Source organism: Pseudophryne corroboree, chromosome 6, assembly GCF_028390025.1.
Source record: "Pseudophryne corroboree isolate aPseCor3 chromosome 6, aPseCor3.hap2, whole genome shotgun sequence".
Lineage (NCBI taxonomy): Eukaryota > Metazoa > Chordata > Amphibia > Anura > Myobatrachidae > Pseudophryne > Pseudophryne corroboree.
Genome location: NC_086449.1, coordinates 56,570,679 through 56,642,767, shown reverse-complemented (window position 1 = coordinate 56,642,767; position 72,089 = coordinate 56,570,679). Strand labels below are relative to the sequence as shown.

At 45.4% G+C, this 72,089-nt stretch overlaps 1 protein-coding gene across 1 annotated transcript; it reads right to left on the bottom strand.

Moving 5' to 3' along the window:
- Nucleotides 1-35,055: 35,055 nt before the first annotated feature.
- LOC134936118 (phospholipid phosphatase 3-like) lies at nt 35,056-48,777 on the bottom strand. The gene is made up of 6 exons (XM_063931027.1): nt 48,486-48,777; nt 45,028-45,185; nt 43,795-44,066; nt 40,467-40,524; nt 37,781-37,957; nt 35,056-35,639 (listed from the first exon to the last, which is right to left on the bottom strand). The coding sequence occupies exons 1-6, from the start codon at nt 48,643-48,645 to the stop codon at nt 35,544-35,546; spliced, it is 921 nt and encodes a 306-aa protein (XP_063787097.1). The 5' UTR covers nt 48,646-48,777; the 3' UTR covers nt 35,056-35,543.
- Between the last annotated feature and the right edge of the window lie 23,312 nt (nt 48,778-72,089).

Below are 72,089 nucleotides of genomic sequence, written 5' to 3'. Positions count from 1 at the left end.
CAGAGTACATTCAGGAGAACTTGGCTAAGGGATTTATCAGACCTTCACAGTCTCCAGTTGGGTCGGGGTTCTTCTTCGTGGGTAAAAAGGACGGTTCGTTGCGACCCTGCATCGACTTCAGGGAATTGAACCGTATCACGATTAAAAACTCATACCCACTGCCTCTCATTTCGGTCTTGTTTGACCAGCTTCGTACTGCCACCATTTTTTCTAAGATTGACCTACGCGGTGCGTACAATCTAATCCGAATAAGAGAGGGGGATGAATGGAAGACTGCCTTTAATACCCACTCAGGGCATTATGAATATTTGGTGATGCCTTTTGGGCTCTGTAATGCCCCGGCAGTCTTCCAGGATTTCATGAATGATGTGCTCAGGGAATATTTGGATAGATTCTTAGTTGTATACTTAGATGACATCCTAATCTTCTCCCATTCCCTGGAGGAACATCGGAAGCATGTACGCTTAGTCCTCCAGAAACTCAGAGACCACCGGCTTGGGGCGAAGCTGGAGAAGTGCGAATTTGAAGTTCAGCAAATCGCATTTCTAGGATATATTATCTCCCCAGAAGGTTTCCAAATGGAGGGTTCCAAGGTACAGGTAGTCCTGGATTGGGTGCAGCCCACTAGTTTGAAGGCGCTTCAGCGTTTCCTGGGCTTTGCGAATTTTTATAGACGATTTATCGCTGGATTTTCGTCTAAAGTGGCGCCCTTGGTGGCACTCACTAAGAAAGGGGCGGATGTTGCTCACTGGTCTTGTGAGGCTAAAGCGGCTTTTGCCCGTCTCAAAAGGGCATTTGTTTCGGCCAAGGTGCTGCGACACCCAGATCCAGAGCGTCCTTTTGTGGTGGAGGTGGATGCCTCTGAGATGGGTATTGGGGCAGTGCTTTCTCAGATGGGAGTGTCTGATAATCGCCTTCATCCCTGTGCTTACTTTTCCCGTAAATTTTCGCCTGCCGAGATGAATTATGATGTGGGTAACCGGGAATTGTTGGCTATTAAGGATGCACTCGAGGAGTGTAGACACTGGCTTGAGGGGGCTAAGTTTGTGGTCTCAATTCTCACTGACCATAAGAATCTGGCATATTTAGAGTCAGCGAAGCGTCTCAATGCCAGGCAGGCACGATGGGCTTTGTTTTTTGCTCGCTTTAATTTTTTGATAACATATCGCCCTGGGTCAAAAAACATCAAGGCTGATGCGCTCTCGCGGAGTTTTGCTCCAATCCAGGAGACCACCGAGGAGCCGTTGCCCATTGTTTCCCCATCATGTATTAAAGTGGGCATTACCCAGGACCTCTTATCATTAGTCCTTAGAGCACAGGAGCAGGCTCCTCCAGACCTTCCGGTAGGTCTTTTGTTTGTGCCTCCTAGGTTAAGACAGCGAGTGTTCCTGGAATTCCATGCCAAGAAGTCGGCAGGTCACCCGGGTATTGCCAGAACTCGGGAGTTGCTATCTAGGGCGGTGTGGTGGCCCTCGGTGGCTAAGGATGTGGATCAGTGGGTTCGTGCATGTGACATCTGTGCCCGAAATAAGACTCCTAGAGGGGTTCCTGTTGGCCCATTACATCCACTCTCTATCCCATCTAAGCCATGGACCCACATTTCAATGGATTTTGTGGTGGACTTGCCCAAATCCTCGGGGATGACAGCCATCTGGGTTGTCGTTGACAGGTTTTCGAAGATGGCGCACTTCGTTCCACTGGTTGGGCTGCCATCAGCCAGACGCCTGTCTGAATTATTTATGCTGCATGTTGTGCGTCTCCACGGGTTGCCACTTGATGTGGTCTCTGACCGCGGATCCCAGTTTGTGGCCAAATTCTGGAGGGCATTTTGTTCCGATCTCCAGATTTCTGTCAGCTTGTCGTCAGGCTACCATCCGCAGTCTAATGGGCAGACTGAAAGGGTGAACCAGTCCTTGGAGCAGTTCCTCAGGTGTTATGTCTCCAAGTGTCAGACTGACTGGGTTGCTCATCTGTCCATGGCGGAGTTTGCCTATAACAACGCGGCTCACTCTGCTACAGGGATCTCTCCCTTCCTTTGTGTGTATGGGCATCATCCTAAGGCCAATTCTTTTGACCCCCTGGACTCCACGCCTGGTGGTTCCTCTGTGGTTTCGGTCCTTAGAGGTATTTGGCGGAAAGTGAAGAAAGCCCTTGTGTCTGTGTCATTAGTGACCAAAAGGGTTTTTGATAAGCGGAAAAGACCCTGCAGCTTCAAATTAGGAGACTTCGTCTGGTTGTCTACCAAGAATTTGAAGTTGAGACAGCCATCTCATAAGTTAGGGCCCCGGTTCATCGGCCCTTATAAGATCACCAGGGTTATCAATCCGGTGGCATTTCAGTTAGATCTGCCCCGTTCTTTGGGTATCAATAAAACATTTCATTGTTCCCTTTTAAAACGGGCGATTAGTAATCCTTCTTCCAGTGGAAGACCTTCCCCTCTTCTGATACGTGGCCAGAGGGAGTTTGTTGTTGAAAGGATTCTTGACTCCAAGGTGGTTCGGGGTCGGCTGTCATTTTTGGTGCACTGGAAGGGGTATGGCCCGGAGGAGCGGTCGTGGGTGCGCAGTTGTGATCTTCATGCCCCCAGACTGATATGCTCTTTCTTCTCGCAGTTCCCCGATAAACCCGGTGGTAGGGGTTCTTTGACCCCTCGTCAGAGGGGGGGTACTGTTAGGGTCTCCTGCCCTGTGCTGCCACGTCGTCATGGCAACCGGGAGACAAGTGCTAGTGGAGTAACCTGAGCGCAGCTGATACTCCGGTTCGGGTCTTTTGCTGTGCAGTGGTTATAGGCTCTGTGCACGGCAGGGGATCCGGTGCTGGTTTTTGTGCTCACAGTCTGTGAGGTCTGAGTGGGGCGTGGACAGCACCTGCTTTATAAGGCCTCTTTTCAGGGTAAGCAGATGCTGCTGAATCTTTGTTGGTTAGTCAGTTCATGAAAGTTAGCCAGTACTGTGTAGCTTTGTATTTGTTTGTTGCTTACTGCAAATAGGCCTGGGGATTTGGTATTACACTCTGCCAATCCAGACCTAGCAGTAAGACTGGAGTCAGTCGTTTAGCTTGCTGGGGTTCTGTTACTACTCTGTGAATAGCAAGTTTGCGGCTGTATTCTAAGACTTGCCTGTCTAATCCTGTCTCACTGTGCTAGGTGTCAGGGGTCAGTTTAGCGGCAGTAAGCTAAAACCTGTGCACTGCAAGTGAGAAATAGGATTGTGGAGACTCTCCTTGTGTCTATCATTCCATCTCTGACCAAGGAGTTTACTGCCACACCCGTTGGTAACCCTTTAGGGTTTTGCTGTTGCCCTTAGCAACAGCATTTCGGGTTCTCTACGTATTAAAACACAACATCTTGCTTTTTCCATCTGTGCAGTTCTAATACAAGGGAGATACCCAGTTCCTTAGCCTCTGGGCTTCTCTGTTCACTTTGTGTGTATTTTGTTACCCTATTACCTTCTGTGTACGTTATGTCATATTCCCCAGTTTGTCTGTGAGTCCATTTGTTTTGCATAACAGTTCAAACACCAGTACATTCCTGCAGACACTGGAGTGCATAACAGTTCTGAAACCAGTACTTTCCTGCAGGCACTGGTGTGCATAACACATCTCTTTATCAACCAGTCTATATTAGCAGCAGACACAGTACAGTACGGTAGTTCACGGCTGTGGCTACCTCTGTGTCTGCACTCGGCAGGCAGTCCATAATTGTATACTAGTATCCATCTCCATTGTTTACCTGAGGTGCCTTTTAGTTGTGCCTATTAAAATATGGAGAACAAAAATGTTGAGGTTCCAAAATTAGGGAAAGATCAAGATCCACTTCCACCTCGTGCTGAAGCTGCTGCCACTAGTCATGGCCGAGACGATGAAATGCCAGCAACGTCGTCTGCCAAGGCCGATGCCCAATGTCATAGTACAGAGCATGTCAAATCCAAAACACCAAATATCAGAAAAAAAAGGACTCCAAAACCTAAAATAAAATTGTCGGAGGAGAAGCGTAAACTTGCCAATATGCCATTTACGACACGGAGTGGCAAGGAACGGCTGAGGCCCTGGCCTATGTTCATGGCTAGTGGTTCAGCTTCACATGAGGATGGAAGCACTCAGCCTCTCGCTAGAAAAATGAAAAGACTCAAGCTGGCAAAAGCAGCACAGCAAAGAACTGTGCATTCTTCGAAATCCCAAATCCACAAGGAGAGTCCAATTGTGTCGGTTGCGATGCCTGACCTTCCCAACACTGGACGTGAAGAGCATGCGCCTTCCACCATTTGCACGCCCCCTGCAAGTGCTGGAAGGAGCACCCGCAGTCCAGTTCCTGATAGTCAGATTGAAGATGTCAGTGTTGAAGTACACCAGGATGAGGAGGATATGGGTGTTGCTGGCGCTGGGGAGGAAATTGACCAGGAGGATTCTGATGGTGAGGTGGTTTGTTTAAGTCAGGCACCCGGGGAGACACCTGTTGTCCGTGGGAGGAATATGGCCGTTGACATGCCAGGTGAAAATACCAAAAAAATCAGCTCTTCGGTGTGGAGGTATTTCACCAGAAATGCGGACAACAGGTGTCAAGCCGTGTGTTCCCTTTGTCAAGCTGTAATAAGTAGGGGTAAGGACGTTAACCACCTCGGAACATCCTCCCTTATACGTCACCTGCAGCGCATTCATAATAAGTCAGTGACAAGTTCAAAAACTTTGGGTGACAGCGGAAGCAGTCCACTGACCAGTAAATCCCTTCCTCTTGTAACCAAGCTCACGCAAACCACCCCACCAACTCCCTCAGTGTCAATTTCCTCCTTCCCCAGGAATGCCAATAGTCCTGCAGGCCATGTCACTTGCAATTCTGACGATTCCTCTCCTGCCTGGGATTCCTCCGATGCATCCTTGCGTGTAACGCCTACTGCTGCTGGCGCTGCTGTTGTTGCTGCTGGGAGTCGATGGTCATCCCAGAGGGGAAGTCGTAAGACCACTTTTACTACTTCCACCAAGCAATTGACTGTCCAACAGTCCTTTGCGAGGAAGATGAAATATCACAGCAGTCATCCTACTGCAAAGCGGATAACTGAGGCCTTGGCATCCTGGGTGGTGAGAAACGTGGTTCCGGTATCCATCATTACTGCAGAGCCAACTAGAGACTTGTTGGAGGTACTGTGTCCCCGGTACCAAATACCATCTAGGTTCCATTTCTCTAGGCAGGCGATACCGAAAATGTACACAGACCTCAGAAAAAGAGTCACCAGTGTCCTAAAAAATGCAGCTGTACCCAATGTCCACTTAACCACGGACATGTGGACAAGTGGAGCAGGGCAGGGTCAGGACTATATGACTGTGACAGCCCACTGGGTAGATGTATGGACTCCCGCCGTAAGAACAGCAGCGGCGGCACCAGTAGCAGCATCTCGCAAACGCCAACTCTTTCCTAGGCAGGCTACGCTTTGTATCACCGCTTTCCAGAATACGCACACAGCTGAAAACCTCTTACGGCAACTGAGGAAGATCATCGCGGAATGGCTTACCCCAATTGGACTCTCCTGTGGATTTGTGGCATCGGACAACGCCAGCAATATTGTGTGTGCATTAAATATGGGCAAATTCCAGCACGTCCCATGTTTTGCACATACCTTGAATTTGGTGGTGCAGAATTTTTTTAAAAACGACAGGGGCGTGCAAGAGATGCTGTCGGTGGCCAGAAGAATTGCGGGACACTTTCGGCGTACAGGCACCACGTACAGAAGACTGGAGCACCACCAAAAACTACTGAACCTGCCCTGCCATCATCTGAAGCAAGAAGTGGTAACGAGGTGGAATTCAACCCTCTATATGCTTCAGAGGTTGGAGGAGCAGCAAAAGGCCATTCAAGCCTATACAATTGAGCACGATATAGTAGGTGGAATGCACCTGTCTCAAGCGCAGTGGAGAATGAGTTCAACGTTGTGCAAGGTTCTGATGCCCTTTGAACTTGCCACACGTGAAGTCAGTTCAGACACTGCCAGCCTGAGTCAGGTCATTCCCCTCATCAGGCTTTTGCAGAAGAAGCTGGAGACATTGAAGGAGGAGCTAACACGGAGCGATTCCGCTAGGCATGTGGGACTTGTGGATGGAGCCCTTAATTCGCTTAACAAGGATTCACGGGTGGTCAATCTGTTGAAATCAGAGCACTACATTTTGGCCACCGTGCTCGATCCTAGATTTAAAGCCTACCTTGGATCTCTCTTTCCGGCAGACACAAGTCTGCTGGGGTTGAAAGACCTGCTGGTGACAAAATTGTCAAGTCAAGCGGAACGCGACCTGTCAACATCTCCTCCTTCACATTCTCCCGCAACTGGGGGTGCGAGGAAAAGGCTCAGAATTCCGAGCCCACCCGCTGGCGGTGATGCAGGGCAGTCTGGAGCGACTGCTGATGCTGACATCTGGTCCGGACTGAAGGACCTGACAACGATTACGGACATATCGTCTACTGTCACTGCATATGATTCTCTCAACATTGATAGAATGGTGGAGGATTATATGAGTGACCGCATCCAAGTAGGCACGTCACACAGTCCGTACTTATACTGGCAGGAAAAAGAGGCAATTTGGAGGCCCTTGCACAAACTGGCTTTATTCTACCTAAGTTGCCCTCCCACAAGTGTGTACTCCGAAAGAGTGTTTAGTGCCGCCGCTCACCTTGTCAGCAATCGGCGTACGAGGTTACATCCAGAAAATGTGGAGAAGATGATGTTCATTAAAATGAATTATAATCAATTCCTCCGCGGAGACATTGACCAGCAGCAATTGCCTCCACAAAGTACACAGGGAGCTGAGATGGTGGATTCCAGTGGGGACGAATTGATAATCTGTGAGGAGGGGGATGTACACGGTGATATATCGGAGGGTGATGATGAGGTGGACATCTTGCCTCTGTAGAGCCAGTTTGTGCAAGGAGAGATTAATTGCTTCTTTTTTGGGGGGGGTCCAAACCAACCCGTCATATCAGTCACAGTCGTGTGGCAGACCCTGTCACTGAAATGATGGGTTGGTTAAAGTGTGCATGTCCTGTTTTGTTTATACAACATAAGGGTGGGTGGGAGGGCCCAAGGACAATTCCATCTTGCACCTCTTTTTTCTTTTCTTTTTCTTTGCATCATGTGCTGATTGGGGAGGGTTTTTTGGAAGGGACATCCTGCGTGACACTGCAGTGCCACTCCTAAATGGGCCCGGTGTTTGTGTCGGCCACTAGGGTCGCTAATCTTACTCACACAGTCAGCTACCTCATTGCGCCTCTTTTTTTCTTTGCGTCATGTGCTGTTTGGGGAGGGTTTTTTGGAAGGGACATCCTGCGTGACACTGCAGTGCCACTCCTAGATGGGCCCGGTGTTTGTGTCGGCCACTAGGGTCGCTAATCTTACTCACACAGCTACCTCATTGCGCCTCTTTTTTTCTTTGCGTCATGTGCTGTTTGGGGAGGGTTTTTTGGAAGGGACATCCTGCGTGACACTGCAGTGCCACTCCTAGATGGGCCCGGTGTTTGTGTCGGCCACTAGGGTCGCTAATCTTACTCACACAGCTACCTCATTGCGCCTCTTTTTTTCTTTGCGTCATGTGCTGTTTGGGGAGGGTTTTTTGGAAGGGACATCCTGCGTGACACTGCAGTGCCACTCCTAGATGGGCCCGGTGTTTGTGTCGGCCACTAGGGTCGCTTATCTTACTCACACAGCGACCTCGGTGCAAATTTTAGGACTAAAAATAATATTGTGAGGTGTGAGGTATTCAGAATAGACTGAAAATGAGTGTAAATTATGGTTTTTGAGGTTAATAATACTTTGGGATCAAAATGACCCCCAAATTCTATGATTTAAGCTGTTTTTTAGTGTTTTTTGAAAAAAACACCCGAATCCAAAACACACCCGAATCCGACAAAAAAAATTCGGTGAGGTTTTGCCAAAACGCGTTCGAACCCAAAACACGGCCGCGGAACCGAACCCAAAACCAAAACACAAAACCCGAAAAATTTCAGGCGCTCATCTCTAACACACACACCCCCATGCAATGTGTCATCATGCCCATACCAAACTCACATCTGCCTAATTACCACCCTGTTAATGGCCAGGTACGCCCAGTAAAATACACATACCCTCTGCATCTCTGTCCAGCAGCCATCGGGACACATTTGCAGTGCGACTTAGATGCATGTGCAGTACTTACAACATCAGCCATTAGCGTCTGACTGAAATTAAGGCCAACTATCTTATAGAGATAACAATACTATATTCCTTTATATATAACAAGAGCAGCTCTTCATTGGATCCAAGTAGAGATGAGCGGGTTCAGTTCGTTGAGATCCGAACCCCCCCAAATTTCACGTGGTTTACACGGGTCCGAGGCAGCCTCGGTTCTTCCCGCCTAACACGCAAAACCCGAACGGGGGAAAACGTCATCATCCCGCTGTCGGATTCTCGCGAGATTTGGATTCCATATAAAGAGCCACGCGTCGCCGCCATTTTCACTTGTGCATTGTCAAGATAGCAAGAGGACGTGGCTACATTCTCTGCCTGAATAGCCCAATATCAGCTAAATCTCAGCTCAAAATCTATGCTCAGTATCAGAGCTGCATTGTGGTGACCAGTATATATATATATATATATATATATATATAGTAGTACAGTACAGTAGTCCATTGCTGTATTTTGCTGCTCCGTGTCAGTTCTATTATCCAGAACAGTGCTCAGTATCTGTGCTCATTATTATCATTGCTGCATTGTGGTGACCACTGACCAGTATATAGTAGTACAGTACAGTAGTACAGCGCTGTATTTTGCTGCCCCGTTTCAGTTCTCTTATCCAGAACAGTGCTCAGTATCTGTGCTCATTATTATCATTGCTGCATTGTGGTGACCACTGACCAGTATATAGTAGTACAGTGGTCCATTGCTGTATTTTGCTGCCCCATGTCAGTTCTATTATCCAGAACAGTGCTCAGTATCTGTGCGCATTATTATCATTGCTGCATTGTGATGACCACTGATCAGTGTATAGTAGTACAGTACAGTAGTCCATTGCTGTATTTTGCTGCTCTGTGTCAGTTCTATTATCCAGAACAGTGCTCAGTATCTGTGATCATTATGATCATTGCTGCATTGTGGTGACCACTGATCAGTGTATAGTAGTACAGTACAGTAGTCCATTGCTGTATTTTGCTGCTCCATGCCAGTTCTATTATCCAGAACAGTGCTCAGTATCTGTGCTCATTATTATCATTGCTGCATTGTGGTGACCACTGACCAGTATATAGTAGTACAGTATAGTAGTCCATTGCTGTATTTTGCTGCTCCGTATCAGTTCTTTTATCAAGAACAGTACTCAGTAGACTTCTGGTTCCGGCATGGCGGAGTAAGCAGCAGCTCCTGTGCGCTCCTCCGTTGCCGCCAGATACCCAGCTCAAGCAAGGACAGATTTTACAACCCAGACCCCCTAGTACTTGGATGATGGTCAGCGGCATGTAGAACGCCCGTCCCGCAACGAAGTGGATATTGCTGTGACGAACTCCGGAGAAGGCCTGAGGCGCTACCCGTGACCCTGCTCTGACGGACGCCCACGCTGCCCGCGTTGATGAGACACTGCGCGGAAGTGTCTTGGAGCTCCAGCCTGAACATCAGCCTGTGGTGCGAGCCGCCAAGTCTGGACACACAGTCTGAGTTGCCCGCACAGAGGAGACGCTTTCTGGAGGCAGAGTGAAATCCTGACCACCCACGAGACACCAGCCAGTGCCGCCAGAGTCTGGGCACACAGTCTGAGTTGCTCGCACAGAGGAGACGCTTTCTGGGGACAGATTGAAATCCCGACCGCCCACGAGATACTAGCCAGTAACGCCAGTGATATCCACGCTATATTTATCCTAGTGTCAGCTAGCAAGGTTACTAGCATAACAACGTGGCTGAAGGTAAGACCTGTGCATGCAGGTACACAAAGGAGAAGGCCAGCAGTGTAAGACCTGGGAACTGTGAGTCTCATTACTACCTGTCTCCCGTTATAAACTCTGTGATATAGAGTCTGAGCATTAAGAGTACAATTTAACCTTCACTTCACTCAATTTAGCATACCTTTAAAAACCGTTAAGTCTGTTATAAGCCCCAACATTATATACATTATATACATTGCTTATAAAAGACAGTGCTTTTCCCAGAGATATTCCAGGCATAAATAATACACCAGTCCTGCACAACATGGAAAAATTTCTGGGACCCTCAAATATATCTAAAATCCCGTCAGCAATGCCTCCCAGGCAAGAAAAACGACGCACTGAGCAATCTTCCATAACAAGCGCCGATTCCAGCCCTGTGAAACCAGTTGCAAAAAAGCCGGTTAAAGCGGGAGCTGATGATGCTCAACCACAGGTGCGTACTGATTCTGATCCATCCATTACGCCACTGACCTATAGAGATATTGTCGCGGCTATTCATGACACCATGGCTCCTCTATTACAGAAGGCAGTAGGAGACATTACTCTCCAATTGCAGCAACTCTCTACCAGGGTATCAAATGCTGAAATTAACCTTGGAGTGACAATGGATGAAATGGAAAAGTTGAAAACCACTGTAGGACGACTGGAAAAGGACAATAGACATCTCCTTGATAAAATGGACAATATTGAAAACCGTACGCGCAGATGTAATCTTCGTATAATAGGTCTAACCGAATCTGTTAAGGGCCCAGGTCTGGAAGATTTTGTGCGAAACACTCTGCCTAAGTTGCTCCATATTGAAGAGGTATGTGTTGACATGGTAATTGAACGTGTACACAGAATGGGTGACCAGACGCGTGCAAGCTCTAATAGACCACGAGTGGTTATATTCAAAACCTTAAATTTTCTACATAAGAATGCAATATGGAAGGCTTCTCGGAAGATTGAGCTCCGGTGGGAAGGTAACATTCTACGGATTTTCCAGGACTACTCTGCGGAACTTTCCCGTCTTCGCAAGACCTTTAGTCCCGTCTGCTCCCTCCTGGTACAAAACAAACGAAAATTTGCTATGCTATACCCAGCTCGGCTAAGAATCTTTCAGGGATCTTCTTTTACTGACCTTAACACCCCTGGAGACGCAGAAGCCTTTCTCAAGGAGGAAGAAGAGTCCCTCACCAGGGATATTTCTGACGCCCCGGAGTAATATTTCTCCTCATATTTACCCTACTCTTTTATTAATGCTTAACAAGAATCTATCACAATGTTTCTTGTGCTTGAAAATACTGAGTCTGTCTGGCCATGTAAAATTCTGCCATTTTGTCATTTTGCTTCTAGTTATAAAACTCAATTCGTGAGTATGAGCTATGATCTCTTTTTTCTCCCAATTATGCTTTTTCCTTATGGCTGGCGGTAACGGAGCAGCCCCGCCCATCTGTTAACTTTACATAGTTGTCACCAACAACTGTTTGTGTTCCACCCGAAGTCCGTTTGTTACTACTAGTCAATTTGAGTGATGTATGTTTCATTACTCTCATATTTGCTGTCTCATTTTCTCTCTCTTACTTTTCTTTTGTTTGTACCCCTAGTCATGTTTTTCTTACCTTCTGTCTTATCCCTCCCCCCCATCCCCCCCCTAATCTTGCACCTATTTACAGAGATACAGTGTTCTACATTGTCTTACCAGTGCCAGTTGAAGCCTCTTTATTTCATATGGTATGTCAAAGGTTAAGATATGCACCTTTAATGTAGGAGGTATTAACACGCCAGCTAAAAGGCGGAAAATTTTATCTTATATGAACAAACATAGTATTGACATTGCATGTTTACAGGAGACGCACTTGGTTCTACAGGAAACTAAAAAACTACAGATGCTAAACTGGTCCCTATTAGGAGCAGCATCGCTCAATTCTAAATCATGTGGAGTGGCAATTTTGGCGAGACGATCTCTACCCATTGAAGTTTTGAAAGTCGATGCAGACCCAGAAGGCAGGTATGTCATCATACAGGTTAAATTGGGTAATAAACTGTACCATATAGGTAATATATACGCCCCAAACACGTATAAAAAAACATTTTTCACCTCACTTATGGTTAAATTATATGGCTGTGATAGTTCATCTTTAACTGTATGTGGTGACTTTAATCTGGTTTCCTCCCTATACATGGATAAATCCCAATACTCTAACAGAGCGAGACCTCTTCCTAAACTAGGTGTTCCGTGGTTAGCCAAGCGATTGAACTTAGTTGATACCTGGCGAGCTTTAAACCCTACTGAAAAGGAGTTCTCATGTCTATCTATGGCTCATAACACTTGGTCACGAATTGACTATATTTTAATTTCCTCTCAGCTCTTCCCTAACATTTCTCAGGCCATCATTGAACCGATTTCTATATCGGATCATGGGATGGTTTGGACTGAAATGATTTATTCAATGGAAAGAACTTCTCCCCCAATGTGGAAATTTCCCTCCCATTTAGCAACATCAGATGGTTTTCAACATAAATGTAATAGGATATGGGAGAATTTCCGAATGGATAACTCCTTACATGAATCAGATAACCCTTCCCTTTTCTGGCAAACTGCTAAGACGGTATTAAGGGGTGAAGTGATCTCTTACTATTCCCACCTCAAGAAATCTCTTAATAAGGCATACTTGGAATCACAAACTGCCTTATCCACTGCTTATCAAGCTTTTAAAATACATCCTTCTACTGACAATAAAACAACTTACTTACTAGCTAAATCTACTTTTAATGACCTTTTGAAGCTGACAGGCGATAAATATAAGTTTAATTTAAGCTATAAGTTCCATCGTTTTGGTAATAAGACGGGCAAACTTCTCACCTCACTGTTACAGGGAACTAGAAAACCGATGCTGGATCATCCCTTACAAAAATTGGATGGTTCCCTCTCTAGTTCTAACATACAAACTGCGGCCATTTTACGTGAGTACTATACATCCTTATACTCTTCCCCAGTGCCAATTGATACCCCTACATCTCAAGACGATTATCCTCCCCAGTTCTGGGATACTTTACACTTGCCTCAAGTACCTGCTGAATTAATCTCCTCATTAACAACTCCCATTACACTCACAGAAGTCTTAGCGACTATAAAAAGACTTAAACAGGGTAAAGCCCCAGGACCAGACGGATACACGAATGAATTTTATAAACAAATGTCCTCTAAAATAGGCTCGACTTTGCAGGCTGTTTTTAATAGAATTTTGACCGAGGGGATCATGCCAGATAGATTTACAGACGCAGTGATTAAAGTCTTACCTAAGCCAGGACGGAATCTTTCCTTGCCAGGCTCATATAGGCCTATATCATTATTAAATGTGGACTTCAAAATTTTGACATCTATTTTAGCCCAGAGGCTAAAACCAGTTATGCCAATTCTTATTCACAAGGACCAGACTGGTTTTATAAATGGTCGGCACTCGGTTGTAAATCTCAGGCGTGTACTATCGGTCATCCAGCATGCAAACTTGAACTCCTCTGACACCTCTTCCCCTGCTCTCATATTATCTATAGATGCAGAAAAGGCCTTTGACCTTTTACTGTGGCCTTTCCTTTTTAAAACCTTACATAATTTTGGTTTCCCTGAGACTTTTATTTCAATTTTACGTACTTTATACTAGAGATGAGCGCCGGAAATTTTTCGGGTTTTGTGTTTTGGTTTTGGGTTCGGTTCCGCGGCCGTGTTTTGGGTTCGACCGCGTTTTGGCAAAACCTCACCGAATTTTTTTTGTCGGATTCGGGTGTGTTTTGGATTCGGGTGTTTTTTTAAAAAAACCCTAAAAAACAGCTTAAATCATAGAATTTGGGGGTAATTTTGATCCCAAAGTATTATTAACCTCAAAAAACATAATTTACACTCATTTTCAGCCTATTCTGAACACATCACACCTCACAATATTATTTTTAGTCCTAAAATTTGCACCGAGGTCGCTGTGTGAGTAAGATAAGCGACCCTAGTGGCCGACACAAACACCGGGCCCATCTAGGAGTGGCACTGCAGTGTCACGCAGGATGGCCCTTCCAAAAAACCCTCCCCAAACAGCACATGACGCAAAGAAAAAAAGAGGCGCAATGAGGTAGCTGACTGTGTGAGTAAGATTAGCGACCCTAGTGGCCGACACAAACACCGGGCACATCTAGGAGTGGCACTGCAGTGTCACGCAGGATGTCCCTTCCAAAAAACCCTCCCCAAACAGCACATGACGCAAAGAAAAAAAGAGGCGCAATGAGGTAGCTGTGTGAGTAAGATTAGCGACCCTAGTGGCCGACACAAACACCGGGCCCATCTAGGAGTGGCACTGCAGTGTCACGCAGGATGTCCCTTCCAAAAAACCCTCCCCAATCAGCACATGATGCAAAGAAAAAGAAAAGAAAAAAGAGGTGCAAGATGGAATTATCCTTGGGCCCTCCCACCCACCCTTATGTTGTATAAACAAAACAGGACATGCACACTTTAACCAACCCATCATTTCAGTGACAGGGTCTGCCACACGACTGTGACTGATATGACGGGTTGGTTTGGACCCCCCCCAAAAAAGAAGCAATTAATCTCTCCTTGCACAAACTGGCTCTACAGAGGCAAGATGTCCACCTCATCTTCACCCTCCGATATATCACCGTGTACATCCCCCTCCTCACAGATTATCAATTCGTCCCCACTGGAATCCACCATCTCAGCTCCCTGTGTACTTTGTGGAGGCAATTGCTGCTGGTCAATGTCTCCGCGGAGGAATTGATTATAATTCATTTTAATGAACATCATCTTCTCCACATTTTCTGGATGTAACCTCGTACGCCGATTGCTGACAAGGTGAGCGGCGGCACTAAACACTCTTTCGGAGTACACACTTGTGGGAGGGCAACTTAGGTAGAATAAAGCCAGTTTGTGCAAGGGCCTCCAAATTGCCTCTTTTTCCTGCCAGTATAAGTACGGACTGTGTGACGTGCCTACTTGGATGCGGTCACTCATATAATCCTCCACCATTCTATCAATGTTGAGAGAATCATATGCAGTGACAGTAGACGACATGTCCGTAATCGTTGTCAGGTCCTTCAGTCCGGACCAGATGTCAGCATCAGCAGTCGCTCCAGACTGCCCTGCATCACCGCCAGCGGGTGGGCTCGGAATTCTGAGCCTTTTCCTCGCACCCCCAGTTGCGGGAGAATGTGAAGGAGGAGATGTTGACAGGTCGCGTTCCGCTTGACTTGACAATTTTGTCACCAGCAGGTCTTTCAACCCCAGCAGACCTGTGTCTGCCGGAAAGAGAGATCCAAGGTAGGCTTTAAATCTAGGATCGAGCACGGTGGCCAAAATGTAGTGCTCTGATTTCAACAGATTGACCACCCGTGAATCCTTGTTAAGCGAATTAAGGGCTGCATCCACAAGTCCCACATGCCTAGCGGAATCGCTCCGTGTTAGCTCCTTCTTCAATGCCTCCAGCTTCTTCTGCAAAAGCCTGATGAGGGGAATGACCTGACTCAGGCTGGCAGTGTCTGAACTGACTTCACGTGTGGCAAGTTCAAAGGGCATCAGAACCTTGCACAACGTTGAAATCATTCTCCACTGCACTTGAGACAGGTGCATTCCATCTCCTATATCGTGCTCAATTGTATAGGCTTGAATGGCCTTTTGCTGCTCCTCCAACCTCTGAAGCATATAGAGGGTTGAATTCCACCTCGTTACCACTTCTTGCTTCAGATGATGGCAGGGCAGGTTCAGTAGTTTTTGGTGGTGCTCCAGTCTTCTGTACGTGGTGCCTGTACGCCGAAAGTGTCCCGCAATTTTTCTGGCCACCGACAGCATCTCTTGCACGCCCCTGTCGTTTTTTAAAAAATTCTGCACCACCAAATTCAAGGTATGTGCAAAACATGGGACGTGCTGGAATTTGCCCATATTTAATGCACACACAATATTGCTGGCGTTGTCCGATGCCACAAATCCACAGGAGAGTCCAATTGGGGTAAGCCATTCCGCGATGATCTTCCTCAGTTGCCGTAAGAGGTTTTCAGCTGTGTGCGTATTCTGGAAAGCGGTGATACAAAGCGTAGCCTGCCTAGGAAAGAGTTGGCGTTTGCGAGATGCTGCTACTGGTGCCGCCGCTGCTGTTCTTGCGGCGGGAGTCCATACATCTACCCAGTGGGCTGTCACAGTCATATAGTCCTGACCCTGCCCTGCTCCACTTGTCCACATGTCCGTGGTTAAGTGGACATTGGGTACAACTGCATTTTTTAGGACACTGGTGAGTCTTTTTCTGACGTCCGTGTACATTCTCGGTATCGCCTGCCTAGAGAAGTGGAACCTAGATGGTATTTGGTAACGGGGGCACACTGCCTCAATAAATTGTCTAGTTCCCTGTGAACTAACGGCGGATACCGGACGCACGTCTAACACCAACATAGTTGTCAAGGACTCAGTTATCCGCTTTGCAGTAGGATGACTGCTGTGATATTTCATCTTCCTCGCAAAGGACTGTTGAACAGTCAATTGCTTACTGGAAGTAGTACAAGTGGGCTTACGACTTCCCCTCTGGGATGACCATCGACTCCCAGCGGCAACAACAGCAGCGCCAGCAGCAGTAGGCGTTACACGCAAGGATGCATCGGAGGAATCCCAGGCAGGAGAGGACTCGTCAGACTTGCCAGTGACATGGCCTGCAGGACTATTGGCATTCCTGGGGAAGGAGGAAATTGACACTGAGGGAGTTGGTGGGGTGGTTTGCGTGAGCTTGGTTACAAGAGGAAGGGATTTACTGGTCAGTGGACTGCTTCCGCTGTCACCCAAAGTTTTTGAACTTGTCACTGACTTATTATGAATGCGCTGCAGGTGACGTATAAGGGAGGATGTTCCGAGGTGGTTAACGTCCTTACCCCTACTTATTACAGCTTGACAAAGGGAACACACGGCTTGACACCTGTTGTCCGCATTTCTGGTGAAATACCTCCACACCGAAGAGCTGATTTTTTTGGTATTTTCACCTGGCATGTCAACGGCCATATTCCTCCCACGGACAACAGGTGTCTCCCCGGGTGCCTGACTTAAACAAACCACCTCACCATCAGAATCCTCCTGGTCAATTTCCTCCCCAGCGCCAGCAACACCCATATCCTCCTCATCCTGGTGTACTTCAACACTGACATCTTCAATCTGACTATCAGGAACTGGACTGCGGGTGCTCCTTCCAGCACTTGCAGGGGGCATGCAAATAGTGGAAGGCGCATGCTCTTCACGTCCAGTGTTGGGAAGGTCAGGCATCGCAAACGACACAATTGGACTCTCCTTGTGGATTTGGGATTTCAAAGAACGCACAGTTCTTTGCGGTGCTTTTGCCAGCTTGAGTCTTTTCAGTTTTCTAGCGAGAGGCTGAGTGCTTCCATCCTCATGTGAAGCTGAACCACTAGCCATGAACATAGGCCAGGGCCTCAGCCGTTCCTTGCCACTCCGTGTGGTAAATGGCATATTGGCAAGTTTACGCTTCTCCTCCGACAATTTTATTTTAGGTTTTGGAGTCCTTTTTTTTTCTGATATTTGGTGTTTTGGATTTGACATGCTCTGTACTATGACATTGGGCATCGGCCTTGGCAGACGACGTTGCTGGCATTTCATCGTCTCGGCCATGACTAGTGGCAGCAGCTTCAGCACGAGGTGGAAGTGGATCTTGATCTTTCCCTAATTTTGGAACCTCAACTTTTTTGTTCTCCATATTTTATAGGCAGAACTAAAAGGCACCTCAGGTAAACAATGGAGATGGATGGATTGGATACTAGTATACAATTATGGACGGACTGCCACGGTTAGGTGGTATAAAAAAACCACGGTTAGGTGGTATATATTATAATAATAATACAATTATGGATGGACGGACTGCCTGCCGACTGCCGACACAGAGGTAGCCACAGCCGTGAACTACCGCACTGTACACTGGTTGATAAAGAGATAGTAGTATACTCGTAACAACTAGTATGACACTATGACGACGGTATAAAGAATGGAAAAAAAACCACGGTTAGGTGGTATATATTATAATAATAATACAATTATGGATGGACGGACTGCCTGCCGACTGCCGACACAGAGGTAGCCACAGCCGTGAACTACCGCACTGTACACTGGTTGATAAAGAGATAGTAGTATACTCGTAACAACTAGTATGACACTATGACGACGGTATAAAGAATGAAAAAAAAACCACGGTTAGGTGGTATATATTATAATAATAATACAATTATGGATGGACGGACTGCCTGCCGACTGCCGACACAGAGGTAGCCACAGCCGTGAACTACCGCACTGTACACTGGTTGATAAAGAGATAGTAGTATACTCGTAACAACTAGTATGACACTATGACGACGGTATAAAGAATGAAAAAAAAACCACGGTTAGGTGGTATATATTATAATAATAATACAATTATGGATGGACGGACTGCCTGCCGACTGCCGACACAGAGGTAGCCACAGCCGTGAACTACCGCACTGTACACTGGTTGATAAAGAGATAGTAGTATACTCGTAACAACTAGTATGACACTATGACGACGGTATAAAGAATGAAAAAAAAACCACGGTTAGGTGGTATATATTATAATAATAATACAATTATGGATGGACGGACTGCCTGCCGACTGCCGACACAGAGGTAGCCACAGCCGTGAACTACCGCACTGTACACTGGTTGATAAAGAGATAGTAGTATACTCGTAACAACTAGTATGACACTATGACGACGGTATAAAGAATGAAAAAAAAACCACGGTTAGGTGGTATATATTATAATAATAATACAATTATGGATGGACGGACTGCCTGCCGACTGCCGACACAGAGGTAGCCACAGCCGTGAACTACCGCACTGTACACTGGTTGATAAAGAGATAGTAGTATACTCGTAACAACTAGTATGACACTATGACGACGGTATAAAGAATGCAAAAAAAACCACAGTTAGGTGGTATATATTATAATAATAATACAATTATGGATGGACGGACTGCCTGCCGACTGCCGACACAGAGGTAGCCACAGCCGTGAACTACCGCACTGTACACTGGTTGATAAAGAGATAGTAGTATACTCGTAACAACTAGTATGACACTATGACGGTATAAAGAATGAAAAAAAAACCACGGTTAGGTGGTATATATTATAATAATAATACAATTATGGATGGACGGACTGCCTGCCGACTGCCGACACAGAGGTAGCCACAGCCGTGAACTACCGCACTGTACACTGGTTGATAAAGAGATAGTAGTATACTCGTAACAATTAGGATGACACTATGACGGTATAAAGAATGAAAAAAAAACCACGGTTAGGTGGTAGGTATATAATAATAAATAATACAATTCTGGTCGGACGGACTGCCTGCCGTGTGCCGACACAGAGGTAGCCACAGCCGTGAACTACCGCACTGTACACTGGTTGATAAAGAGATAGTAGTATACTCGTAACAATTAGGATGACACTACTATGACGGTATAAAGAATGAAAAAAAAACCACGGTTAGGTGGTAGGTATATAATAATAAATAATACAATTCTGGTCGGACGGACTGCCTGCCGTGTGCCGACACAGAGGTAGCCACAGCCGTGAACTACCGCACTGTACACTGGTTGATAAAGAGATAGTAGTATACTCGTAACAATTAGGATGACACTATGACGGTATAAAGAATGAAAAAAAAACCACGGTTAGGTGGTAGGTATATAATAATAAATAATACAATTCTGGTCGGACGGACTGCCTGCCGTGTGCCGACACAGAGGTAGCCACAGCCGTGAACTACCGCACTGTACTGTGTCTGCTGCTAATATAGACTGGTTGATATTTAAAGAGATATTAGTAGTATACAACAATACTATACTGGTGGTCAGGCACTGGTCACCACTCCTGCAGCAAAAGTGTGCACTGTTAATTAATATAATTGTACTCCTGGCTCCTGCTAACAACCTGCAGTGCTCCCCAGTCTCCCCCACAATTAATTATAAGCTTTTAATTTATACATTGATGACTGTGCAGCACACTGGGCTGAGCTGAGTGCACACAGACTGAGTCACACTGTGTGACTGACTGTGCTGTGTATCGTTTTTTTTTTCAGGCAGAGAACGGATATAGCAGAGAGAAGTGAACGGATATATTATATTAAATAAAAGTTAACTAGCAACTGCACTGGTCACTGACTGTGGTAAACTAACTCTGTCTGCGACTCTGCACAATCTCTCTCTATCTAATCTATCTATCTCTATTCTAATGGAGAGGACGCCAGACACGTCCTCTCCCTATCAATCTCAATGCACGAGTGAAAATGGCGGCGACGCGCGGCTCCTTATATAGAATCCGAGTCTCGCGATAGAATCCGAGCCTCGCGAGAATCCGACAGCGTCATGATGACGTTCGGGCGCGCTCGGGTTAACCGAGCAAGGCGGGAAGATCCGAGTCGCTCGGACCCGTGGAAAAAAAAGTGAAGTTCGTGCGGGTTCGGATTCAAAGAAACCGAACCCGCTCATCTCTACTTTATACTCATCCCCTTCTTCCTCTATTTCCTGCAATGGTCTTCTTTCCTCCCCATTTGTATTACAAAGGGGGACGAGACAGGGTTGCCCCCTTTCCCCGCTCCTTTTTGATCTCTCGATTGAACCCCTAGCGCTAGCAATACGCAGTTCACCCCATATACACGGATTTTCAATTGACTCGCATATATTGAAAATTGCTTTATTTGCTGATGACACTCTTTTATTTTTAACATATCCAGAACAATCAATACCCTCCTTATTAAAATTGATATACTCTTTTGGAAAAGTTGCCGGATATAGAATAAATGTCAATAAATCAGAACTATTACTTTTAAGTAAACCATCATCATCTTTACTCTCCCATCCAGATGTAACAACTTTTAAAGTGACAAAATCCCATTTTAAATATTTAGGTATTAACGTCTGTGCAGATTTATCTAATCTTTACAAAATTAATTTCTCGCCTGTCATAGAAAATTTAGCCCTTAAACTAGATTCCTGGAAGGACTTACCCTTGTCCCTATTAGGCAGAATGGAAGTGATTAAGTGCATTATTTTCCCCAAATTATTTTATTTTATACAAATGCTCCCTATATCATTAATCCGCTCTGATACTCTCAAGATTGAGGCAATCTTTTCGAAGTTCCTTTGGCAAGGGAAACGACCAAGAATCGCAAGACAGAAATTGAAATCTCCTAAATCAAAGGGCGGCTTAGCAGCTCCGGATATACAGGCATACTCCTTAGCAGTTCAGTTTAGATACATTGCTGACTGGCTCCATTGTTCATCTCAATATATTGATTATGATTTGGAAACAACGATATTTTCCCCATACGCTCCTAGTGCACTTCTACACTTACATCCGTCTCGAATACCTACATCAATAAAAAGCCATATATTATTCAGAGACACCTTTTCTGCATGGTTAGCCATTAATAAATTATGCCATCGAGATCCTCGCTTTTCACAATATATCCCATTATGGGGAAATCCAACGTTCCCACCCTCGTTGCTTAATGCCACATACTTACAATGGAAAGAGAAAGGTCTCAATGCTTTCTATAAAGTTTTTGACCCTGGAGGGTCTTTATATTCCTTCTCAGATCTATGCCAAATATATGGACTATCTCCGCGACACATGTATATGTATTTCCAGGTGCGTCACTTTGTACTCTCTTATGGTGAACAGCCTCATGGGGGAGAACCTAATGGTTTAAACTCAACCTCTCAGGCTATAGATGCTCTTTTGCGTTCTCTTCAGACACGGCCATATAAAGTGAAATATGTGTACTCTATATTAATAACTTGTTTGCCTATTATACAATGGGATAACTTATTTTCTAAATGGAAAGCCGATATACCTGCCTTGTTAAGCATTGCTGATCTCACACATTCTTGTGAGAGATCACTAAAATTGTTGTCCTCAGCGTATTTTCAGGAAGTTCACCTGAGATTTCTGCACAGAGCCTACATCCCCCCCTCTCAAAGAGCCCACATGGTTCCCTCAGAGACCGGCGATTGCCAGAAATGTGGAAGGTCATCAGCAACATTCATACATTGTGTGTGGGAGTGCAGAAAAATTAGGCGTTTTTGGTGTAAACTTATCGCTTATATTAATAGATTAATTTCCTCACATATAATTCCGGATCAATTGGCATGCCTCGTTTTGAATTTTGCAAACTGGCAGATTGCTCCGAAATATTTTCCTTTAATTAGTGTAATTCTCACGCTCGGCAGAAAATGTATACTGATTAAATGGGTAAATCGTTCAGCCCCAAACATTATGGAAATTCAACAAAAACTATTGCAATTGATGTACTATGATAGAAAGACAGTGTTATTATCACCCTCTTTTAGCACTCGAAAGTTCTGTCTCAAATGGAGTCCTGTCTTAGACACCTTACCTTCTAACACCAAACAACATATATTAAGAACTCTTGATTGTTCTTTGGCCTCATATGATATATATGCATATGACTGATTATCTCATGGATATAGTTCATAACTGGTTTTCTCTGGCAATAAAATTATATATGCTGAGTATGAGGGCTGGTCCCTTAAATGGTCTTTAATGTGCACTCCCCCACCCCACCCCCTTTCCTCTTGTGTCTTTCCCTTCTTTGATTTCTGTTACTACTTTATCTTGCTGTCCTTAATATCTCCATTTGAAATTTGTTTCTCGTTGTATATTACAGTGTGGCATTACAATTTCACAGAAATAAATGAATAGCTGTGGGTCTGACACCCTTCTCTAAAATTTGAAAGGTTTAAGATTGTTTTAATCCACATTTGCCTTATCGTGTCACGATCTCACAATAAGGTCTTATTTTTCTAAATATATTGAGACTTGTTATTTGATATAGTCCTTTTCTCTACTAAGAAATCTTTGTAATAGAATGTTTCTGTTCACTATGTATTTCAATATATGTGTATATTCAGATCAGCATTTTGTGGATTTGATGATCCCTATGTTCTTTTCTGTAAAATTGAAAAACTTTCAATAAATATATATTTAAAAAAAAAGAACAGTGCTCAGTATCTGTGCTCATTACTATCATTGCTGCATTGTGGTGACCACTGACCAGTACATAGTAGTACAGTACAGTAGTCCATTGCTGTATTTTGCTGCCCCGTGTCAGTTCTATTATCCAGAACAGTGCTCAGTATCTGAGCTTACTATTATCATTGCTGCATTGTGGTGACCTCTAACCAGTATATAGTAGTACAGTACAGTAGTCAATTGCTGTATTTTGCTGCCCTGTGTCAGTTCTATTATCCAGAACAGTGCTCAGTATCTGTGCTCACTATTATTGTTGCTGCATTGTGGTGACCACTGACCAGCATATAGTAGTACAGTACAATAGTCCTTTACTGTATTTTGCTGCTCCATGACAGTTCTATTATCCAGAACAGTGCTCAGTATCTGTGCTCATTATGATCATTGCTGCATTGTGGTGACCACTGACCAGTATCTAGTAGTACAGTACAGTAGTCCATTGCTGTATTTTGCTGCTCTGTGTCAGTTCTATTATCCAAAACAGTGCTCAGTATCTGTGCTCATTATGATCATTACTGCATTGTGGTGACCACTGACCAGTATATAGTAGTATAGTTTAGTAGTCTAGTGCTGTATTTTGGTGCCCCTTGTCAGTTCTATTATCCAGAACAGTGCTCAGTATCTGTGCTCATTATTATCATTGCTGCATTGTGGTGACCACTGACCAGTATATAGTAGTACAGTTCAGTAGTCCATTGCTGTATTTTGCTGCTCCGTATCAGTTCTTTTATCCAGAACAGTGCTCAGTATCTGTGCTCATTACTATCATTGCTGCATTGTGGTGACCACTGACCAGTACAAAGTAGTACAGTACAGTAGTCCATTGCTGTATTTTGCTGCCCCGTGTCAATTCTATTATCCAGAACAGTGCTAAGTATCTGTGCTCATTATTATTGTTGCTGCATTGTGGTGATCACTGACAGTATATAGTAGTACAGTACAGTAGTCCAGTGCTGTATTTTGATGCCCCGTGTCAGTTCTATTATCCAGAACAGTGCTCAGTATCTGTGCGCATTATTATCATTGCTGCATTGTGATGACCACTGACCAGTTTATAGTAGTACAGTACAGTAGTCCATTGCTTTATTTTGCTGCTCCGTGTCAGTTCTATTATCCAGAACAGTGCTCAGTATCTGTGATCATTATGATCATTGCTGCGTTGTGGTGACCACTGATCAGTGTATAGTAGTACAGTACAGTAGTCCATTGCTGTATTTTGCTGCTCCATGTCAGTTCTATTATCCAAAACAGTGCTCAGTATCTGTGCTCAGTATGATCATTGCTGCATTGTGGTGACCACTGACCAGTATATAGTAGTATAGTTTAGTAGTACAGTGCTGTATTTTGGTGCCCCGTGTCAGTTATATTATCCAGAACAGTGCTCAGTATCTGTGCTCATTATTATCATTGCTGCATTGTGGTGACCACTGACCAGTATATAGTAGTACAGTACAGTAGTCCATTGCTGTATTTTGCTGCCCGTGTCAGTTCTATTATCCAGAACAGTGCTCAGTATCTGTGCTCATTATTATTGTTGCTGCATTGTGGTGACCACTAACCAGTATATAGTAGTACAGTACAGTCCAGTAGTCCAGTGCTGTATTTTGATGCCCCGTGTCAGTTCTATTATCCAGAACAGTGCTCAGTATCTATGATCATTATGATCATTGCTGCATTGTGGTGACCACTGACCAGTGTATAGTAGTACAGTACAGTAGTCCATTGCTGTATTTTGCTGCTCCATGTCAGTTCTATTATCCAGAACAGTGCTCAGTATCTGTGCTCATTATTATCATTGCTGCATTGTGGTGACCACTGACCAGTATATAGTAGTACAGTACAGTAGTCCATTGCTGTCTTTTGCTGCTCCATATCAGTTCTTTTATCCAGAACAGTGCTCAGTATCTGTGCTCATTACTATCATTGCTGCATTGTTGTGACCACTGACCAGTACATAGTAGTACAGTACAGTAGTCCATTGCTGTATTTTGCTGCCCCGTGTCAGTTCTATTATCCAGAACAGTGCTCAGTATCTGAGCTCATTATGATCAGTGCTGCATTGTGGTGACCACTGACCAGTATATAGTAGTACAGGACAGTAGTCCAGTGCAGTTTTTTGCTGCCCCGTGTCAGTTCTATTATCTAGAACAGTGCTCAGTATCTGAGCTCATTATTATCATTGCTGCATTGTGGTGACCACTGACCAGTATATAGTAGTACAGTACAGTAGTCTATTGCTGTATTTTGCTGCTCCGTGTCAGTTCTATTATCCAAAACAGTGCTCAGTATCTGTGCTCATTATGATCATTGCTGCATTGTGGTGACCACTGACCAGTATATAGTAGTATAGTTTAGTAGTCTAGTGCTGTATTTTGGTGCCCCTTGTCAGTTCTATTATCCAGAACAGTGCTCAGAATCTGTGCTCATTATTATCATTGCTGTATTGTGGTGACCACTGACCAGTATATAGTAGTACAGTACAGTAGTCCATTGCTGTATTTTGCTGCTCCGTATCAGTTCTTTTATCCAGAACAGTGCTCAGTATCTGTGCTCATTACTATCATTGCAGCATTGTGGTGACCACTGACCAGTACATAGTAGTACCGTACAGTAGTCCATTGCTGTATATTGCTGCCCCGTGTCAATTCTATTATCCAGAACAGTGCTCAGTATCTGTGCTCATTATTATCATTGCTGCTTTGTGGTGACCACTGACCAGTATATAGTAGTACAGTACAGTAGTCCATTGCTGTATTTTGCTGCCCCGTGTCAGTTCTATTATCCAGAACAGTGCTTAGTATCTGTGCTCATTATTATTATTGTTGCTGCATTGTGGTGACCACTGACCAGTATATAGTAGTATAGTACAGTAGTCCATTACTGTATTTTGCTGCTCCGTGTCAGTTCTATTATCCAGAACAGTGCTCAGTATCTGTGCTCATTATTATCATTGCTGTATTGTGGTGACCACTGACCAGCATATAGTAGTACAGTACAGTGGTCCATTGCTGTATTTTGCTGCCCCATGTCAGTTCTATTATCCAGAGCAGTGCTCAGTATCTGTGCTCATTATTATTAATGCTGCATTGTGAGGACCACTGACCAGTATATAGTAGTACAGTACAGTAGTCCATTGCTGTATTTTGCTGCCCCATGTCAGTTATATTATCCAGAACAGTGCTCAGTATCTGTGCTCATTATTATTGTTGCTGCATTGTGGTGACCACTGACCAGTATATAGTAGTATAGTTTAGTAGTCCAGTGCTGTATTTTGGTGCCCCGTGTCAGTTCTATTATCCAGAACAGTGCTCAGTATCTGTGCTCATTATTATCATTGCTGCATTGTGGTGACCACTGACCAGTACATAGTAGTACAGTACAGTAGTCCATTGCTGTATTTTGCTGCTCTGTGTTAGTTCTATTATCCAGAACAGTGCTCAGTATCTGTGATCATTATGATCATTGCTGCATTGTGGTGACCACTGACCAGTGTATAGTAGTACAGTACAGTAGTCCATTGCTGTATTTTGCTGCTCCATGTCAGTTCTATTATCCAGAACAGTGCTCAGTATCTGTGCTCATTATTATCATTGCTGCATTGTGGTGACCACTGACCAGTATATAGTAGTACAGTACAGTAGTCCATTGCTGTATTTTGCTGCCCCGTGTCAGTACTATTATCCAGAACAGTGCTCAGTATCTTTGCTCATTATTATCATTGCTGCATTGTGGTGACCACTGACCAGTATATAGTAGTACAGTACAGTAGTCCAGTGCTGTATTTTGCTGCCCAGTGTCAGTTCTATTATCCAGAACAGTGCTCAGTATCTGTGCTCATTATTATCATTGCTGCATTGTGGTGACCACTGACCAATATAGAGTAGTAGTACAGTACAGTAGTCTATTGCAGTATTTTGCTACCCAGCGTCAGTTCTATTATCCTGAACAGTGCTCAATATCTGTGCTCAGTATCATTGCTGCATTGTGGTGACTAAAAGTCCAGTGTCTTGTGCTGCATCTTGCTGCTGTAGGGTGCTGTGGTAGTGTCCTGTCAAAGTGCATAGGTCATCATCATTCCAGATACAGTGGTATCTGGTATCTATCTAGTGGTATCTAATTCCAGACATTACTGCCATCTAATTCCAGATATATTACAGGCATATAATTCCACACATTAAAAAATGGAGAACAAAAATATGGAGGGTAAAATAGGGAAAGATCAAGATCCACTTCCACCTAGTGTTGAAGCTGCTGCCACTAGTCATGGCAGAGACGATGAAATGCCATCAACATCGTCTGCCAAGGCAGATGCCCAATGTCATAGTAGAGAGCATGTAAAATCCAAAAAACAAAAGTTCAGTAAAATGACCCAAAAATCTAAATTAAAAGCGTCTGAAGAGAAGCGTAAACTTGCCAATATGCCATTTACGACACGGAGTGGCAAGGAACGGCTGAGGCCCTGGCCTATGTTCATGGCTAGTGGTTCAGCTTCACATGAGGATGGAAGCACTCATCCTCAGGCTAGAAAAATGAAAAGACTTAAGCTTGAAAAAGCCCAGCAAAGAACTGTGCGTTCTTCTAAATCACAAATCCCAAGGAGAGTCCAATTGTGTCGGTTGCGATGCCTGACCTTCCCAACACTGGACGGGAAGAGGTGGCTTCTTCCACCATTTGCACGCCCCCTGCAAGTGCTGGAAGGAGCACCCACAGTCCAGTTCCTGATAGTCAAATTGAAGATGTCACTGTTGAAGTACACCAGGATGAGGATATGGGTGTTGCTGGCGCTGAGAAGGAAATTGACAAGGAGGATTCTGATGGAGAGGTGGTTTGTTTAAGTCAGGCACTCGGGGAGACACCTGTTGTCCGTGGGATGAATAAGGCCATTGACATGCCTGGTCAAAATACAAAAAAAATCACCTCTTCGGTGTGGAATTATTTCAACAGAAATGCAGACAACAGGTGTCAAGCCATGTGTTGCCTTTGTCAAGCTGTAATAAGTAGGGGTAAGGACGTTAACCACCTAGGAACATCCTCCTTTATACGTCACCTGGAGTGCATTCATCAGAAGTCATTGACAAGTTCAAAAACTTTGGGTGACAGTGGAAGCAGTCCACTAACAACTAAATCCCTTCTTCCTCTTGTACCCAAGCTTCTGCAAACCACACCACCAACTCCCTCAGTGTCAATCTCCTCCTTAGACAGGAATGCCAATAGTCCTGCAGGCCATGTTACTGGCAAGTCTGACGAGTCCTCTCCTAACTGGGATTCCTCCGATGGATCCTTGAGTTTAACGCCTATTGCTGCTGGCGCTGCTGTTGTTGCTGCTGGGAGTCGATCTTCATTCCAGAGGGGAAGTCGGAAGACCACTTGTACTACTTCCAGTAAGCAATTTGCGAGGAAGATGAAAAATCAAAGCAGTCATCCTGTTGCAAAGCGGATAACTCAGGCCTTGACAACTATGTTGGTGTTAGACGTGCGTCCGGCATCTGCCGTTAGTTCACAGGGACTTAGAGAATTTCTTGAGATAGTGTGTCCATCTAGGTTCCACTTCTCTAGGCAGGCGACACCAAGAATGTACACAGACGTCATAAAGAGTCACCAGTGTCCTAAAAAATGCAGTTGTACCCAATGTCCACTTAACCACGGACATGTGGACAAGCTGAGCATGGCAGTCTAAGGACTATATGAGGACTATATGACTGTGACAGCCCACTGGGTAGATGTATAGCCTCCTGCAGCAACAACAGCAGCGGCGGCACCAATAGCAACATCTCGCAAACGCCAACTTGTTCCTAGGCAGGCTACGCTTTGTATCACCGCTTTCCATAAGAGGCACACAGCTGACAACCTCTTACGGAAACTGAGGAACATCATCGCAGATTGGCTTACCACAATTGGACTCTCCTGGGGATTTGTGACATCGGACAATGCCACCAATTTTGTGCATGCATTACATGTGGGCAAATTCCAGCACGTCCCATGTTTTGCACATACAATGAATTTGGTGGTGCAGAATTTTTTTAAAAATGACTGGGGCGTGCAAGAGATGCTGTCGGTGGCCAGAAGAATTTCGGGCCACTTTCGGCATTCAGCCACCGCGTGCCGAAGACTGGAGCGCCAGCAAACACTCATGAACATGCCCTGCCATCAGCTGAAGCAAGAGGTGGTAACGAGGTGGAATTCAACCCTCTATATGCTTCAGAGGATGGAGGAGCAGCAAAAGGCCATTCAAGCCTATACATCTGCCTACGATATAGGCAAAGGAGGGGGAATGCACCTGACTCAAGCGCAGTGGAGAATGACCTGCTGGTGAGACAGTTGTCAAGTCAAGCGGAACGTGACCCGCCAACAGCTCCTCCTTCATTCTCTCGCGCCACTGGAGCTACCAGGAAAAGGATAAAATTTCCAAAACCACTCGCTGGCGGTGATGCAGGGCAGTCAGGAGCGATAGCTGACATCTGGTCCGGACTGAAGGACTTGCCAACGATTACTGACATGTCGTCTACTGTCACTGCATATGATTCTGTCACCATTGAAAGAATGGTGGAGGATTATATGAGTGACAGCATCCAAGTAGGGATGTCAGACAGTCCGTACGTATACTGGTAGGAAAAATAGGCAATTTGGAGGCCCTTGCACAAACTGGCTTTATTTTACCTACGTTGCCCCCCCTCCAGTGTGTACTCCGAAAGAGTGTTTAGTGCAGCCGGTAACCTTGTCAGCGATCGGCGTACGAGGTTACTTCCACAAAATGTGAAGAAGATGATGTTCATCAAAATTAATTATAATCAATTCCTCCATAGAGACATTTACCAGCAATTGCCTCCAGAAAGTACACAGGGACCTGTGATGGTGGATTCCAGTGGGGACGAATTAATACTCTGTGAGAAGGGGGATGTACACAGTGAAAGGAGTGAGGAATCGGACGATGAGGAGGAGGTGGACATTTTGCCTCTGTAGAGCCAGTTTGTGCAAGGAGAGATTGATTGCTTCTTTTTTGGTGTGGGCCCAAACCAACAAGTCATTTCAGCCACAGTCGTGTGGCAGACCCTGTCGCTGAAATGATGGGTTTGTTAAAGTGTGCATGTCCTGTTTATACAACATAAGGGTGGGTCGGAGGGCCCAAGGACAATACCATCTTGCACCTCTTTTTTTTATTTATCTTTGCATCATGTGATGTTTGGGGCCAATTATTTTAAGTGCCATCCTGTCTGACACTGCAGTGCCACTCCTAGATGGGCCAGGTGTTTGTGCCGGCCACTTGGGTCGCTTAGCTTAGTCATCCAGCGACCTTGGTGCGAATTTTACGACTAAAAATAATATTGTGAGGTGTGAGGTGTTCAGAATAGACTGGAAATGAGTGGAAATTATGGTTATTGAGGTTAATAATACTATAGGATCAAAATTACCCCCAAATTCTATGATTTAAGCTGGTTTTGAGTGGTTTTTGGAAAAAAATCACCCAAATCCAAAACACACCCGAATCCGACAAAATTTCTTAAGGGAGGTTTTGCCAAAACGCGTCCGAATCCAAAACACGACCGCGGAACCGAATCCTAAACCAAAACACAACCCGAAAAATGTCCGGTGCCCATCTCTAGATCCAAGTGAGGTCTAAGTGACATTAGAAATTGCAGGGGGGAGGGGAATGTACTGCTGACCCCCACAGAAATTGAAAAATTGGGGTATGGAAAACTGGAAAAGTTTGTATTAAACAGCAAGAGTAACGTATCATTATTTACAGTATGACAAACAGAGAGAGAAGAGGGATTGGACAGTGGAGCAGCTGTGACCCCAAACCACTTATAGTATATTGTAGAATGGTGGTGGTCAGAGGCTTGGGACCCCTGAAGTCAGTAAAATGTTCAACCCACCAGCATCTACATCCACTCACTGCTTTTGTCACTGCTTTTGTTGCTATGGATGGCGTTACACTAGGTGATACCTGCTATGGCTGTTGCATGCCACATAATTAGGCTTACCTTTAAGCTGGGACACTCATGGATTTCATAGCTTCTTTGACTGATTAAAATCAGGTGAAATGAAGGCTTGAAGCCAGCCAGCCACCAAACCTGTGTAATTCACAAGTGTCATGATTTAAAGGGATAGTATGGAAAGCCTACACATATTGGATCTGGACCTTGGATGGTAGAGAAACACAGTGGGTTTGACTTGGAAATTTTGTGAAAATGTGAGAATTAGTCTGGTCTAAAATGAGGGATTCCAGGCACATGCAATCTGTAAATCAACAAATGTTTTCGTTGCTCAGTTCCTAAATGACCTGCAGGTGGCAGTATAATATATGTTATAATGTAACCAGCCTAAGGGGATTATTTATCAAGGTGCTTTTTCTTAAAATGATGTAGAAATTCCAGTTTCTGCATAAATTCTTGTATCACCACTATGTACAAATAGCCATAGGCAGGGGATTTCACAGAACTCTCCTGCAACAGGCTAGCAACCAGTCCTGATCTCAGTCCTTTATTATCCCATTGGTTTTTACACCATCCTCCGATGGCTAAAGCCATGTTATGCCTATGGAGGCATTCTCGTGGGAGAAGGATCTTATAATCCCTTTCCAGCAACTCCCGTCCGGCAAGGGAAACTGACACTGTGTGCGTGCGCAGTGTCAGTTTCCCAGGAGGATTCTTGTACAAATATGCTGGGAATGTAACTCGCAGGGGCAATGGTTATCACTACAGATGTCCGTTCAACTTTAGTACATAGGAGGTAATTCTGAGTTGATCGCAGCAACAAATTTGTTAGCAGTTGGGCAAAACCATGGGGGTCATTTTGAGTTGTTCGCTCGCTGACGATTTTCGCAGTGCAGCGATCAAGTGAAAAAATGTGAATGCGCTTGGTACACAGCGCGCATGCGCTAAGAACTTTCACACAAAACTTTGCAGATTTACACAAGCTCAAGCGACGTTTTTTCATCGCTCGAGTGTTCGTAGTGTGATTGACAGCCAAGGGGTGTTTCTGGGCTGAAACTGGTCGTTTTCAGGGAGTGTGCTAAAAAAACGCAGGCGTGCCAGGTAAAAACGCAGGAGTGGCTGGAGAAACGGGGGAGTGGCTGGCTGAACGCAGGGTGTGTTTGTGACGTTAAACCAGGAACTAAACGGACTGAGGTGATCGCAATCTAGGAGTAGGTCTGGAGCTACTCAGAAACTGCAGGGAATTATTTAGTAGCAGTTCTGCTAACCTTTCTATTCTTCTAAACTAAGATACACTCCCAGAGGGCGGCGGCTTAGCGTTTGCACTGCTGCTAAAAGCAGCTAGCGAGCGATCAACTCGGAATGAGGGCTCATGTGCACTGCAGGTGTGGCAGATGTAACGTGCAGAGAGAGTTAGATTTGGGTGGGTTATTTTGTTTCTGTGCAGGGTAAATACTGGCTCCTTTATTTTTACACTGCAATTTAGATTTCAGATTGAACACACCGCACCCAAATCTAAATCTCTCTGCACATGTTATATCTGCTCCCCCTGTAGTGCACATGGGGGTCATTCCGAGTTGATCGCAGCAGGACATTTTTTAGTAGTTGGGCAAAACCATGGGGGTAATTCTGAGTTGATCACAGCAGCAAGAAAGTTAGCAATTGGGCAAAACCATGTGCACTGCAGGTGTGGCAGATATAACATTTGCAGAGAAAGTTAGATTTGGGTGGGTTATTTTATTTCTGTGCAGGGAAAATACTGGCTGCTTTATTTTTACACTGCAAAGTAGATTGCAGATTGAACACACCATACCCAAATCTAACTGTCTCTGCAAATGTTATATCTGCCCCCCCTGCAGTGCACATGGTTTTGCCCAATTGCTAAAAAAATTTCCTGCTGCGATCAACTTGGAATTACCCCCCATGTGCACTGCAGGGGGGGCAGATATAACATGTGCAGAGAGAGATAGATTTGGGTGTGGTGAGTTCAATCTGCAATCTAAATTGCAGTGTAAAAATAAATCAGCCAGTATTTACCCTGCACAGAAACAAAATAACCCACCCAAATCTAACTCTCTCTGCAAATGTTATATCTGCCCCCCCTGCAGTGCACATGGTTTTGCCCAATTGCTAAAAAATTTCCTGCTGCGATCAACTTGGAATTACCCCCATGGTTTTGCCCAGCTGCTAACAAATTTGCTGCTGCAATCAACTCAGAATTAGGCCCATAGTGGGGATATTTTAATTTAAAATGAAAAAATCTTTTGAAACGCTGACTGTTAACAATCGTAGTGCCGTGAATAAGAATACATAGGGGGGTATGACATTAACTCTGTTTATTTCACCTAGGTGAAAAAACTGAGCTTTTCGCTATTTTTAGGGCGAATGGGGATTCGCTCTATGCAATAGCAGGGCCATTTTTTTGCCTAGGCAAAAAATGCGTCAGGGGAGGAAAACATGTGGATCGGCAAATCCATGTATTTTCCATCGAAACGCGGGCCATTTTCGTCCATTGTGAGGCTTTTTTTGCCAATGCCTTTTCACTTAAAAAAAAAAAGGTGAAAAGGCATTGGTGAAAATGTATTTAAAATGGATGAAAATGGCCCATAATTGAATACTTAGTGGGGCAAATTCATTAGCTTCGAAACGATCGGACCTAATTGCATACCCCCCATAGACCTCTACAGCGGACCCATAAAAAAAGCCAAGAACACTATTTTCTTACATAGAGAATAATAATAATAATAATAATTATTATTATTATTATTATGTTTTGTTTATTATATAGCATCAGTCAAATTGTTTCTAGTGACTCTTTGCTGCTAGTCCTGTGAACGTGAGTACGACCTGTGCAGTATTCTGCCCTCCTATCCCTGACTGCTAGGGAGCTATGATCTGTGGCTGGCTTGCTGACCCGGTTCCCAAAGGACTGAGTTTGGGTGGCATCATAAACTGGGGAGAAGAATATAAATATACACACAGCCCGGTTGCAGCTGTCTGCAGGAGGCTGGAGAGACAGCTGTGGGGATTGGCGACATTCCGCACAGTCTCGGTGTAACAGAAGGCCGGGGAAGGAGGGAGTGAGCGAAAGCTCATATTGCATCCATGGGACTTTGTCTTTCTCTCTCTCTCTCTCTCTTTCTCCAACACTTCCCCATCCCCAGACACTGTAATATACTGTAATATATACAGCGAGAATGTCCTGGAGTGACCAAGGTGGAGAATCATGTGACTGAGGGGGAGATGTATCAAACTTTGGAGGGAGACTAAGTGAATTCATTCAATTTGTAGAGTGCGCTAGATAAACTTTATCTCTCTCCAAGTCGACTTTGTAATAAAAGAGAGATGGGAATAAGATGTACTGTTGGTGAATAATGTAATATTAATAATGCAAGCTCAGGCTGGGTTGTAAATATTCTGGTAGAAATATAGGCCTTGGATCGGCATGCTGAGATTTATAGTTCCACACTGGCTGGAGAGTCACGGACCGTCTACCTTTGGCCTTTAGTATCGCAGTCTTTGAACACATCGATACCTCGGATCAATTTACAAATGACAATGTATGAACGTGGCATAAACCTCTGCATACAGAATGACTAAGAGCAAATATTATCTAAGCCTGTAGAAAACAGTAAAGAGGTTGCACAATTCTGAGGCACTGATTGTGTAAAATGCAGTCGTATCAGGTTCCCCAATTGCTTTGCGACGTGTTAACACCTGTACTGTATATCTGTGACGTGAATGGGGAAATATGCAGAGGCAGCGAGGCAGCTGCAGGACACACAGAAACTATCAGACCCCCCCACCCACCCCCTGCTTCCTCCGACCCCTCATCGTACACGCACACAAGACTTCAGGGATTAACTCAGATCACATTGAGGGGTACATTTACTAAGCAGTGATAAGAACGGAGAAGTGAGCCAGTGGAGATATTTCCCCATCAACCAATCAGCAGCTCTGTATCATTTTATAGTATGCAAATTATAGATGTTACTTCAGTGCTGATTGGTTGCCATGGGCAACTTCTCCACTGGCTCACTTCTCCGCTCTTATCACTGCTTAAATGTACCCCTGAGTGTTAATTATACACAACATTCATTTAAAAAAAAAAAACTTTATTTATATATAAGTGTGTTTCACATGTACGTGATTTTTCATTTTTATTTCAACCGACCAGCGGCTGTAAAGTCCATAGCACAGTGTCCCTGGACAGATGTGCTTTTTGCATCCAGTTATACAGTATATGATATTATTCCAGTTTATTCACTTAGAACTACTCTTCAACTTCTTTCGACTCCTTTAAATGTCTCTGGCCACACAGGCACTTGGGCTTGTCCCCACAGGAGGCGTTATTACAACATACTGTGCGTTCTTCCACTTCGCTGCAATAGGAAATTTAAATTCCCACGTCCCCTACTTGCTGACACATACTGCAAGGCGTCTTTTACTGACACAGTCCACAAATCTGCAATGTCACAGACTCTTGCTTAACAGTTCTGCAGAACGGTCTCTTGCTCTAAGTTCCTTCAGGGATGTCACTTCCACCTCTCTCCTTTTTTTTCCCCCCTTGACGTTTCTTTTGCCATTTAACAGTTGGTGAACGTCTCTGGGTTGTCGGCACAGGGAGAAACGGAAACTGGTTGTAAGCTCTTCTGCCGAAACATGTCAGAAATGTAAAAAGCCTGAAATAAAACAAAGAGAAAATATAAGATTATTTACAATTTACTACTTACAATGTTTTGCTGCTATTAATACATTGAAACTACTGTATATACAGTATTTGAGCCCTGTAATACCAGTGATTACCAATCAATACCTGCTAATGTCATCAGCAGCTGTCCACTGCTATTTTTAATCCCGTCATTAGAGAATGATTCTCTTCAAATTAAACCCCCTGTGGGCCGGTGTGTGAATGGATGTCCTTTGTGCAAAATAAGCAGGATGCACAGACGTTTCCTACATGCAGGACCCCACCTCCCCCCTTATAGCAATCACAGCACAGGAGGGAGGGGGGCGGATATTTACCCATTCTTCCTTTATATAACATTTCCTATTTCCCACTAACCCAAAAATAATCAGGGTGGGGGCTATGAAACCTATGTTTAGATTGTACTTTGTTTTCATTTATATCTACAGTATCTATATATTATCTATCTATCTATCTATCTATCTATCTATCTATCTATCTATCTATCTATCAGGATGCGTTCATGTGAGTGATGCCGGAAACCCGACACCACTCAGGAGATTGGCGCTGGATCACTGACAGCCAGTATGCCAAAGGGGAGTATCGGGTTCAGGGTTAGGGTTAGGGTTAGGGTTAGGGCCTGGGGGGGGGGGGGGGGGGGGGGGAGGGGAAGTTAGGGTTAGGCACTTGGGGGGGGAAGCCGTAGCTGCTAACCCCCCACGGGTTAGGGTTAAGGTACAGGACAGAGGGGTAGAAATACTTACCCCCTCCAACCGCCGGGATTTCATATGTATTATTTTATCTATCTATCTATCTATCTATCTATCTATCTATCTATCTATCTATCTATCTATCTATCTATCTACTGTAGCTATCTAGCTATCATCTATCTGTCTATGTAATTATTATTATTATTATTATTATTATCACTATTGTATGTTATTTTTATGGAACCACAGGGTATTCACAGCTCCATGTAGAGATTAAACAACACAATACTAATACATCAGTACATAATGTACGATAACACAGGTACAAGGCATTATAGTATCACTTTAGTGAAGTGCACGGTAGCAAGGCCGTCCTCAGGGTGGGACTGCCAGTACTCCAGTCCCGGGCCCAGACTACAAGGGGGCCCACAGGCCACAATGTGGATTGGAGCGCATTGCAGGCATAAGGGAACTGTGACTGCTGCATTCTGAATTTGGAGCCGGCTGCAGGAGGGGTGGTGTGGGTGGGGGGGCCCTGCCTATTCTGACAGTCCTGGGCCCCACAATTTCTGGTGGCAGCCCTGCACGGTAGTACTGTATAACAGTAGTATAATAATTAATTATGAGTCAGGAAAGGAGAAGAGGAGGAAGAACAGTAGATCAGTACTCAGTGAGCCTGCACCCAACAAGTGGGTAGAGAGGCAGCAACAGAGTCGACGGTGGGAGTCAGGGGAACAAGAGGGCACTGGTCACTGTGATAGTGCTAGGAGGGCAGAATGAGGGAAGAGGATCCTAAAAAGGGAGGGGTGTAACACAGGGGGTGAACTGGGATGGAGAATAGGTGGAAGGTCGAAGAAGCTGAGCATGGACAGACTGTCCATTTGGCACATCTACAGTAGCAAATGCCAGAAGGGCCGAAAGCCTGATGCGCCGAACCGGCTGCACGGCACACATATTAACCGAGTGCTTCCCCTTCCGGTGCTGTGCTCAGCCACCTGCCATACAGAGAGATGGCCTCTTGTGACTTGTGGCATAACCCCTTGAGTCTTGACCATGCCCCGTTGTCGTGCGCACATACCATGGAGTGCCAGGGATGTCTAAGAGCCCCAGTACATTCCTGGAGCTGGGTAATTAGTTATGTCGGGGGCTGAGGAGGTGAGTCGTTTAAGCTTGTTTGAAGGTGCTGGTGCTGCCGATAGGACGAGGGAGTGAGTTCCAAAGAGACGGCAGCATGGGATAAATTTTGGATGCGGTATAAGCGATGGTGAGACTAGAGTAGGGGCGAGGTGGCAGTCAGTGGATGAGTGTAGAGAACAGGATTAAGAAAATATCTGGCACAGGCTGATTAAGTCTAAACTGGATCCAAACATGAGTCACACAACTATAATTATTCCCACAACTCTGTATGGTTCCATTATAAACTTACCACCCAGTAAGCGACTAGTGCCCCCTGCAGGAAGCCAATGGCTACGTCAGATGGATGGTGCCTGTGATCAGATATCCGAGTGAATCCTGTATATAAGGCCACCAGGATCAAGACAAATTGAACGAGAGGACGTAAGAGCCGTGCTCCTCTCCATGTCAGCCGCACCTGCAGATAAAACTGGAGAGAAATAAAAACAGTGTCAAAAAAACTAATGAAGATCCCGGAGGATAATAAATATATAATAAATATACATTTTGCCCCTTGTTCCCATAATGAGAAAAAAACAGCAGCTTTGTCAAAGTACTAACAAGACCTAAAAGTATGTGTTTGGGAAAATGTGTTAAATGCAAAAAGTCTTACATGCTCATTTTAGTCACGCGTTTTAATGCATGTATAGATAGCAATGTGTACAAAATTGTGAAACGCGTTATTAACATTTTTGAGCCTTTATTACTATGTATTATGAGCAGTAAATGTGTTAAATGCATAAGTTCTTACATACTCATTTTAGTCACGCGTTTTAATGCATGTATAGTTAGCAATGTGTACAAAATTGTGAAACGCGTTATTAACATTTTCGAGCCTTTATTACTATGTATTATGAGCAGTAAATGTGTTGCAAAATATCCTGGCTGAATCAGTGTCACGAAGGTAGTGAAATGACTAATTTGTTAACCCAAAAACTGTAGTTTGCATTTACAAATAAAGATGCAACTTGCTTAAATTTTTCTCAAAATGACACAATGATATTGCTAAGACTCATTAGAAAATCTAAAACCAGAACCTGCCCCCCTCCCCCACCACCATTCAGGAAGTTATGTTTTGCGTGCAATCTTCACTTTCAGAATAATGATTATGAGAAAATAAACCACAAATAAGAAATTAAGAAGCGTGACTGAGGAGATGGAGCCGTAAAGTCTACATTGAAAATTCACCAGTTTCGACTATTTAAAAAATGAGTTCATTTTAGATTTTTAGATATAATAATGACATATTTTAAGTTATACAAATACAAGCACTGATAGAAGTTAGGAAATGCAATAGTAATTAGATGAATAAAGTGGAGATCACGTCTTCCCAACATTTTTAGTTTGGGGCACCAGGGTTTGGAGGCATCAAAAATACAGATCAGTGACATAGTGTCTCTCATTCATTGTCATTATTTTTGACCACGTCGCTCAGGTGCAGAGCTGCTGACATGGAGGGGCAGCAGTCGGCAGCTTCTTACCTGTGAAGCTGCCCAGTTGCTGCCCCGGCATGTTAGTTTGGAGCTGGGAGTTCCGTTCTTTGCAATGTGGTCAAACGCCGGTTAGGTCAGTCTGCTTCTTCTCCTTCTTGAAAGTAGACTATTTCAGATCCTATTTTTGATGGACAGAGCATGGCGCTTTGCACTTTTGCCCCTGCGCATCTGGATTGTGTGCTCTGTGCACATCAATATACACACTTACAATTCACTCGCCTCAAAGTGCAACCATATGTACATAGAGGTTGAAATATCTGAATAGACGCCAATACTTCCCACTTTATATAGTATACAGGGCTGTTAAAATTAAAGAATTCCTACTGAGAGCTCTCTGGAGTGAGTTCTAGCTAGCTATTTATTGAAAAACAACTAAAAATGTTGTTACTATCTGGAGATGAGGTGATACAGGTCATTTGAAGAGTGGAACAACTACTAAGGCAACACTACACCAAAAAAAGGGTCATCACCCTCTACTTTTAGATATCTTGGCCATCCTAATCACCAGACCTCACCCCAGATGACTTTTGGTTGTGGGTTTTTTGGTAGAATCAGGTTTATCGGGGAGGATGTCTTGCACTGAAAGCTCTGAGAGATAGCATTAGACGTCATGTGCTGGCTATTCCATCTGACATGTTACATTCTGCTATAAGCAACGTTGCACTTCGAATGGAAACTGTTGTTGACCACAGTGGAGGACGCATTGAACAATTGTAAAGCTTTTCAAGAGAGCCACATCGCCACATGACAAAAAAATGTCTATATTATGTTTGTTTATTTCAGGGCAAGATGAAAGCTTGTATGCTCACCTTTTTGCTTTAGTAAAATTATTATTCGTTGAAAAAAAAGTAGCATTCAGACAGTGTACATAAAAGAAGGACTCTGATTGTTCTGTCCTAAGAAAAGGTACAAGCCCTGCAGCCCGCCCTACCTAAGAGGAACCCCTTCTGTAGGAAGATTGATGTGGTGCGATATGGAAGTGTTGGCATTGGGCTGTAATACTAGTGTTGTGGTCTAAAAACTGGCATATACTGTAGGAACTATATACAGTATACTGTATATGCCAATTTTTCTTTAGCTGTGCTTTTTGTGATATTATGCTATTTTCCATACCTACATTGTACTGACTATATATAGGGGTTACTCCAGTAGGTCCATTTTAGTGTTGTGTATTAATGTGATTATCAAATGTATGTGCTAATAAATGTTTGTATAATATTATATAATTTGTTTGGTGATTATACATAAGTTAGACCAAATCACAGACCAGCGCTAACACCTCTGTATCGTACTGCATCAGTGCATATAAAACCCCAAACTGAGACATAATAGCCACATTGTATCATGCATGCTTTATAATCGCACTTCCTCTTGTAGCAAACCACCGTCTGATCCTGAAGTAGATTACATCGAGACTTAGCAGAGTCACACTTTGCATACACTCACCGAGAGGTAGAGCATGGTATACATGGCAAACGAGGCATGTCCGGAATAGAACGATTTCCTGAAACACAAGGTAATCAAATTGTTAACCATTAACCTTATTACAACTTGCCACATGTCAAGGGCACAGTATAAAAAGAGTTTAATGTTCAGTTTGTCTTCCATTTTCCAGAATTCTAGAGACAGAGTTGACCTTGGGGGCAAGATATAGTAGATCACAACTGTTGTTCCATCTGACCACTTTGGTTCCAAATGTGTCACTTGCTCAAGTCATAACCCCTTTAGCAGCTTTTCTGGTGTCAGCGAAGCTCTTTTAGTACTCCCCAAATTGGGAGTATCTCAGTTGTGCCGCAAGAGTAGGGAGCTGTGTGTAAGAGATGTTGCCTGAACAATAGTACCCATTCTGATAACCTGATAAGCTAAAAGTTTATTATTACAAGAGGGACTGAGGGGTCTATTTACTAAGGCTTGGATAGATGTAAGGTGGATGGAGGTAAAGTACCAGCCAATCAGCTCCTAACTGTCATATCACTGGCTGTGTTTGAAAAATAACAGGAGCTGGTTGGCTGGTACTTTATCTACGTCCACTTTATGTCCATCGAAGGCTTAGTAAATAAACGCCAGTGTCACTGAAGATACCTGTTACCTAAAAATTTAACTTTTCCTTTCAATAGAAGCCTTTAACTAGAAGGTAGGGCTGGCCATCTACCATTGATACATGCCAAACATCGGTGAAATAACTACCAATGGCCGATGGTTTTGCCATCGAAGATAGAGAGCCAATGGTTCTTTGCCATTGATGGCTATGTAGAACCAAATCTATTTTTTATTACCGGAGCTTAGCCCGGCCCACGGGCTACCCGCTAAGCCCCACTCCATTCTCATATTGGCCCATGGCCCGGGCAGCACCTGCAAACCATTGATGGTTCATCAAAGATGGTTTAAGTGCCATTGTTGGTTGAACCATTGATTGGCAGCCCACCGATGACCATCCCTACTAGAAAGTACTGAGACACAGAAAGGAAGGAGTATATTTTCTGTTACATTTGCACTGTTCTATTTTCTTCAGCAAGTCTGATATTCATGCTGCAGTGCGTTTGAACTTGCTAGAATAATTTTATACATGACTGCCTTTTTATGTCATTTCATACCTGAGTGCCTGCTAGAGAAACACTCCTCGGAATTATAACTCATTTCTGGTTGTAGTGAAACAAATACCACAGTTACATCCCTCCACAGAACTGAAACTGTAAGCTGCTTTTCTTTGCTACTTGGAAACATGAACTTGCTTTATGCATTCATTTACTTATCACAGATATGACTGAAACCAACACTACAGGCTAACTGTAACAAACGCCAAGTTGCCAGAATTGTTGGGACTTTCTGAGAGTCTGCCTGTTTTTTTAAAGCAGCAATCATTTACAATGCATATACACCCCGGATTTGCTTTGTAAAAGATTTCTACTTTCAAAAAACGAGCAGACTCAAAGAAAGTACCAAAACTCTGACAACTCTGAGGTAAATTTACTAAAATGGGAGTTCTATTTAAGGTGGGATGTTGCCCTTAGCAACCAATCAGATTCCACTTCTCATTTATCTAGCACCTTCTAGAAGGTAATACCTGGAATGTGATTGGTTGCTATGGGTAACATCCCATCTTAAATAGAACTCCCATCTTAGTAAATTTACCCCACGGAGTCTATTACACTTAGCACTACATATTTATATAGCTAGCATAGGCAACACAATGGGGTAAATTTACCAAGATGGGAGTTGTATTTAAGATGGGATGTTGCCCATAGCAACCAATCAGATTCCAGGTGCTAGATAAATGAGAAGTAGAATCTGATTGGTTGCTATGGCCAACATCCCATCTTACATAGAACTCCCATCTTAGTAAATTTACCCCAATGTTCTTTACATTGTTTAAGTACTATTAATAGCACAGACTCTGTGCCCTCCCCCCGGGATCTGTGTTTCATACATGGGAGGTTTGTTTTCTGAAAGTACCACTCCTCTATCTACCCTTGAATCGGTATCCGGTTTCTAAGTTGATTACACTTAGGTCGACAATGTCTAGATCGACCACTATTAGTCGACAGGCATTTGGTCGACGGGGATTGTAGGTCGACATGGTCACTAGGTCGACATGTTCTAGGACGACATGACAAAAGGTCGACATGAGTTTTTCCCAATTTTTTTTCCCATTTTTTTTTTTACTTTTTCATACTTTTACGATCCACGTGGACTACAACTGGGAACGGTAACCAGTGCCGAGCGCAGCAGCAGCAGAGCGAGGCACCTTGCTCAAAGCATGGCGAGCGAAGCGAGCCATGCGAGGGGACACGGTGCACTAATTGGGGCCACTATACGGGGTCACTGCACTAATTGGGGTCACTGTACGAAGAAAACGACACCAAAAAATATAAAAAAAACTCATGTCGACCTTTTGACCTGTCGACCTTGCCCATGTCGACCTATTTCAGGTGTCGACCTAGTCATTGTCAACCAATAGTGGTCACTCTAGACACTGTCGACCTAAGTCTGGTCGCCCCTATATACCACACCCCCTTGAATCACCCCTTGCCCATTGTACACTCACGTGAATGGTCTGAATTTATCCTAAAGCACCGTGTTTGTAACAAAGAATTAAATCGCTATGTAATATTTATAGCTAAAATTTAGGAACAGTCCCTTTAATGCACACACCAATTCCTTACACATCTGAGTAGCTTGCTATATACAGATGGAGCCCTGCTTATCTATCCCTTTAATAGGATTAAATGAGCCAGGGCAGTCGGACTTAAGGGGGGTACACACGGAGAGATCCGTGCTTAAAATCTAAGCAATCTTGCTAGATTGCTTAGATTTTAAGCACGGATCTGCCGTGTGTATGCCCTCCAGCGATAGCGATGCGCGGCCCCGCGCATCGCTATCGCCGATGCTAGATTGAGCTGCATGCAGGCTCAATCTAGCGGGTCGCTCACTTCACCGTTGTGTGAAGTGAGCGGACCCCCGTCAGCTTTCCCCCTCGCTCAGTACATCGCGCTGTGCTGAGCGGGGTGAGAGATGTGTGCTGAGCGGTCTGTGTTAAGATCGTTCAGCACACATCTCTCCCGTAAGTACCCCCCTTTAATCCCCTGCTGTAATGACTTAATTCCCTGCTGTATTGTTTTCTGTATTGTATTGCAGCTGAGAACAATACATGAAAGGCTTATGCTAAGAAACCTTGGTGCACCTAGGTGCAGCAGAGAAGCCTAAATGAGCGAGGCTCCATCTGTACCTCAAGCTCCTCACCATAAGCTCATTGTATTAGTGATGGCAAGCTCACCTGGCCTCCGTTACAGCGCGTGCATTCCCCGTACATGTGTAGACCTCTACAAAGCCCGTCGTACAGTTGAGAGCCTCTGGCTGGCACACCGATAGGAAGTTTGGCCTTAGACGACCTGCGCTCAACTTAGCAGCGTTGGTGATCGACTGTCCAAGTGCGGAGCCGAACAAGAAGGGAAGGAGCTGGCGGTAAATGCTGGAGAGATAGCTCGCTCTGGGACAGGAATTGGACCTGCGCTGTCTGCTGACCTCTTGACATTCCCCCAGTACAATCTGCAAGGGCGGAAAAGCATTGTAAGAGTCACCGCAATGGCTACCGGCCAACGTTCTATAAACAGCTGGAGCTTTACTCACACAATTATGTTTATTTAGTCATATAAGTCTGGGTTGGAGTGAGCGCTTGTGTTATGTGTTTTACATTACATTTTATAAGTTACATATGGTAATGGCAAATATAACTAAGGTGGTATCTTTTGCCCTGGCATCTAGGAGCACTTATGGCTCAATGCACTAAACAGATTGGAGGGGGCGTGTAGAAGCTTTCAAAGTACTAAAAGGGTGCGTCACTGCGAAACGCGTCTCAAGATGACAATGTAACAGGCTATTGGGATGGGGGGGACTTGTGGGTACTTGAGCCCTAGTGCAGGTTGCAAGCTGGTGATTAGGAAGGTCACTGGCTGCATCTAATTAGCAACACCCATCTAGGACACACCCAAATGCAAATATGTAGCGATGTACCGATGTCTTGCTCTAAAATGTGTTTCTTGCTCAGTTTGGGAAGGGGAAGGCTGCCCTTATGTTTATTAATATAATCTGACCATTGTTTGTACTCCTGACGTATGTACTCCGATGATTTGCAAGGGAAAGGAGGGTCACTTGCAAGGATCCACAAGAGAACTAAGGGACACGTTATGTGCTTCTCCCAGATTGTATTACTGCGGTGGTGTGTGCTACATGACAGGGGCCCTATACAATCCGGGCCGCTATAGTACAATTACCCCAAAATGCCAACCCAATCAGCTCCTGTCATGTTACAGGCTGTGTTTGAAAAATGACAGTTAGGAGCTGATTGTTTGCCACTTTATCTCCGTCCACATTATCACTTTCCACAGCTTGGTAAATAGACTCCTTTATCACCCTCCACTTTATCACTCTCCAAAGCTTAGTACATTTCCCCAATATCATCATGTTCAGCTACCAGCAGCTCCTATCTAGTAATCCTGCTGACACTTACAGGTACTCCAGTGATGAGAATACCAAGGCTGATCAGCAGGGTGTCGCTCACGGTCTCCTCTTTTGTTGCCGGGAAACGGATACTGACATCATCGCAGAAAAAGCCACGACGGACAGGAGGAACTATTCCCAGCTCGCAGATCAGGAATGGAATGGAGACTGCAGGAGAGAGACACGGCCCATTAATATGAGGCTCAAAGATCACAGCTACATACTATGTATAAATGGGACACCCAAGTCCAGTGGTAAATAGGATCAGTATATAGATAATTACCTATAATACATGACATTCCCTGGTCTGTTGTACATTTTCCTCACCTGCTGTCTAGTTGCATAGGGAGATGCATCAAACCTAACGAGAACACATGGAGATGTTGCCTATAGCAACCAGTCAATTATACTGTAGCTATCATTTTATAGAATGTACTTGATAAATCACAGCTAGAAGCTGCCTGGTTGCTATGGCAACTTCACTTGTCTTCTATAGAAGGTCTGAAACCTCTCCCCCAGTATTGCATAAGCACAGATCATGTGACTGGACGGTAAAACGTGAAACGGACCGTAATCTATAATACAGCCCGTAGCTGACTGATATCATTGCTGTAACTTCAGGCTGCACTGTATGTCTGATAACATTCACTGAAGTTGTGCAGACAGGCCTTCTCCCTTGTCTTTGGTTCAGTCAAAGAAAAGGAACATAAATGTGTCATATACAAACAGCATAAGTATATACAGTAGCTGTAAGATATAACCTACTGTATATGGAGAAGAGTGATGTCACTTGTGTCACATGACTCACTGGAATGTATATACCTGTAAATGACAGTAACACACACCTGGGTAGAAGGACCCCCTGTTACAGGATTCTTGTCATGTTCTATATGAAAATGTATTTATTATACGGAATAAAGATGCGCCCCCCACTGATAAATAAATTATATACTGGAAGTCACCCTATTTTAATATATTACTGTAGGAGTTGCAATGTTCGCCTTATGCTGATTTCATACCATCGCTAGCAGCAAAAGGTTTTGCTGTATGTTATGCATTAAGAAAAACGGGAAAATCTGGTGTTAACTTGTTACCTTTTATCGGAGCGCAGTTTAATGAGAAACTTCCTCAGATTACATACTGTAGGTCTCTTGGAGAGGTGTACTAACGTGGGCTGAGGTATTAATGTGGCCTGTAAAGCTTACTGCTGTAGCTAGTGTGATATGAGTTGTGACATTAGTGGTAACACAAGTGCTGGAAATGATAACTCCAGTGACCACTTCAAACACTACTGATAATGCACTGGTCGCAAATGAGTACACTAGTGAACGCATGAGACAACAGCCAGTGATATATAATTTTCACTAGTGCGGCTGTTTGTATCAGTTGTCTTGTGAACTGGCCGCTACACTTACAAGTCATAACACTGGCCCTATCATGTATATTATAATACACTTAGGAGTCTATTTACTAAGCCTTGGATGGAGATAAAGTGGACGGGCATAAAGTACCAGCCAATCAGCTCCTAACTGTCATGTCACGGGCTGGGTTTGAAAAATGACAGTTAGGAGCTGGTTGGCTGGGACTTTATCTCCAACCAAGGCTTAATAAATAGACCCCCCAAGTGCATGTATATATTGAAGCATTATATAGTGCACACATACTCTGCAGTGCTGCACAGAGAATATCTCTATCATTCACATCAGCCCTTGCCCCAGTGGAGCTTACAATCTACGTTCCATATGTACAGTCCATAGTTGCCTACCCTCCCTCATTCTGCAGGAGACTCCCTGAAATAGTAGCAATCTCCCTCACTCCCTAAATAGTCCCTCAATCTCCCTCAAAGAAAGAGAAATCAGAGATACATACATTCAAATGGGAACATCGTTGCCATTACCCTGTATTGGTTATAGGGCACAATGATCCCTATGGCTACATGCATTGTAAAGGTTTCTTGTGGCCACTTACAGTATATGGAACCTCCTGTAAAACACAATACACAAAAAAATACTGCAAAATATCACTGTCTTTTCTTCAACAAGTAGATCTTACTAACTTTGGGGATCATTTACATGTGGATGTAAGTCATTTTCATGACACGCCTCTCAGATGTAGCAGTACACATCTGCGCTGTTAGGTGTTACTTTTACAATCTCCCTGAAACGCTTTTTCAAAAGTAGGCAAGTATGATGTACACACATGTACACATACACACTAGGGTTCATTTTTTGTCATAAACTAAGTATGTTTTGGATAGTGGGAGGTAACCGGAGTACCCGTAGGAAACCAAAGCAAAACAGAGGGAGAACATACAAACTCTACACACATAGTTATTTGCTCATTAATTAAACTCAGTACCGGAGGGCAGTAGTTCCCAAACTGGGTGCAGTAGCACTCTGGGGTTCCTCGGGGCCCTGCATGGGTGCACTAAGTTGGTGGTCAAGGAACAATTAAAAAAAAATTATATTCAATGTCATAGACAAAACTAATTATAAAATGTGGACAAACAGCGAATCCTGTCCCTCGCCACAGAACTGAACCTTAAGGATGACATAATTTTTTTTAATTTTTTTTTTATAATAATAAAAAATTTGGCCTAGAATTGTGGCGTAAAAAAAAATTCTGATACTCTAGGGTGCCGTGATTCAAAAACATTTGGGAACCGCTGTCTCAGGGCATACACACCATAGTGATACAAACGGTAACACTCATTTTGCAAGTGAAAGTAGCAGACTACAGTTCAAAGACAACTCACACTAGGGTATGCACAATTATATGAAACTAGCTGCTAAAGTGGTAACACTGGTGATTGATACAATATATCATATAATATAGATATTAGCCTGTGATATCATCAGTTGGTGCACTAATCAGCAGCCCTGTTATCACATGGGCTCTATTTACTAAGCATTGGTGAGAGATAAAATGAACGGAGAAAAAGCACCAGCCAATCAGCTCCTAGCTGTCATTTTTCAAACACAGCCTGTAACATGGCAGTTAGGAGCTGATCAGCTGGTACTTTATCTCCATACACTTTATCTCTCTCCAAGGCTAAGTAAATAGACCCCTAATAGTACTAGCACTACAAGTGATATCAATGGTGACACAAAGGAAACAATGAGCGATACAAATGCTAATATTATTAATTAGTGATACAAGTAATGGCAAGCCAAATACATATGCACCCTGATAGTGATGACAGCTCTGGTACAGTAACATGAATGATAAAAGTAATCATTGTATCAGCCTTAATAGCATGAGATATAAATATAAACGTATTGATAACACAAATGAATAGCGTGTAATAGTATCAATAGCGCTACTTTAATATATAAACTCCATTTATTTCACTTGTCCTATAATCAGGCACTGGATGATATCGTATGTGCAATAACTAGGATCTACATTACACGGTATCAGTTACTATAACCCTTGTACATGATACACCATGGCTTACACAACACTTACCCACACACAGGCACAGCAAATCCAGGAACACCAGCGACCTCCTAGATCCTCTGGTGACTTTGGCTTTGGGCTGCCTGCGGGCACAGTGGCCTCCAACTGTCACTTTCAGGACTCTGGGGTCTGGGCACCAGTCAGGAGCGCCGCCAGGTGTTAAGTGCATATTGCCAACCACTAATACAGACCACAACGTGCCACCTGCCCTGGCCCTGTTTCTGTACTGTCAGTAAGCCTGGCACTGTGTCCCTGGTTCTGTGTCACACAGATCCTCTGCCTGCCCTGACCAGAGTGACTGCAAAGTTTGCTAGCAGAGAAAGTTAAGAGAGGAGAGAGGAAGAGAAGGAGGGGCTGGGAGGGGTGTATGAGGTGGGGAGGGGGGGCCAGACTGACATTGGAAGGAAAGAGAGGAAGAGAGATAACTGTATGTAGGAAAAACAATAATGCAGCTGTAATCTGAGCACTGAGTGGTCCCCACCCTATCATTCGTCTGCTTGGGACCTTGCAATCTCCAAGTGTCCCATGCACCGCCAGTCCATATGTTACTGAGATTTAAACTGAACTCTAGAATAGTTGAAGAAGTAATGTGTTGAAAAGCAGGCATGAAGCAGAGTGGACAGCATTCCCAGCTGTGCCAAACCTTCAGCATTTTGCCATAATTTGTCCATCCCTTTAGCAGGTGGATGTAGTAGCATCCTAATGTACTGTATATATGCAATTTTGAATAAGGCTCTATGTGCATACAGTAGCAATAGATTGTCAGCTCTTCAGGACAGCCACCTTCACACCACTTTTAGTTTTTCACTCTTATGAGAGATGAGGGAGTTTTTTTTTAAACTGTTCTGTGATTCATTTGCACGTTTCTCCAGCAGATTTTTGCCTGCACTTTTTGAAATCAACTAGATCTACACGGTGGAGTCACATTATTGTGAGCACCAGCTAATAGCCAGCGTAAACGCCGTGTGCAGCATGGACAGCAGCTAGATGGGCTGAACTGTCGTTTTAGACACACGTCCGGTAGCCCCCAGGTTCATTGTGACGGTGAGCTGCTGCACTGTAGCATGTTGGTCGGCCCTTACGCACCTTTGTAGCCGACATTTACCTCTCACATCAATGGCACGTGGTGCTCCGCAGTTTCCACGTCGGTTATTCGCAGTGGTGCCATTTGTCCAGTCATGATACACCTTCACCGCAGCAGTACGCGGATAGGTCACACACTGCGCTGTCAGAAATACTATCACCATTGGCCTGAAACCCAATAATCATCCCTTTTTGCAACTCGGATAAATCGCCCCTTTTATCCATGACAGCAAAGAGTGATATATGTTCAGACAGCCTATCGCACACCTTATATACCCACCAAGCCAGCACAGGACACGTGACGTACTTCATGGGCTATGCGCTGCTGACGTCAAATGTAGTAGACGGTTGTAATAATGTGACATCGACCGTGTATTAATAGACTTTCAATTTTCTGAAATACAAATTTGCAACTAGAATGCCAAATGGCTGTCCGGCAATATGGCAAAGTGAAATGCATTGTGTTACCGGAACTTCCCACCACTGCAAAATTACCTGTTCTGCGTCAAAATTGAATTTACATGAGATATTTTTGCAGCTTGAATCATCTCTAATGTTATACAGGGTCCATTAGTAATTCAAGAAAGGGATTATCTTTACTCTTCTCAGCATCATTCACGCTCTCTTGGGGGTAAATTTGCTAAGAATCGTATTTGGTCCCAGTTTAAACGTGCTGGGCATCGCTGGGATATGTGAGAGTTTATCAAGGTCAAAGACTCAAATTTACTAGGAATCATGGCTGACAGAATTGCGTTTTCCGATGGTTTATGCAATCATGATTAGTCGTGTTTGTTCAGAGCCGGCCCTAAGCATAGGCAAACGAGGCAAATGCCAAGGGGCATGCATTTTATACCTAGGGCTGTCTGAGCTTGACAGTGGGCAGCGCAGCTTGCAAGGCACCCAGGGCCAATAGGTCCATTACGCAAGATACACAGCTGCATATTGCGCCAAGCTGTAAGGATGCCATCAATGAGTAAATAAATTATTTCTTATATGGGGTGCTGGGGGGAGGTTGGGGCATAAAGGCATTACTGTGTGCATAATGTGTGGCATATGTGTATAAAGGCATTACTAATGTGTGGCATAATGTGTAAGGGCATTACTGTGTGGCGTTATGTGTATAAATTGTGCTATTACTGTGTGGCATTATGGGTATAAGGGGCACTATTACTGTGTGGCATTTTATGTTTATAAGGTGTACTACTATGTGATATAACATGTATAAAGGGCACTACTGTGTGGTGTAACGTGAATAAGGAACAATACAATGTGGTGTAATGTGAATAACGGGCAATACGGTGTGGTGTAATGTGAATAAGGGGCAATATGGTGTGATGTAATGTGAATAAGGGGCAATACAGTGTGGTGTAATGTGAATAAGGGGCAATACGATGTGGTGTAATGTGAATAAGGGGCATTACGGTGTGGTGTAATGTGAATAAGGGGCATTATGGTGTGGTGTAATGTGAATAAGAGGCAATACGGTGTGGTGTAATGTGAATAAGGAGCAATACGGTAAAGTGTAATGTGAATAAGGGACAATATGGTGTAGTGTAATGTGAATAAAGGGCAATACTGTGTGGTGTAATGTGAATAAGAGGCATTACGGTGTGGTGTAATGTGAATAAGGGACAATATGGTGTAGTGTAATGTGAATAAAGGGCAATACGGTGTGGTGTAATGTGAATAAGAGGCATTACGGTGTGGTGTAATGTGAATAAGGGGCAATAGTGGTGTGATGTAGTATGAATTATGGACACTACTGTGTGATGTAACATGTATAAGGAAAAAGGGGTACTACTGAGTGGCACAACATGAATAAGGGACAGTACTGTGTGACGTAACGTGAATAAGGTTGCCCTACTGTTTGGTGTAATTTCAATAGGGGTACTACTGTGTGGCCACATCCCTTCCCAGCAAGAATACACCCTTTTTTTTTGTCCTGTGCACTTTTGCCGTGCACTGTACCTATTTAAAATGTAGGGGCACCAATGCTCTTGCTGGCAAGGGCATCAAAATGAAGATTGCTATGGGGTGATGGGTGTTGATGGCAACTGCTGTAATCCGTGCTCCTGGGTGCTGGATCAGAGGCATAACTAGTGGCAGTGCTAGGGTGAACCAGCTGCAATCTTGCCTAGGCATCAAATTGGCCCTGACTGGCTCTGTGCTTAATAGCGTGCGAGTTCAGTCATGTTGTGCCCAACTGCTATAGACCTGCCTGGAAGCAGTGTGTTTGCAGAAGCCTGTACAGATCAGTGGGATCTGTATAGTGCTTCTCTGTGTGTAAAAGTAAAATGAGTTAAAAATCTGAAAAAAATGCGTGGGGGTCGCTCTCCTCAAAGTTACATCCAACACTGGGCTCTTTGAGCCGGCCCTGATCCTAAAAATTTGGGATAACATTTGCATAGGAGTCCTCCATATTTTAGGACCCAGCACCAGACTCAACTAGCAGGGGCTAGGGATGGCCATTGGTGGGTTATCCATCGATGGTTACCATCAATGGTACCATCGGTGGATAACCTCGATGGTGGGAAACCATCTGTAAGGTAACCATCAATGATTTTGTCGATGCCGATTTTGGCGATGGTTACCATTACTTTAGTATTAAGCTAGATGCAGGCCAATCTATATTTAATAGCTCTTTACCATTGATGGCTGTTAACTATCTGGTTCTCCCCCATTGATGGTAAAAGTCCATCAGTCATAGACCATCAATTATTTAGAATCATCAATGGTCGATGGCCATCCCTAGCAGGGGGTAATTCCACAGCCAGAGGACAAGAGGACACCCTTGATGAGGTCACCCCAGCCAAAGCATTAGCGCTCCCAACTAATCAGCCCAGGCCGGGGGGACCCCCAGGAATTGGGGAGTATGCAATAAAGGGGTCCACCCCTCTCAAGTATAATCCAGCGCTTCTCCCGAAAGTTAAGAAACCCACGTGTGTTCACTTCTATCCCTGTCATCCAATCAGCAGCCCCTACCATGAAAGCAGGCTGCTGACCGGCTGTGAGTGATCTGTCTCTTGGCCAATCAGTGGGCTGGCCACTGAGTGTCTTGAAGACACACCGGGCACTGCTGCTGTTCCGGGTACCAACGGCTCCTCCCCCCATGTGATATGACATGTAAAAAGGGGGTGGGGCTGGCACAGGGCGCTTAGAGCCCTTGTTATTTCACTGAGTAAAAACCTGGGCTGCTAAATTGTGCACGGCGTATATATTTCAGATCTGTGCGTGTCCAGACCCCCTGGAAGATGAATGCAGTAGCAGCTAGCAGCTTATGGCAGGTGGCAAAATAAAAGCCAATAAGGTGCACAGTGACACCTCACCGGATGTATGGTCATTCTGGATGATGAATTAAACCTCTAAATTGTGATGCTGTATATATTGTTGGATCTGTTACCTACTGTATGTGTCTAAAGCAATACGAGTGCAACTTTTTTTTGTGACTATCTGTTTAAGTTGTCAGAGTGATACACAAAATTATGGTTGCTCAATCAATGTATTGGCCCATCACAGGTGCATGTGAGGGGAGGGGGGGTTAATCTAGCATACCATCCACCTTTATGGCAGGTACAGTACTTTTTTTATGGTCAGAACCTATTTTTGGCTCTCCAAACTTCCAGTGAAAGTATAGGAAAAGGGGCGTGTCTTACAAATGGCCACGCCCCTTTCTGAATTTGTGCCGATTTATATGTGTAAAATGTTGGAGGGTATGATCTAGACAAGAAAAAACAAATTGCCCCAGCACACTGCCATGGACCAGCAAAAGAGACATGCATCCTACATGATAATAGCAGTGCAGAGATCTCCTGTCCTTCTCTCCCCTCTATGGGCAGGCACGGGCAGCGCCAGCCTCCGTACCCCCGCCAGGTAGGTGCCGCCGTTGGTGGGGGTCTATCTCTGTCTGCTTTATCTCTCTCAAAGGCTTAGTACATACAGTATGCCTTTGGGTTCCCTGCTGGGGGCGGGTGACATGGCCCGCAGCCACTGCCTGCCACTAACTACAATTACAGACAACTGTCGTTTTAGACACACGTCCGGTAGCCCCCAGGTTCATTGTGACGGTGAGCTGCTGCACTGTAGCGTGTTGGTTGGCCCTCACGCACCTCTGTAGCCGACATTCACCTCTCACATCAATGGCACGTGGTGCTCCGCAGTTTCCACGTCGGTTATTCGCAATGGTGCCATTTGTCCAGTCATGATACACCTTCACCGCAGCAGTACGCGGATAGGTCACACACTGCGCTGTCAGAAATACTTCCACCATTGGCCTGAAACCCAATAATCATCCCTTTTTGCAACTCGGATAAATCGCCCCTTTTATCCATGACAGCAAAGAGTGATATGTGTTCAGACAGCCTATCGCACACCTTATATACCCACCAAGCCAGCACAGGACACGTGACGTACTTCATGGGCTATGCGCTGCTGACGTCAAATGTAGTAGACGGTTGTAATAATGTGACGTCGACCATGTATTAATAGACTTTCAATTTTCTGAAATACAAATTTGCAACTAGAATGCCAAATGGCTGTCCGGCAATATGGCAAAGTGAAATGCATTGTGTTACCGGAACTTCCCACCACTGCAAAATTACCTGTTCTGCGTCAAAATTGAATTTACATGAGATATTTCTGCAGCTTGAATCATCTCTAATGTTATACAGGGTCCATTAGTAATTCAAGAAAGGGATTATCTTTACTCTTCTCAGCATCATTCACGCTCTCTTGGGGGTAAATTTGCTAAGAATCGTATTTGGTAACAGTTTAAATGTGCTGGGTATCACTGGGATATGTGAGAGTTTATCAAGGTCAAAGACTCAAATTTACTAGGAATCATGGCTGACAGAATTGCGTTTTCCGATGGTTTATGCAATCATGATTAGTCGTGTTTGTTCAGAGCCGGCCCTAAGCATAGGCAAACGAGGCAAATGCCAAGGGGCATGCATTTTATACCTAGGGCTGTCTGAGCTTGACAGTGGGCAGCGCAGCTTGCAGGGCACCCAGGGCCAATCGGCCCATTACGCAAGATACACAGCTGCATATTGCGCCAAGCTGTAAGGATGCCATCAATGAGTAAATAAATTATTTCTTATATGGGGTGCTGGGGGGAGGTTGGGGCATAAAGGCATTACTGTGTGCATAATGTGTGGCATATGTGTATAAAGGCATTACTAATGTGTGGCATAATGTGTAAGGGCATTACTGTGTGGCGTTATGTGTATAAATTGTGCTATTACTGTGTGGCATTAAGGTTATAAGGGGCACTATTACTGTGTGGCATTATGTGTTTATAAGGTGTACTACTATGTGGTATAACATGTATAAAGGGCACTACTGTGTGGTGTAACGTGAATAAGGAACAATATAATGTGGTGTAATGTGAATAACGGGCAATACGGTGTGGTGTAATGTGAATAAGGGGCAATATGGTGTGATGTAATGTGAATAAGGGGCAATACAGTGTGGTGTAATGTGAATAAGGGGCAATACGATGTGGTGTAATGTGAATAAGGGGCATTACGGTGTGGTGTAATGTGAATAAGGGGCATTACGGTGTGGTGTAATGTGAATAAGAGGCAATACGGTGTGGTGTAATGTGAATAAGGAGCAATACGGTATAGTGTAATCTGAATAAGGGACAATACGGTGTAGTGTAATGTGAATAAAGGGCAATACGGTGTGGTGTAATGTGAATAAGAGGCATTACGGTGTGGTGTAATGTGAATAAGGGACAATACGGTGTAGTGTAATGTGAATAAAGGGCAATACGGTGTGGTGTAATGTGAATAAGAGGCATTACGGTGTGGTGTAATGTGAATAAGGGACAATACGGTGTAGTGTAATGTGAATAAAGGGCAATACGGTGTGGTGTAATGTGAATAAGAGGCATTACGGTGTGGTGTAATGTGAATAAGGGGCAATAGTGGTGTGACGTAGTATGAATTATGGACACTACTGTGTGATGTAACATGTATAAGGAAAAAGGGGTACTACTGAGTGGCACAACATGAATAAGGGACATTACTGTGTGACGTAACGTGAATAAGGTTGCCCTACTGTTTGGTGTAATTTCAATAGGGGTACTACTGTGTGGCCACATCCCTTCCCAGCAAGAATACACCCTTTGTTTTTGCCCTGTGCACTTTTGCCGTGCACTGTACCTATTTAAAATGTAGGGGCACCAATGCTCTTGCTGGCAAGGGCATAAAAATGCGGATTGCTATGGGGTGATGGGTGTTGATGGCAACTGCTGTAATCCGTGCTGCTGGGTGCTGGATCAGAGGCATAACTAGTGGCAGTGCTAGGGTGAACCAGCCGCAATCTTGCCTAGGCATCAAATTGGCCCTGACTGGCTCTGTGCTTAATAGCGTGCGAGTTCCGTCATGTTGTGCCCAACTGCTATAGACCTGCCTGGAATCAGTGTGTTTGCCGAAGCCTGTACAGATCAGTGGGATCTGTATAGTGCTTCTCTGTGTGTAAAAGTAAAATGAGTTAAAAATCTGAAAAAAATGCGTGGGGGTCGCTCTCCTCAAAGTTACATCCAACACTGGGCTCTTTGAGCCGGCCCTGATCCTAAAAATTTGGGATAACATTTGCATAGGAGTCCTCCATATTTTAGGACCCAGCACCAGACTCAACTAGCAGGGGCTAGGGATGGCCATCGGTGGGTTATCCATCGATGGTTACCATCAATGGTACCATCGGTGTATAACCTCGATGGTGGGAAACCATCTGTAAGGTAACCATCAATGATTTTGTCGATGCCGATTTTGGCGATGGTTACCATTACTTTAGTATTAAGCTAGACGCAGGCCAATCTATATTTAATAGCTCTTTACCATTGATGGCTGTTAACTATCTGGTTCTCCCCCATTGATGGTAAAAGTCCATCAGTCATAGACCATCAATTATTTAGAATCATCAATGGTCGATGGCCATCCCTAGCAGGGGGTAATTCCACTGCCAGAGGACAAGATTATGGTTGCTCAATCAATGTATTGGCCCATCACAGGTGCATGTGAGGGGAGGGGGGGGTTAATCTAGCATACCATCCACCTTTTTGGCAGGTACAGTATTTTTTTTATGGTCAGAACCTATTTTTGGCTCTCCAAACTTCCAGTGAAAGTATAGGAAAAGGGGCGTGTCTTACAAATGGCCACGCCCCTTTCTGAATTTGTGCCGATTTATATGTGTAAAATGTTGGAGGGTATGATCTAGACAAGAAAAAACAAATTGCCCCAGCACACTGCAATGGACCAGCAAAAGAGACATGCATCCTACATGATAATAGCAGTGCAGAGATCTCCTGTCCTTCTCTCCCCTCTATGGGCAGGCACGGGCAACGCCAGCCTCCGTACCCCCGCCAGGTAGGTGCCGCCGTTGGTGGGGGTCTATCTCTGTCTGCTTTATCTCTCTCCAAGGCTTAGTACATACAGTATGCCTTTGGGTTCCCTGCTGGGGGCGGGTGACATGGCCCGCAGCCACTGCCTGCCACTAACTACAATTACAGACAAAACCCAGGTAATGCCGGGCACATCTTCTAGTAATAGCATAATATCCATACATATAGGGTTACAAATGTTGTACTGCGGCACTGTCCTACGGGTTTGATCAAAAAGAGAGAACTGAATTGGTTGTGTAATCTGTGCGAAGACTTCCAATCTCAGTAAGTTTTACTTCATCTACTTACTGTAGGCCTTGTGAAATGACAATGTTTTCATGGCATGTTTTTGTACTATGTAAAAATAAAATCCTGATAAATCATGTTCATACGTGTGTCTTCAATACACATGTGTAACATGAGAGTGTAGTGGAGAAGTTGCACATTGCAGTCAATCAGCATTGAAGTAACATTTATCAAGTGCAGGGACGTCACTAGGTGTGTGCTAGCGGTGCGTTGTGCACAGCGCATGAGCACTGAGGGCGCATCCACTAGCACACACAAGAAGCTGGCAAGCAGGGTAATAGCATTTACCCTGTAGGCGCTGTCACCCCCCGACCCCCAGTTGCTGCCAGACAGATTGGTGAACGGCAGTGCTGCGCTCAGCGGATCCACAGTCCACACTGATGTCCTTCACTGCTCCCTACACACACTCGCTCTGCTCCCCTCACCCACCCTCACTGCTCCCTACACCCACCATCTCTGCTCCCTTCACTCACCCACTCTCACTGCTCCCTACACCCACTCTCACTGACCCCTACACCCACTCTCACTGCTCCCTACACTCACCCTCACTGCTCCCTACACCCACCATCTCTGCTCCCTTCACTCACCCACCCTCACTGCTCCCTACACCCACTCTCACTGACCCCTACACCCACTCTCACTGCTCCCTACACTCACCCTCACTGCTCCCTACACCCACCATCTCTGCTCCCTTCACTCACCCACCCTCACTGCTCCCTACACCCACTCTCACTGACCCCTACACCCACTCTCACTGCTCCCTACACTCACCCTCACTGCTCCCTTCACTCACCCACCCTCACTGCTCCCTACACCCACTCTCACTGACCCCTACACCCACTCTCACTGCTCCCTACACCCACCATCTCTGCTCCCTTCACTCACCCACCCTCACTGCTCCCTACACCCACTCTCACTGACCCCTACACCCACTCTCACTGCTCCCTACACTCACCCTCACTGCTCCCTACACCCACCATCTCTGCTCCCTTCACTCACCCACCCTCACTGCTCCCTACACCCACCATCTCTGCTCCCTTCACTCACCCACCCTCACTGCTCTCCACACTCACCCTAACTGCTCCCTGCACCCACTCTCTCTGCTCCCCTCACTCACCCACCCTCACTGCTACCTACTCTCACCATCACTGATCCCTACATTCACTCCCTCTGCTCCCCTCACTCACCCACTCTCACTGCTACCTACACTCACCCTCACTGCTCCCTACACCCACCATCTCTGCTCCCTTCACTCACCCACCCTCACTGCTCCCTACACCCACCATCTCTGCTCCCTTCACTCACCCACCCTCACTGCTCTCTACACTCACCCTCACTGCTCCCTGCACCCATTCTCTCTGCTCCCCTTACTCACCCACCCTTACTGCTCCCTACTCTCACCATCACTGATCCCTACATTCACTCCCTCTGCTCCCCTCACTCACCCACTCTCACTGCTCCCTACACCCACTCTCACTGACCCCTACACCCACTCTCTCTGCTCCCCTCACTCACCCACCCTCACTGCTCCCTACTCTCACCCTCACTGCTCCCTACACCTACTCTCTCTGCTCCCCTCACTCACCCACCCTCACTGCTCCCTACACTCACTCTCTCTGCTCCCCTCACTCACCCACCCTCACTGCTCCCTACTCTCACCATCACTGCTCCCTGCACCCACTCTCTCTGCTCCCGTCACTCACCCACCCTCACTGCTGCCTACTCTCACCATCACTGCTCCCTGCACCCACTCTCTCTGCTCCCCTCACTCACCCACCCTCACTGCTCCCTACACTCACCCTCACTGACCCCTACACCCACTCTCTCTGCTCCCCTCACTCACCCACCCTCACTGCTCCCTACTCTCACCCTCACTGATCCCTACATTCACTCCCTCTGCTCCCCTCACTCACCCACTCTCACTGCTCCCTACACCCACTCTCTCTGTTCCCCACACTCACCCACCCACCCTCACTGCTCCCTACACCAACTCTCTCTGCACCCCTCACTCACCCACCCTCACTGCTCCCTACACCCACCCTCACTGCTACCTACACCCACTCTTTCTGCTCCCCTCATTCACCCACGCTAACTGCTCCCTGCACTCACCCTCACTGGTCCCTACACCTACTCTATCTGCTCCCCTCACTCCCCCACCCTCACTGCTCCCTACTCTCACCCTCACTGATCCCTACACCCACTCTCTCTGCTTCCCTCACTCACTGCTCCCTACACCCATTCTCTCTGCTCCCCTCATTCACCCATACTAACTGCTCCCTACACTCACCCTCACTGGTCCCTACACCCACTCTTTCTGCTCCCCTCACTCACCCACCTTCACTGCTCCCTACACCCACTCTCTCTGCTTCCCTCCGTCACTGCTCCCTACACCTTTCCTCACTGTTCCCTACACTCAACCTTACTCACAGCTCTCTACAACGACCAGGGCCATAACTAGGTGTGTGATTTGCCCTGGCCTAGGGCAGGCTCAACTTGACAGCGGGCAGCGCAGTTTGCAGGTCCAACCGGCCCATTACACAAGATACACAGCTGCATATGGCCCCAAGCTGTAAGGATGCCATTAATGAGTAAATAAATTATTTCTCATATGGGGTGCTGAGGGGAGGTTGGAGTATAAAATGTGTGGCAATTGTGTATAAAGGCATTACTAATGTGTGGCATAATGTGTAAAGGCATTACTGTGTGGCACTATGTGTATAAGGTGTGCTATTACTGTGTGGCATTATGGGCATAAAGGGGCACTATTACTGTGTGGCATTATATGTATATAAGGTGTACTACTGTGTGGTGTAACGTGTATAAAGGGCACTACTGCGTGGTGTAATTTGAATAAGGAGCAATACAGTATGGTGTAATGTGAATAAGGGGCATTACGGTATGGTGTAATGTGAATAAGGGGCAATACGGTGTGGTGTAATGTGAATAAGGGGAAATACGGTGTGGTGTAATGTGAATAATTGGCATTACGGTGTGGTGTGTGGGGGCAATGTGGTGTGATGTAGTGTGAATTATGGACATGACTGTGTGATGTAACATGTATAAGGAAAAAGGGGTACTACTGAGTGGCACAACGTGAAAAAGGAACAGTACTGTGTGACGTAACGTGAATTAGGTTTCCCTACTGTTTGGTGTAATTTCAATTGGGGTACTACTGTGTGGCCACATCCCTTCCCAGCAAGAACACTCCCTTGTTTTGTCCTGTGCACCTTTGCCGTGCACTGTACCTATTAAAAATGTGGGGGCACTAATGCTCTTGCTGGCAAGGGCATCAAAATGAGGACTGCTATGGGGTGATGGGTGTTGCTGGCAACTGCTGTGATCCGTGCTGCTGGGTGCTGGATCAGAGGCATAACTAGTGGCAGTGCTAGGGGGAACCGGCCGCAATCTTGCCTAGGCATCAAATTGGCCTGGACTGGCTCCAGGGCAGGCTCTACCATTAGCAGCTTTAGGCGGCTGCCTAGGAGCGCCGGACACTGGAGGGCGCCACAAAATGGAGGAGGGGGGGGGCGTCAGTAATGAACTTACAGATGGGATGATGGAACACAATAACATACAAATATAAGTATGTCTGTGTAAATATGTACAGTATGTGTACACATACAATTAAAGGGATGTTGTTGGCATCTCAGCAGAATGCCAATGCCGGAATTCTAAGAGCCGGCATCTAGAATGTTAGTATGCTGGGGATGGTTAGGGTTAGGCTTCAGGGAGGGAGGTTTAGGGGAAGGGTAAGGGGTAAGTTTAATTAATTTAATTCAAAATGTTGGTATTAAGGTGGTCGGGATGACACTGTCAGTATTCTGACGACATCCCGTACCCAACCCTAATTAAATGTATATTGTACAATATACTTTATCACTTTAAGAGTCCTTGAGTTTTGTCCCTTTTCTCTGTATATGTATAATGATGAAAATCACCCCAACCCACCTAGTGGCCACCTGCATCTCCCCTTCGAGAGGTGGTGGTAGTGTGGGGTTTGCTGATTAGGGGGCGCTAGGCTGAAGCTTGCCTAGGGTGCAGAGAGACCTTGCACCGGCCCTGACTGGCTCTGTGCTTATTAGCATGCGAGTTCAGTCATGTTGTGCCCAACTGCTATAGACCTGCCTGGAAGCAGTGTGTTTGCAGAAGCCTGTACAGATCAGTGGGATCTGTATAGTGCTTCTCTGTGTGTAAAAGTAAAATGAGTTAAAAACCTGAAAAAAATGTGTGGGGGTCGCTCTCCTCAAAGTCACATCCAACACTGAGCCGACCCTGATCCTAAAAACATGGGAAAAAATGTGCATAGGAGTCCTCCGTATTTTAAGACCCAGTACCAGACTCAACTAGCAGGGGCTAAGGATGGCCATCGGTGGGTTATCCATCGATGGTTACCATCAATGGTACCATCGGTGTATAGCCTCGATGGTGGGAAACCATCTCTAAGGTAACCATCGATGATTTTGTTGATGGTCACCATTACTTTAGTATTAAGCTAGATGCGGGCCAATCAGGACCCGGGGGCGTGGCTTCGCTGGTGTCAGAGGGCGGAGCTATGCTCCGTGTCCCTGAAACCCTGGAGAAAATATAAATATATTTGATAGCTCTTTACCATCGATGACTGGAAACCATCTGGTTCTCCCCAAATGATGGTAAAAGTAGTTACCATCGGTCATAGACCATCAATGATTTTGAATCATCGATGGTCGATGGCCATCCCTAGCAGGGGGTAATGCCACAGCCAGAGGATACCCTTGGTGAGGTCACCTCAGCCAAAGCATAAACACCCCCAACTAGTCAGCCCAGGCCGAGGGATCCCCAGGAAGTGGGTCCACCCCTCTCAAGTATAGCCCAGGCCTGGGCTGAAGCCTGCGGGTATTCCCAGCATCACTTCCCGGTGGATACAGTGAAGAATAGATTTAAAGTAATATTGTCCTTTACAGTGAGACTACAGGTCTTTCTGTAAAAGACAATACAATGCTAGCAGCAATGCTACCGATAATCCCCCTATAGTGGAAATATAAAAATAAACACAGTAGGACGTAGCAGCGCCATATGTACATACTATATATATAGCGCTTCTCCCGAAAGTGAAGGAACCCACGTGTGTCCACGTGTATCCCTGCCAGCCAATCAGCAGCCGCTACCATGAAAATAGGCTGCTGATAGGCTATGAGTGATCTGTCTCTTGGCCAATTAGTGGGCTGGGCACTGGGCGTATTGAAGACACACGGGGCACTGCTGCTGTCCCGGGTACCAGCGGCTCCTCCCCCTATGTGAGATGACACATAAAAAGGGGGTGGGGCTGGCACAGGGTGTTTAGAGCCACATTTCAGATCTGTGCTGTGTCCAGACCACCTGGAAGATGAATGTAGGAGAACCTAGCAGCTTACGGTAGGTGGCAAAATAAAAGGCAATAAGGTGCACAGTCACACTTCACCGGATGTATTGTCATTCTGGATGATGAATTAAACCTCTAAAATGTGATGCTGTATATATTGTTGGATCTGTTAACTACTATATGTGTCTATACGAGTGCAACCTTTTTTTATCGGTTTAAGTTGTCAGAGTGATACACAAAATGGTGGTTGCTCAATCAATGAATTGGCCCATCACAGGTGCATGTGAGGGAGGGGTTAATCTAGACAAGAAAAAAATAATTCCCCCAGCACACTGCAATGGACCAGCAAGAGAGACATGCATCCTACATGTCCTCCTCTCCCCTCTATGGGCAGGCACGGTCAGCCCCAGCTCCCATACCACCGCCAGGTAGGAGCCATCCCTGGTTGGGTTTATCTCTGTCCGCTTTATCTCTCTCCAAGGCTTAGTACATACAGTATGCCTTTGGGTTCCCTACTGCCACTAACTACAATTACAGACAAAACTCAGGTAAGGGTGGTCTTCTGTATGCCGAATGTCGGGATCCCGGCACACAGTATACCGGCGCCGGAATCCCGACACCCGGCATACCGACAACTATTCTCCCTCATGGGGGTCCACAACCCCCCCGGAGGGAGAATAAAATAGTGTGGCGGGCGTAGCGCGTCACCGTGCCCGCAGCGTGGAGAGCGCAGCGAGCCCACAAGGGGCTCCTTTACGCTCGCCGCACTGTTGGTATGCCGGGGGTCGGGCTCCTGGCGCCGGTATGCTGGGCGCCGGGAGCCCGACCGCCGGCATACCGTACGACACCCCTCAGGTAATGCCGGGCACATCTTCCAGTAATAACATAATATCCATACATATAGGGTTATATTCAATTGATGTCGGATCCCTTGTTTTGTCGGAAAACGGGGCTTTTCGACAAAAAAAACCTGTTGAATTACATTCGACAATTCAATACGACACTTATCGTTAAAAAACCTGTTGGATCCATTTCGACTTTTGACTTTCCAACAGTAGAGTGTCTGCAATGTTGAAAACCCTGCTTTTCGACAAAAAGTATGTTCAATTGAAGATTATCGAATCGGTATCAGTGGTTTTTCGACATTTTCATTGCGCCAAATTTTTCTGTCGTGAGCTGACAAGAAATTTTAAATACTTTAAATTTTTTTACGTTTTTTTATTTCTACTAGCATATCTATTTATATTTTAAGTCATTATATAATTGGTTTTTGTTTTTATGAGCCACATTATTATATTTTGATTTTTTTCCCCCGAATATTTTTTCTTTACTGGGCTTAGGGAAGGAAAGTACCCATGATTCAAAATTTTTACCCAGGTTACACTTCACCAAAGCAACTCCTATGCTTGAGACTTCAGGGAGAAGAACAGCCATTACACAGTCAGTCTTGTGGAATACTTTTTTTAGGGCAATCTGCGTTTTTAACATATATATCATATTTTTTTTACACTGACTACAATAATGGAGCCTTTTTCTGACCAGATTGTGATGTTCATGAAGTCGAATCCCGGCTGCACACAGGCCATGCTTGCCTACCTGACCCTCTCCATGAGGGAGAAAATGCTCTGTTCCTGGACTTTCCTGGTAATGTATGATTGCCATCACCTGTGGTGAAACACCTTTCTTATCAATTAACTAGCTCACCACAGGTGATGGCAATCATACATTACCAGGAAAGTCCAGGAACAGAGTATTTTCTCCCTCATGGAGAGGGTCAGGTAGGCAAGTATGACACAGGCCCTCATTCCAAGTTGTTCGCTCGCAACTGCTTTTAGCAGCATTGCACATGCTAAGCCGCCGCCTACTGGGAGTGAATCTTAGCTTAGCAATATTGCGAAAAGATTTATCTGTGCAGTTTCTGAGTAGCTCGAGACTTACTCTTCCAGTGCGATCAGTTCAGTGCTTGTCGTTCCTGGTTTGACATCACAAACACACCCAGCGTTCGCCCAGACACTCCCCCGTTTCTCCAGCCACTCCCGCCTTTTTCCCAGAAACGGTAGCGTTTTTTCACACACTCCCATAAAACGGCCAGTTTCCGCCCACAAACACCCACTTCCTGTCAATCACACTAAGATCACCAGAACGAAAAAAAATGTAATGCCGTGAGTAAAATACCAAACTTCTTAGCAAATTTACTTGGCGCAGTTGCAGTGCGAACATTGCGCATGCGCGATTAGTGGAAAATCGCTGCGATGCAAAGAAAATTACTGAGCGAACAACTCGGAATGAGGGCCACAATACGAACATGGGTCACTTTCCGACTGGAGGCATGTCGAATCCATTTCAAATTGACAATGTCGAATTCAGTGCCCAGGAAGGAGGGTATCGACAGTCGAATGCTGTTGAATCGGAAAACTGTCGAATCCATAGGGTTACAAATGTTGTACTGCGGCACTGTCCTACGGGTTTGATTAAAAAGAGAGAACTGAATTGGTTGTGCCAAGGATTTTGTCACTCGCTGTCATGTGCCTATCACTTGATTTACTTAGCACACATGTGGATTTGTCATTCTTACCTAACAGTGGACATTTTATTTTTGCTCCTTTGCATGCTTGTGATTTCTCCATTAACAACACATATGTGAAATCAGAAATCCCCGAAAGTTCCTCAGTGATAAAGGAACAATCTCAATAAGTTTTACTTCATCTACTTACTGTAGGCCTTGTGAAATGACGATGTTTTCATGGCATGTTTTTGTACTATATAAAAAGAAAATCTTGATAAATCATGTTTATACGTGTGTCTTCAATACACATGTGTAACATGGGAGTGTAGTGGAGAAATTGCCCATTGCAATCAATCAGCATTGAAGTAACATTTATCAAGTGCATTCTATAAAATTATACTAGCAGCTGATTGCAACGGGGAAGGGCGGGGGCAACAGGACCTGGGCCCCCGCCAGACGCCTCCAACAGCGCGCGCGCGCACACACACACATATCCCCCCCATGCATGTTTAAATTGCTCTTCTGTCTTAGAGGCTAAGGAGATCATTCCGAGTTGAAGGCACGCTGACGATTTTCTCTACTACGCATGCGTAGGCACCACAAAGCGGAATGTTGCTGAGCGTTGGATTTAATGGAGAATCCATTCGCATAGCCGATCGCAAGGAGATTGACAGGAAGAGGGCGTTTATGGGTGTCAGCTGACCGTTTTCTGGGAGTGTCCGGGCGTTTGGAGTGCGGGTGTGTGACGTCATTTCCGGGAACGGAAAGGCTGAAGCGATCGCAAGGGCTGAGTAAGTCCAGAGTTACTCAGAAACTGCACAAACTGTTTTTGCAGAGCTCGGCAGCACAGGCGTTCGCACACTTGCAAAGCGAAAATACACTCCCCCGTGGGCGGCGACTATGCGTTTGCACGGCTGCTAAAATCAGCTAGCGAGCAATCAACTCGGAATGACCCCTAAGACAGTACAGCAATTTAAACATGCATGGGATAGACATATGAATATTCTTACAAAGAAATAAGGATCAAATAGGGCTGAGGTTCCCTAAGGGTTAAAAAATGGGGCAAACTAGATGGGCCAAGTGGTTCTTATCTGCCGTCAAATTCTATGTTTCTGTGTTTCTTCTATATTCAGATTAGGATTCCTTTTTTGTCAACAGCCAATTAACCATAGAAGATAGTTTTTGGAATGTGGGAGGAAACATGCAAACACAGAAAGAACATATAAAATCCACACAGATATGGGATTAATTCATGTATTATAAGAAATTGCACAGCCACAAGAAAGTGACTGTCCAATTCTGTGCAATTAAAATTCAGGTGCAGCAGGAGGCGTCATTTTAGGCAGTGGTCAGCTGAAGCTTACTGATACCCCTTTCAGACAGAAGATGAAATTACCGGGTGAAGCAGTTCCACCCGGTAGTTTCATGTAACCAGGGCCGGCTCCGGGGCTTCTGGCGCCCCGGGCGGCTTTAGGGGGCGTGGCTTTGTACAGCGGGCGTGGTCATTTACGCCCCCTGTACAGACTGAATTGATGTGCGGTGCGCGATGACGTCATCGCGCACCGCACAGCAAAGGTCCTCTCCACGAAGGGAAACTAGACGCGTAGCGTCTAGTACCCTTCGTGGAGAGGACCTTTGCTGTGCGGTGCGCGATGACGTCATCGCGCACAGCACAGTAAAGGACCTCTCCAGGAAGGGAAACTAGACGCGTACGCGTCTAGTTTACCTTCCCAGCGGCAGCTGCCGGGGGCAGCGGGGGGCACACACCAGCAGCGGATCTTGCCCTGGTGCGCCGCCCTCCGGACGGTGCCCTGCGCCCTCCGGAAGGCGGCGCCCCGGGCAAAAGTACTGCTTGATCCGCTACTGCATGTAACACACGGGTCCTTTTTCTGTGTGAAAGGGTCAACACGTGTTGTAATTCCCGGGACTTCGACCCAGGAATTTAGCAGGGTCGGAGATACGGGAATTATGACACGGGTTGACCCTTTCACATAGACAAAATACCCGTGTTGATCTGCAAATTACCGGGTCAAAATTTTTGACCCAGTAATTTGCATGTCTGTGTGAAAGGGGGGGGGGGGGGGTTCAGGCAGGTCCCGGCAAAATGACCCAGCACTGAAATGCCGGGTAATTGCCGGGACTTTCAGACATTTCTGTCTGAAAGAGGTATCAGGCTGGCTCTTGGATCCAGACGCCCGGGTCCATCGGGTATACATACAAATTTGAATTAGGCCCTAAGACCATTACCTCAGTGATTTGAGACAACAGTGCTAACCACTGTGCCTCTGTACTGTCGTTAGAGTATTTCATACTTACCGACTTTTTGGCTGCTCTCTCCGGGAGAGAGCAGCCATGTCGGTGTGGCAGGGGGTCGGGCTGTGATGACAGTGCAGGGGGAGGCGGGCCAGAGGTGTGACGTAGGCGGGCCGGGGGCGTGTCGGAGGCGGACCGGGGGCGTGGTTACGGGATCGTCCCGTGCAAGCCCCGCCCCCGGCTGTGTAATGCCGCTATTGCAGGCATTATACAGCAGGGGGCGTGGCTATGATGACGCGATTCAACAAGAATCGCGTCATCACCTGCCCGGACCGCCCACTTTACTCGCTAAGTGGGCGGCCGGGCAGGGGGGGGACCCCTGTAACCGGGAGACTTGCCTGCTCTTCCGGGGGGCCGGGAGGGTCACCCGATTTTCGGGAGCCTCCCGGCCATTCCGGGAGAGTAGGCAAGTCTGGAGTATTTCTATGTTAAAATCTCACTGAAATGTTATTTTTATTATTAGTTTATGACTATAATTATACTAATATGCTGTATTCATTTTGTGTTTCTTTTATCAGCATGATTTGGCTGTTATTAGGCTAATGCCCTGTTTCTAAAACCAAATGAGGCAGTGTCCATGTATTTACATATATGTATATATATATATATATATATATATATATATATATATATCTAGCATCCCTAAGGAATATTGGGGAATTAGTACGATGGGGTATAGACGGGGTCCAAAGGAGCCGGTGCACTTTAAATTTCTTCAACTGGGTGTGCTGGCTCCTCCCCTTTATGCCCCCTCCCACAGCCAGTTTAGAAAAATGTGTCCTCAGGAGAGGATGCACACTTTGGAGCTCCAGAGAGTTTTCTTCAGATTCTTTTAAAACTTTATTTTCGGTATGCTGTTTGGGCAACAGTATATTGGCACTGTGGGAGTTAGAGGGGGGAGGGGGGTAACTGGCCTCTGTACGGTGTCAGAGCTGCTTCCCTACTGCAGGACCACCGTCCTGAGATGTTGTTGTACAGTGGAGCACTGCGCCTTAGTGGTCACAATGGCAGCACGCCGCACACCCCTAACATTGCCTGAAGGTGACGACAGTGGTGAGTACAAACCGGGGTCTCCGCTAGGGGGATCCCCTGGATCTTGGTGCGGCAAAGACACAGGAGTAGCATACGGGATCCTCCAGGGGGGACCCGCTATAGCCCCCCTGTGTACACTGGCAGCGGTAGTGAAAACTAACACTTGATGTGATGTTTTACACTTGTATGGAGACTTTGCCAGTATAAATATCACTGAAGCTCCGGCGCCATTAGAGGGGGCTCCTCAGAGCAGGACCAGCTACGTTTTGGCGCCTTCCTCTGCTTACAGCTGCAACAGGCACACACAGCTCCTCCAGACACTCAGGATACGCAGGAAAACTGGTACAGGGGTGTAGGAAAGGGGGAGAGCCGCTATTGTACACAATCTGTGTCCTGTAAAAGGACAAAAACACTAGTGTTACACCGTGATATAACAGCTTGCAGTCTCACTGGGGCGGTTTAGCTTGGGTGTGCTGTTCCATTCTCTCTGTCTCTCTCTCACATACAGTAACGGCAGGCTTGCTATTGTATTACTTGTCTGCGTGTATGTGTATGTAAGTGTTGATAACTGTGAACATGGTAAAACACCAATTATGCAGTGTATGTCACACCAGATTCTCTTCCTCTACATCTGGTTCCATATCATGTGAACAATGCAGCCAGTCCTCACAAAGGCGGGGGCTGGAGGGGAGGGTCAGGAGCCTTCCCGGCTAGGTGCCATAAAATCCATGATGTCAGATATGTCATCTCAGCTCACTGCTAATACTCAAAAAACTCAACAACTGCAGCAGGCTGTGGCAGACCTAGATGCAAGGGCAGTTGTTCCACAGCCCCACCCCCCTCTCTAGATCAGGACCACAAAAACGTGGGTTATCTGCTTTACTCTCAGGATCTGATGAGGAGACACAGGAGTAGGGGGAGGAATTGGATCCTGTTACTGGGGATTCCCCTTCTACACAGGGTATTGAACCCCTTATTCTAGCTAATCGGGACGTATTCAAACTCCCTCTAGAGGCTGCTGTGGCACAGCAGTCCTTTTTCTTAATACAAAACAAAGAAAGAAGGGTACATCTGCACACTTGGGTGATCTAAATTAACTATTTGATTGATTAGTAGATCAATGGAACTCCAATATACGTGTGTCTAAATTAGATTTTAAGCCTCTCTGGGGGTGCGACCCTATTACAACCAAGTATCAAAACATATAGAGAGAACTGGAAAGGCGGTTGTTGAGTTGGGTGCACGATATCAATTGATTGGATTGATTGTCAAAATAAGACAATCAATCCAATCAATTGATATCGTGCACCCAACTCAACAACCGCCTTTCCAGTTCTCTCTATATGTCCTTTTTCTTAACACAGAACAAGCTCAGTGTCACTTTCCCTGATTCTGCAGAGTTAGATTACCTGTTTAAGTTAGCCTGGAAAAATCCAGATAAAAAATACCAAGTGTCAAGACGGTTTTGCCACACTTTCCCATTTGCTCCTGAAGGCAGGAAAATCTGGGAAGAACCCCCGGCTGTTGACGTATCAGTCTCTCACCTATCTTAAAAGGTGGTACTGCTAGCTCCGGGCTTCTTTACCATAAAGGACCCTGGGGATAGGAAAATAGAGACTACACTGAAGTCTATCTACATTGCAGCAGGTATATCACAAAGACCGGTCATTGCAGGTTGCTGAATGACTCTTGCCATTCATACGTGGGCTACTTAAATTCAGGAGGGTCTCTCTGTGGTTATGTCCCTGGTCACTACAGTAACTATCCTAAAACACATTCAGGACACTGCACACATCCTGTGTGACTCTCTCAAGGAGATAGGCAATATTAATGCTAGGACCACTGCTATGGCAGTGTCGTCGCGCAGAGCGTTGTGGTTGCATCAGTGGATAGTGGACGCAGAGTCCAAGCGCAGTGTGGAGTCTCTCCCTTTTTCAGGGGATTGGTTCTTTGGGGTGGAATTGGATACATGGATTTATAAAGTTGCTGCGGGGAAATTCACGTTTCTCCCCTCTGGGGCCCCGCCGGCTATACGTTCCTACCCGGGGCCATCAACCCAGTCCTTTCGGTCTAACAAATTTAGATCTATGGCCAGAGGTGCCTCCAATGCAGCTAGAGGCACCAGAAGTAAGACAAGAAAACCAGCAATCGCAGCTTCTCAGGAGAGCACTAGTTCAGCTTCCACTAAGGCCTCAGCATGACGGTGCCCACCCACCCCGAGGGAATCTCGAGTGCCGCTCCTCCCCAACGATTTTTCAGATCAAGCTTACCAGCTTTGGAGGATACGCGTGTTACGCTGCAACAGACCATCCTAAAATTGGTCCAGTCCCAAATTATTGTTCCAGTGCCACTGCAACAACAGGGAAACCAGTTTGTGGTACCAAACCGGATGGTTCGGTAAGGCCCATTTTAAAGCTAAAATCCTTGAACCCTTACTTAAAGGTTTTCAAGTTCAAGATGGAATCCTTGCGAACAGTGATTGCGGGTCTGGAAGAACAGCAGTTCTTGGTCTCGCTGGATATAAAGGACGCTTATCTCCATATTCCAATTTGGCCGCCACACCAGGATTACCTGAGGTTTACCCTGCTGGACGATCACTACCAGTTCCAGGCGCTACCCTTCGGCCTGTCCACGGCTACAAGGGTGTTCATGAAGGTGATGGTGGAAATGATGTTCCAACTACGGCTCCAGGGGGTCAATATTGTCCTTTATCTGGATGATCTCTTGATAAAAGCAAGATCCAGGGAGCTTTTATTGCTTCATGTAGATCACACTATCCAACTTCTGTCACACCATGGATGGATCCTCAATTTACAGAAGTACCACCTGGAGCCAACTCAGCATCTCCTGTTCCTGGGAATGTTGCTGGATACTGTTGCCCAAAAGGTGTTCCTCCCAGAGCACAAAGCGAGAACGCTTCAGGAGATGGTCTGAATGGTTTTCCGGCCTACTCGGATATCCATCCATCTTTGCATAAGATTGTTGGGGAAGATGGTAGCCTCATACGAGGTGATCCAGTATGGAAGATTCCATGCCAGAACATTTCAATTTAGATCTCCTGAGCAAGTGGTCCAGATAACATCTTCAGATGCACCGGATAATACGGCTGTCACCTCAGGCCAGGATTTCCCTCCTGTGGTGGCTGCAGTCCTCCAACCATCTGGAAGGCTGAAGTTTCGAGATTCAGGATTTGATCCTCCTCACGACGGATGCGAGTCTCAGAGGATGGGGAGCTGTCACCCAGGGGACTCAGTTCCAGGGCAGGTGGTCAGCCCACGAAGCCCTACTTCCGATCAACATTCTGGAACTTTGGGCGGTCTACAATGCTCTGATTCAGGCCTCTCCACTACTCAAGGATCACGCGAGCCAGGTTTAGTCGGACAATGCCACGGCAGTGGTGTACATCAATCGGCAAGGAGGGACAAAAAGCAGGCCCTGCATGCGAGATGTGTCAAAGATACTCCTCTGGGCAGAAAGAAATGCAATAGCAATGTCCACATTCTTCATTCCGGGAGTCGACAACTGGGAAGCGGACTTCCTGAGTCGTCACGATCTCCACCTGGGAGAGTGGGGGCTCCACCTTCAGGTGTTTCAGCAGATCATCAACCGGTGGGGCTGCCCACGAAAAGACATGATGGCTTCTCGACTCAA

Bases quoted from the DNA above. Each gene is read 5' to 3' on its own strand.
- LOC134936118 (XM_063931027.1), bottom strand. From the start codon at position 48,645: ATGCACTTAACACCTGGCGGCGCTCCTGACTGGTGCCCAGACCCCAGA. The intron at 45,186-48,485 runs GTAAGTGTTGTG...TCTCTCCTGCAG, and splicing joins TTTGCTGTGCCTGTGTGTGG to TCTCCATTCCATTCCTGATC. The intron at 40,525-43,794 runs GTGAGCTTGCCA...CTTGTGTTTCAG, and splicing joins CGCGCTGTAACGGAGGCCAG to GAAATCGTTCTATTCCGGAC.